General features: G+C 38.6%; 1 protein-coding gene across 1 annotated transcript; it reads left to right on the forward strand.

The window, feature by feature from the left end:
- Nucleotides 1–23,456: 23,456 nt before the first annotated feature.
- Nucleotides 23,457–24,708, forward strand: LOC127127602 (thaumatin-like protein). The gene is made up of 2 exons (XM_051056852.1): nt 23,457–23,624; nt 23,757–24,708. Exons 1-2 carry the CDS (start codon nt 23,564–23,566, stop codon nt 24,431–24,433), a joined length of 738 nt encoding a protein of 245 aa, XP_050912809.1. The 5' UTR covers nt 23,457–23,563; the 3' UTR covers nt 24,434–24,708.
- Nucleotides 24,709–72,089: the final 47,381 nt, after the last annotated feature.

The raw sequence follows: 72,089 nt of genomic DNA on the forward strand, positions 1-72,089 counted from the left end.
CTAGCATCGGTGTATCCAATTACAGCCAGCTCTTCCTGACCTCCACATATCAAGAATGAGTCCTTAGTCCTTCTCAAATACTTAAGGATATTCTTGACAGCTACCCAATGAGCATCACCAGGATCAGATTGGTACCTACTCGTTGCACTTAAAGCATACAAGACATCTGGTCGAGTACATAACATGGCATACATGATAGATCCTATTGCAGATGCATATGGAATCTTATTCATGCGATCCCTTTCTTCCTTAGTTGAAGGGGATTGTGTTTTTGATAGACACAGGCCATGTTGCATAGGTATGAATCCTTTCTTGAAATCATGCATATTAAAGCGTCTTAACACTTTGTCTATGTATGTACTCTGACTTAGGCCAAGCAGTTTTTGTGATCTATCTCTATAGATTCTGATTCCTAATATATAGGATGCTTTACCTAGGTCCTTCATAGAAAAGCATTTCCCAAACCAAGACTTTACTTGTTGTAGGGTAGGGACATCGTTTCCAATGAGTAATATGTCATCTACATATAATACCAGGAAAATGATCATGCTCCCACTAACCTTCTTGTAGACACAAGGCTCATCTTCGTTCTTGATGAATCCATATTGTTTTACTGTTTCATCAAAACGAAGATTCCAGCTTCTGGAAGCTTGCTTCAATCCATAGATTGATCTTTGTAACTTACATATATTTTGGGCTTCTTCTGGTATGTCAAATCCTTCAGGTTGTGTCATGTACACATCCTCAAGAAGATTCCCATTAAGGAAAGCAGTTTTGACATCCATCTGCCATATTTCATAATCATGATATGCAACGATAGCAAGTAAAATCCGAACAGATTTAAGCATTGCAACTAGTGAAAAGATTTCATCATAGTCAACCCCATGAATTTGTTTATATCCTTTTGCAACCAGTCTTTCCTTATAGGTATGTACCTTACCATCCATGTCAGTCTTCTTTTTGAAGACCCACTTGCATCCTATATGGTTAACTCCTATAGGAGACTCTACCAAGGAACAAACTTGGTTTGTCTGCATGGAATCCATTTTAGATTTCATGGCTTTTAGCCACTTCTTAGACTCGGGACCAGTTATGGCCTCTTGGTAGGTCACAGGCTCATCTTGATCCATGAGTAATACATCACCTTGATCAGTTATGAGATATCCATATCTCTCAGGTAGGTGACGTATCCTGCTTGACCTACGATGGTCTTGTTCTACTTGAGCAGGTTGCTCTTCCACAACTACTTGTGTTTCCTGCTCTAATTCCTCCATAGGTGTATCAATGCTTTGTGATTCTTGAATTTCCTCAAGCTCTACTTTCCTCCCACTGATTCCTTTGAAAATAAAATCCTTTTCTAGGAAAACTCCAGTTCGAGCGACAAACACTTTGGCCTCAGAAGGATTGTAGAAGTAATACCCTCTTGTTTCTTTAGGATACCCCACAAATAAGCATTTGTCAGATTTGGGCTCAAGCTTAGTTGAAATTTGTCGTTTCACATAAACTTCGCAACCCCAAATCTTCATGTAAGACATATGTGGTTTCTTACCACTCCATATCTCATATGGTGTCTTCTCAACCTTTTTGGATGGAACACGGTTAAGTGTGTAAGCTGCTGTCAATAGTGCATGTCCCCAAAAGGAGTTTGGAAGATCGGTGTGACTCATCATGGATCGGACCATGTCTAACAGGGTTCGATTTCTTCTCTCAGATACACCATTTCATTGGGGTGTTCCAGGAGGAGTAAGTTGGGATAGGATCCCACACTCTTTCAGATGGTCATCAAACTCTAGGCTTAAATACTCATCACCTCAATCTGATCGAAGAGTTTTAATATTCTTACCTAGTTGGTTTTGTACTTCATTCTTGAATTCCTTGAACTTTTCAAAGGACTCTGATTTGTGTTTCATTAAATACACATAACCATATCTACTAAAATCATCAGTAAATATGATGAAGTACTGAAAACCTCCTCTGGCCGGTATGTTCAGTGGTCCACATACATCAGTATGTATGAGGGTCAAAAGATCATTAGCTCTTTCACCTTTTCCTGTGAATGGAGACTTTGTCATCTTTCCAATTAAACAAGATATGCATGTCTCATATGATTTATAATCAAAAGAGTCCAAGAGTCCATCTTTATGGAGTTTGGAAATGCGTTTCTCATTTATGTGGCCTAATCGACAATGCCAAAGGTAAGTTGGATTTAACTCATTAGGTTTCATCCTTTTAGTATTAATGTTATAAATAGGCATTTCAAGATCAAGGACATATAGTCCATTGTTCATTTGTGCAGTAGCATAGAATATATCATTCAAATAAATTGAGCAACAATTGTTCTTTATTATAAATAAAAAACCAAACTTGTCCAAACAAGAAATGGAAATAATATTCCTGCTAATTGCAGGTACATATTAACAGTTCTCTAACTGAATTATTAAACCACTAGGTAAAGTCAATACATAAGTTCCTACGGCTAAAGTAGAAACCTTTGCTCCATTGCCAACTCGTAGATCAACTTCACCTTTTGCCAAATCTCTACTCCTTTTTAGCCCCTGCACATTGGTACAAATGTGAGAACCGCATCAAGTATCTAATACCCATGATGCAGAAGTAGATAAATTAATTTCAATAACAAAAATACCTGAAGTTGAAGTCTCTACTCCATTCTTCTTATCTTCCAGGTACTTTTGGCAGTTTCTCTTCCAGTGTCCGGTCTTACTGCAATGGAAGCAGGTGCCTTCCTTTACTATGCCTCCACTAGGCTTCAAAGCAGCAACAGTGGGTTTGTGTTTGGCAACTTCCTTGCCTTTCCCTTTATCACCCTGCTTGGTGGGTCTTTTGTTCTATCTCCTTTCCCTTTCTCACATTGGTACAAATGTGAGAACCGCATCAAGTATCTAATACCCATGATGCAGAAGTAGATAAATTAATTTCAATAACAAAAATACCTGAAGTTGAAGTCTCTACTCCATTCTTCTTATCTTCCAGGTACTTTGGGCAGTTTCTCTTCCAGTGTCCGGTCTTACTGCAATGGAAGCAGGTGCCTTCCTTTACTATGCCTCCACTAGGCTTCAAAGCAGCAACAGTGGGTTTGTGTTTGGCAACTTCCTTGCCTTTCCCTTTATCACCCTGCTTGGTGGGTCTTTTGTTCTATCTCTTTCCATTTCCGATCATCAGAATGGACTTCCCTTTTGACTTCAAATTCTGCTCAGCAGTTCTTAACATGGCTAGCAGTTCAGGAAGAGATTTGTCCATCTCATTCATATTGAAATTTAGGACAAATTGATTGAATCTATCTGGCAACGATTGCAAGATCAAATCAGTCGCAAGTTCCTTTCCGAGGGGAAAACCCAACCTCTCAAGGTTTTCCACACACCCAATCATCTTAAGCACATGGGGACCTACAGGGGCTCCCTCAGCTAACTTGACTTGAAAAAGGGCTTTTGAAACTTCAAACCTTTCATGTCTTTCTTGCTCTTGATAAAGCATCTTCAGGTGTTCGATCATATCGAACGCTGCCATGTTCTCATGTTGCTTTTGCAACTCTGAGTTCATGGTAGCTAGCATGAGACAAGCAGTTTCATTGGCATCATCGACATGCTTCTTATAAGCATCTCTTTCTGCCTTAGGTGCATAACTAGGAGGTTCCTCTTCGGGAACATGTTTCTCCAAGACATACAACTTTCTATCATGTTTGAGAACAATCCTCAGATTTTGGTGCCAATCCAGAAAATTTGTCCCAGACAATTTTTCCTTGTCAAGGATTGATCGCAAAATGTTGTTAGAGGTGTTTGTTGTCATGGTAATCTATATAAAAATAATGAAAATATAAGTACCAATGACATATTTAATTAGGCCTTTAATTAAATATGCTCCCACTATTTTACTCAAAACAAATGACCCTCATCATTTGATTCGAAAAATTCCGTTGGAAGATTTTCTAGTGGGTCGAGATCCACATTTCACTTTGTTTTAAGTCCGCATAGGCGGATTACACAAAACTAGGTTATTTAGGTAGGAACTCTTTCCAATTGTATCTAATACAACTCTCGAATATTTTAGTTGGGTGAATAACTCCTTATTCCAATCCATCACATTGATCATTTCCAACTCTTGCTTCTAAACATATATAATCTTATTATAATTTGTTTAGTTAAGTTTGACCCATTGTTTAACAATTGGATATTACAATTATCCCATCGCACCTTACTAATATAGAACATGCACCTCGCGTAAGCGAAACCTACATTATCTGATACTAGTCTTGATGAGTGCTAAAACTTGGAAAGCATAAACTTAATATTTAATTTGAGGGAATTTGCAATTATTCTGATCTCACCGGCTTATTTATCATATAAATCGTCTCTCACATGCATCAACATACATAATGAAACAGTTATGGCCCCTAGCGCAATTGTTCTCCCAAGCCAATGAGAGAACCTAAGCTAACCTAATAACAATCTAAGTTTCTCCAAGCAAGATCTTCAAGGTTGTCCTCCTTTGATATTGAATTCTTCTTTTTTTTCATAACATTACATTACATAAAATAAACTCGTTTTACATACGAGGGAGTGAGATGAGAAAAGAAGTTACATTAAGAGATTAAAAGAGAGGCACGACACGCAGGTCGTATTTTAAAATCCCAAAACAAAATAAAGGAAAACTAAGGCCATAACCGATCACCACAAGACAATAATAATAAACACATTATTATTATTAATTTTAATTCTTTTAATTAATTAAAACCAAATTAAATTTCGGCGACCGATCACACTACGCAGAGTTAGCCGGGGGTCCGCTGCCCGGTCACAAAACAGAAAAACAGAGAACTCAAACTTTGTGAATGTGACGACCGTCACAAAGCATGTCACGATCGTCACGTCCAGCCTGTCACGACCGTCACAGGGCCGTCACGAACGTCATGCGACCAAAATCAGCGCTTTGAAACTGACAACAGAAGTGATCCAACAGACCCTCATCACATGACTTTTTGACAGCACAACCCTTGTGCCGTCATTAACTCTAATGCACCAATTTCAGACCGTCAAACATACCTCGATTGTTGATTCATTATGATTGATCAATAGGTCATTTCTTCACCATACTAATGTCGGATCAAGAAGCAAACGAACATTGATTGCTCAAAGGAAAACAACCATTAAGTGTTTGAATGAACGAAACAGAAACAGTATATCATACATACCGTATTTTGCATCAGGATTACTTATATCATATATATATAACTTGATCGATCTCAATTGCATAACCTATGGACGATCAATGTATCACTGCTTCACCATACTAATGTCGGATTCCGAAGCATAGTCAACATCAATCATCCAAATCGTACACACATGATGCTAAATTTAATTACTCGTTTATTCTTTGATTTATTCTGTCTTTTAATCATATTAATACAGAAAATAAACAGCTATCAGATGCATGGTTTCGTAAGTGGCTCTGATACCACTGAAGGAGAATAGCGATCCAAAACGCAACGGAATTTAAAATTTTCTCCTTTAGTGATCCTTACGAATGGGCATGATCAGTGATAGAATTGTTACCTCTTGTGACGATTGAAACCTTTGATGCAGATCTACGGAGCGACCATGAACGTTGAACGATGACAACGCCTCTACTCAGTCCACACGAACGGATTCCTTCAATCTCAGTGTTAGCTACTACGAATGAAGGCTTTGAGTGAGAGAGAGAGAGAAACGAAATTGCAACTTTTTTAATGCTTCTGCACAAGGGTTCTATTTATAGAACCACTTGTATGGGCTATAAGCTAAAAAACCCACTTAAGTGTATGTGGCCCATTTCTTATAATATGCCAAAATCACTTAAGCGCGTGGTGTAACACCCCGATAAAATAAGATAATTATTTAAATTGAGTTAATAATATATTTATTAATTTAATTAAATAATTGGAATTATTATTATTATTGGAATATTATTGGGATTATTATTATTGGATTATTTCTATTGTTATTATTGGAATAAAAGTAGAAATCAGTAAAAAGGTTCCATTTGGTAAAAAGAGTTATTTTTCACGTGAAAAGGGAAAAGAGACAGAAAAGTGAAAAAGGGCAAAGAAAGCCAGAGAACAAGGGTTGAAGGAAGGAAAAACTTGAAGCTCAGAGATTTTCCGGATTAACTCAGGTAAGGGGGGTCTATCGTCGATTAATGGGTATTATGGGATAATATGTCATGGGTAGTGATAAACCATTGATTTACCTCTGATTGGAATAATTATGCTGAAAATTGTGAACTTTTGGGATGAACGAATCTGAATTAAAATTGAAGGAAATTCGTAGGAATTAGATGCAATAGTGTTAGAAATTGTGAGATCGAATAGGTTATGATTCGTGTTAGATAATATGAACGATTTTTATGAAAAATTGGACTGTGGAAGGTTGAATTGGATAGATCTCGTAGCAGAGAAAGCCATAGCAGATCTGGAAGTCTGGTTTCTGGTCATACGCGTATGGCACTAGGCAATACGCGTATGAGATGGTCTGGTACGCGTATGGCACTAGGCAATACGCGTATGGATGAGGAAGATGATGTTTTGAACGTGTTTTGGTCTCTGTTGGTACGCGTATGGGGATGTGGTACGCGTAGCATACGCGTATGGGATGGTGTTACGCGTATGGGTTTTGGCTGAGAAATGGGCCATACGCGTATGGGACTAGGCAATACGCGTATGGGCAGACTTGTGATTTTCCTGAGCTGTTGTTGTGCAGTTTTTAGCTGTTCAGCTGAGTAATGTGATTTAGCTGATGTATGATATATTAGGGAACATTCCCCGTTGTTTTGAGTAGTACAGGTATTAGTAGAGTGTGCTAATACTGTGGTTGTTATTTGGCATGATATGATATGCTTATGTGATAAAATACTGATGATGTGTGATGGTATGCATGATGCTGTGAATGTATCAGTTATGTGTGCATTTGTGAATAGACTGTTTTATGGCTTAGAGTGTGAGCATATGTCTATTCTTGAATTGTTGTTGATGATGTAGCATTGCTAGGTGATTAGCGTGCATAATGTGGCCTTTATGGTGGTAGCTAATTCCCATGGTGAGGAATTAGTGATGTTAGTCATTTGGACTGTTTTGATGTTGCATGCTAGGTGAATTAGCGTGCATAGTATGGCCCTTGGGGTGGTAGCTAATTCCCATGGTGAGGAATTAGTGATGTGAGTCACTAGGTCTCAAATGAGTGGGACTAGTGAGCTTGGTAGCCGTACCTGAATTTGGTCGGTGAAGTTGAACTATATGTTCACGAATAGTCGGTACCGCATGCATGGAGTCTCATTGCATTTGTATTGTATGGCGTATAATATGAATGGATGTATTCCAATATTATACATGTGTTTTGTGGTTGAGTTGAGTATGATTTTAGTTGATATTGCCGCTGCTGAATGTATGATCTGATTAGGGTGATGAATGTGTGAAATTACTTGGCATTACATGTTAATTTATAATGCTTATTATATCGTTTGAGAAACTCACCCTTACAACTATTTTTCAGGTAACGAGCAGTGATTGAGTAGAAGCTAGTGCTTGGAGTCTAGTGTAGTCTCCTTAGTGGGTCGTGCTCTGATAGATGTAACATCGGGACGGGATGTTTTACCTTATTGAATAATTTTACATGCAACATGTTACATGTTTTACATGATTGATGAGATTTCTATCCGCTGCGTTTTATGCAAAAAAAAAATGCTTATGTTTTGAATTAATAAAAGAGCATGACAGTTATATTGTTGAATGGTGTGAAATATTGTGTGACACCCTTAATTGCATATTTACTCTGATTGAGATATTGTTATTTTAATTAAATATTGTTGGGGGTATTTTAGAAGGGTGTTACATTAGTGGTATCAGAGCATAGTCGGTCGAGTCGAGTCGTAATTATTCAGTTTCCCTGTACGTGATAGGTGTTGTGTAACCCTATCAGTACTTATTGTTTTAGCTTGTTGGGTTTTCAGAATAGAGATGGCTGGAAGAGGTAGAGATGATGCTGCGATTGCTGAGGCTCTGGGTATGCTAGCTGGAGTACTTGGAGGAAATCCGAATGTTGTGGGAATGAGAGCTGCTCGTCAACTGAGTGAGTTCCAGAAGAACAATCCTCCAATGTTCAAGGGAGCATACGATCCAGATGGCGCTCAGAAGCGGTTGAAGGAGATCGAGAGGATCTTCCGAGTGACTGAGTGTGCCGATAACCAGAAGGTCAGGTTCGGTACGCATATGCTGTCAGAAGAAGCAGATGATTGGTGGGTTGCTACCCGCACTGAGTTGGAATCTGCTGGGAATGCTGAGATCACTTGGGCTGTGTTCAGAGAGAGATTCCTGAGGAAGTATTTTCCAGAGGATGTCAGAGGAAAGAAAGAGATAGAGTTCTTGGAATTGAAGCAGGGTAACAGGTCTGTTACTGAGTATGCTGCTAAGTTCACAGAGCTGTCAAAGTATTACACTCCCTATAACGAGGCTACTGGGGAATTTTCAAAGTGTGTGAAGTTTGAGAACGGGTTGCGTCCCGAGATCAAGCAGGCTATTGGGTATCAGCGGATTAGAGTGTTTTCCGATTTGGTTGACTGTTGCAGGATTTTTGAACAGGATACCAAGGCCAGAGCGGAGAGCTATCAGCAGAGGGCTGATAGGAAAGGCAAGAATCAGAATGATCGTGGGAAACCGTATGCAGCTGGCAAAGGTTTCCAGAGACAGAGTGGGATGAAGAGGCCTAGTGGGGGAGACTCCAGTGCCCCTGCTAAGTGTTACAGATGTGGTCAGGCTGGACATCGTTTCCATGAGTGTACCAGTGCTGAGAAGAAGTGTTTCAAGTGTGGCAAAGGTGGTCACTTGGCTGCAGAGTGTCGGTTGAAGACTATGACTTGTTTCAACTGTGGAGAGGTGGGTCATATTAGCCCACAGTGTCCTAAGCCGAAGAAAGAGAATCAGTCGGGAGGCAAGGTCTTTGCTTTATCGGGTTCTGAGACTGCTGCAGATGATCGTTTGATCCGAGGTACGTGTTATATTAATGGCTTTCCTCTTGTAGCTATTATTGACACAGGTGCGACTCATTCCTTTATATCTTTGGATTGTGCTGTGAAACTTAAATTAGAGATATCTGAGATGCATGGAAGTATGGTGATTGATACTCCTGCGAAGGGTTCAGTGACTACTACTTCAGTTTGTTTGAATTGTCCTTTGAGTATTTTTGGTAGAGACTTTGGAATAGACCTAGTGTGTCTTCCACTAGTGCAGATTGATGTTATTCTGGGTATGAACTGGTTGGTGTCTAACCGAGTTTATATCAACTGTTTTGATAAGACTGTGATCTTTCCTAAGATTGAGGAAGGAAAGGATTTGTTTCTATCAGCGAGGCAGGTGGATGAGGCAGTAGCAGATAGGGCAGAGTTGTTTATGCTGTTATCGACTTTGGAGGCTAAAGATAAACTGGTGATTTGCGATCTAGCTGTGGTGTGTGATTTTCCTGATGTGTTTCCTGAAGAAGTGAATGAATTACCGCCAGAGCGTAAGGTTGAGTTCTCGATTGATTTGGTACCTGGTACTAGGCCGATATCGATGGCTCCGTACCGTATGTCTGCTGTTGAGTTAACTGAATTGAAGAGTCAGTTGGAAGATCTGTTGGATAAGAAATTTATTCGTCCGAGTGTGTCACCGTGGGGTGCACCAGTGTTATTGGTTAAGAACAAAGAAGGTACTATGAGGTTGTGTGTGGACTACAGGCAACTGAATAAAGTAACGATCAAGAATCGGTATCCTTTGCCGAGGATTGATGATTTGATGGATCAGTTGGTTGGTGCGAGTGTGTTCAGCAAGATAGATTTGAGGTCGGGATATCATCAGATACGTGTGAAAACTGAGGATATTCAGAAGACTGCTTTCAGAACAAGGTATGGACATTATGAGTATTCTGTAATGCCTTTTGGTGTGACTAATGCGCCTGGAGTATTTATGGAGTATATGAATAGGATTTTCCATCCGTACCTAGATCAGTTTGTTGTGGTGTTTATTGATGATATTTTGGTGTATTCGAAATCTGAAGAAGAGCATACTGAACATTTGAGAGTGGTTTTAGGAGTTCTACGAGAAAAAAAGTTATTTGCTAAACTATCCAAGTGTGAATTTTGGTTAGAGGAGGTTAGTTTTCTTGGTCATGTAATTTCAAGAGGTGGTGTTGCTGTTGATCCTTCTAAGATAGAAGCGGTGTCTAAGTGGGAAGCTCCGAAGTCTGTTGCTGAGATTCGAAGTTTCCTTGGATTGGCTGGTTATTATAGGAAGTTCATTGAGGGATTTTCTAAGTTGGCGTTACCGTTGACGATGTTGACCAGAAAGGGGCAAGCGTTTGTTTGGGACTCAAAATGTGAAGAAGGTTTCCAAGAGTTAAAGAGAAGGTTAACTACTGCTCCTATTATGATATTACCGAGTCCGTCGGAACCATTTGAGGTTTACTGTGATGCTTCATTGTTGGGTTTGGGTGGTGTGTTGATGCAGAATAAGCAGGTTATAGCTTATGCTTCGAGACAGCTGAGGGTTCATGAGAGGAACTATCCGACACACGATTTAGAGTTGGCAGCTGTGGTATTTGTTCTGAAGTTATGGAGGCATTACTTGTACGGGTCAAGATTTGAGGTTTTCAGTGACCATAAGAGTTTAAAGTATTTGTTTGATCAGAAAGAGCTGAATATGAGACAGAGGAGATGGTTAGAATTTCTGAAGGATTATGACTTTGGTTTGAATTACCATCCGGGTAAAGCAAACGTAGTGGCTGATGCATTGAGTCGGAAATCATTGCATATGTCTATGTTAATGATTAAGGAATTGGATTTAATTGAGCAGTTTAGAGACTTGAGTTTGGTGTGTGAGAGTACTCACAATAGTGTTAAATTGGGAATGTTGAGGTTAACGAGTGGTATTCTGGATGAGATTAGAGAGGGTCAGAAATCCGATGTGCTTTTGGTTGATAAGTTGACTCTAGTGAATCAAGGTCAAGGTGGTGAATTCAGAGTTGATGAGAATGGCGTTTTGAAATTTGGTAATCGGGTGTGTATTCCGGATGTTACCGAACTTAAGAAGAGTATTCTTGAGGAAGGACATCGTAGTGGCTTGAGTATTCATCCTGGAGCTACGAAGATGTATCATGATTTGAAAAAGTTATTTTGGTGGCCGGGAATGAAAAGAGAAATTGCAAGTTTTGTTTATTCTTGTTTGACTTGTCAGAAGTCAAAGATTGAGCATCAGAAGCCGTCTGGGCTAATGCAACCGTTGGCTATTCCAGAGTGGAAGTGGGATAGTATCAGTATGGATTTTGTTTCTGGTTTACCGAGAACGATTAAGAATTTTGAAGCTATTTGGGTGATTGTTGACAGATTGACAAAATCGGCTCATTTCATTCCGATCAGAATGGATTATCGGTTAGAGAGATTAGCCGAGTTGTATATTGAGAAGATTGTAAGTTTGCATGGTATTCCGTCGAGTATTGTTTCGGACAGAGATCCTAGATTTACATCGAAGTTCTGGGAAGGTTTGCAGAGGGCTTTGGGAACCAAGTTGAGATTGAGTTCTGCATATCATCCGCAGATTGATGGTCAGACTGAGAGGACGATTCAGTCACTGGAGGATCTTTTGAGGGCTTGTGTTTTGGAAAAGGGAGGTGCTTGGGATTGTTATTTACCTTTGATTGAGTTTACCTACAACAATAGTTTTCATTCGAGCATTGGTATGGCACCGTTTGAAGCTTTGTATGGTAGGAGATGTCGGACACCTTTATGTTGGTATGAGTCCGGTGAGAGTGCTGTGATTGGACCGGAGATTGTTCAACAGACTACGGAAAAGATTAAGATGATTCAGGAGAAGATGAGGATTGCTCAGAGTCGTCAGAAGAGTTATCACGACAAGAGGAGAAAGTCACTTGAGTTTCAAGAGGGAGATCATGTGTTTCTTCGTGTTACTCCGATAACTGGGGTTGGTCGAGCTTTGAAGTCGAAGAAGTTGACACCTCGATTTATTGGTCCTTATCAGATTTTGGAGAGGATAGGGGAAGTAGCCTATCGTATCGCTTTACCGCCGTCGCTTGCGAATTTGCATGAGGTTTTTCATGTGTCTCAGTTGAGGAGGTACATTCATGATCCGTCGCATGTGGTCCAAGTAGATGATGTCCAGGTGAGAGATAACCTGACTGTTGAAACATCACCTATGAGGATTGAGGATCGAGAGTTGAAGCAGTTGCGGGGTAAAGAGATTGCTTTGGTGAAGGTAGCTTGGGGAGGACCAGCAGGTGGCAATGTGACTTGGGAACTTGAGAGTCAGATGAAAGAGTCCTATCCAGAGTTATTCGCTTGAGGTATGTTTTCGAGGACGAAAACTCTTTTAGTGGGGGAGAGTTGTAACACCCCGATAAAATAAGATAATTATTTAAATTGAGTTAATAATATATTTATTAATTTAATTAAATAATTGGAATTATTATTATTATTGGAATATTATTGGGATTATTATTATTGGATTATTTCTATTGTTATTATTGGAATAAAAGTAGAAATCAGTAAAAAGGTTCCATTTGGTAAAAAGAGTTATTTTTCACGTGAAAAGGGAAAAGAGACAGAAAAGTGAAAAAGGGCAAAGAAAGCCAGAGAACAAGGGTTGAAGGAAGGAAAAGCTTGAAGCTCAGAGATTTGCCGGATTAACTCATGTAAGGGGGGTCTATCGTCGATTAATGGGTATTATGGGATAATATGTCATGGGTAGTGATAAACCATTGATTTACCTCTGATTGGAATAATTATGCTGAAAATTGTGAACTTTTGGGATGAACGAATCTGGATTAAAATTGAAGGAAATTCGTAGGAATTAGATGCAATAGTGTTAGAAATTGTGAGATCGAATAGGTTATGATTCGTGTTAGATAATATGAACGATTTTTGTGAAAAATTGGACTGTGGAAGGTTGAATTGGATAGATCTCGTAGCAGAGAAAGCCATAGCAGATCTGGAAGTCTGGTTTCTGGTCATACGCGTATGGCACTAGGCAATACGCGTATGAGATGGTCTGGTACGCGTATGGCACTAGGCAATACGCGTATGGATGAGGAAGATGATGTTTTGAACGTGTTTTGGTCTCTGTTGGTACGCGTATGGGGATGTGGTACGCGTAGCATACGCGTATGGGATGGTGTTACGCTGGGTTTTGGCTGAGAAATGGGCCATACGCGTATGGGACTAGGCAATACGCGTATGGGCAGACTTGTGATTTTTCTGAGCTGTTGTTGTGCAGTTTTTAGCTGTTCAGCTGAGTAATGTGATTTAGCTGATGTATGATATATTAGGGAACATTCCCCGTTGTTTTGAGTAGTACAGGTATTAGTAGAGTGTGCTAATACTGTGGTTGTTATTTGGCATGATATGATATGCTTATGTGATAAAATATTGATGATGTGTGATGGTATGCATGATGCTGTGAATGTATCAGTTATGTGTGCATTTGTGAATAGACTGTTTTATGGCTTAGAGTGTGAGCATATGTCTATTCTTGAATTGTTGTTGATGATGTAGCATTGCTAGGTGATTAGCGTGCATAATGTGGCCTTTATGGTGGTAGCTAATTTCCATGGTGAGGAATTAGTGATGTTAGTCATTTGGACTGTTTTGATGTTGCATGCTAGGTGAATTAGCGTGCATAGCATGGCCCTTGGGGTGGTAGCTAATTCCCATGGTGAGGAATTAGTGATGTGAGTCACTAGGTCTCAAATGAGTGGGACTAGTGAGCTTGGTAGCCGTACCTGGATTTGGTCGGTGAAGTTGAACTATATGTTCACGAATAGTCGGTACCGCATGCATGGAGTCTCATTGCATTTGTATTGTATGGCGTATAATATGAATGGATGTATTCCAATATTATACATGTGTTTTGTGGTTGAGTTGAGTATGATTTTAGTTGATATTGCCGCTGCTGAATGTATGATCTGATTAGGGTGATGAATGTGTGAAATTACTTGGCATTACATGTTAATTTATAATGCTTATTATATCGTTTGAGAAACTCACCCTTACAACTATTTTTCAGGTAACGAGCAGTGATTGAGTAGAAGCTAGTGCTTGGAGTCTAGTGTAGTCTCCTTAGTGGGTCGTGCTCTGATAGATGTAACATCGGGACAGGATGTTTTACCTTATTGAATAATTTTACATGCAACATGTTACATGTTTTACATGATTGATGAGATTTCTATCCGCTGCGTTTTATGCAAAAAAAAAATGCTTATGTTTTGAATTAATAAAAGAGCATGACAGTTATATTGTTGAATGGTGTGAAATATTGTGTGACACCCTTAATTGCATATTTACTCTGATTGAGATATTGTTATTTTAATTAAATATTGTTGGGGGTATTTTAGAAGGGTGTTACACGTGGTACCTTACCATATTTCGTATTCTACTTAAGTACATCGTACCTTACGATGTTCTACAATTCACTTAAGTGCACCGTACCTTACGGTGTTCCTTAGTTACTCTATCTCTCATCAATCCGTCCTTTTGTGTGTGACCCTGTAGGTTTTCATGGCATTGGCAATTATATTAAATCACGTATTTAACATAATAAACAATGAGCGGTATCTAGCAACACATCACTACTACCCAAGACACGAAAATGTCATGTGATCTGATAAATCCTTTTGTGATAATACTTATGTGTACAATTACCCTTTTGCCCTTATGTCTATATTGAACACAAGGCATATATCGTGTCATCCTTGTCTAGTTCAATATTGGGCCCATAGACATTTATCCTGTTACGCAGGATGGGAAAATTCCATCTAGGTCACTCATGTCCCTTAGCATGCTTCGTGGAGTATCCATCAACTGTCTTTATGGTCATCCAGTTACGGACAATGTTCGATCAGCAATAAGGCACTCGACTCTACATCTAGGGTCCATAGTGGTTTCAGGTCGAAGGGTGGTATACACCATTATCACCATGAGAATAACTTATGACACTTTGCATAACATTCTATATAGTATTCTCATAGCGGGTCAATCCAGTATAAATATTACTCTTAATATTCATACCTATGTTTAAGACTTGATAACTCCTTATCCATGATCCATGAGATGTGATCATCAGTCTATACACATAATAGTCTTAATGCTTTAATGTTATCCCACTTCACAATAAAGCTCGACTACGGATACTTTAAGAATAGTGTCCTTATGTTTAATGTGGTCTCATGATTAAGTCACACTTGATACATTAAACGGACTAGCTATTCTATGGACTTTATTAAACAAACATAATAAAGAAAAAGCCTTTGATTATTAATAAATAATTCGATACAAGTACCAAAAGTATTGGCCTCTAGGGCTTACACCAACATAATTACCCTTTTGTCGGCCTCATGTCTATATTGAATATAAGGCATATATTGTGTCACCCTTGTCCAGATCAGGAATATTTTCTTAAAAATATATCTTGTTATGTAGGATGGACAGGTTTCATCTAGGTTACTCATGCCCTTCGACATGATTTGTGTAGTACCCATCAATTGTTTTTATGGTCATCCTATTACAGACAATGTTTGAACTATAATAAATTACTCAACTCCACATATAGGTTCATAGTTGTTTCAAGTCAAATGATGGTATACACCACTATTACCGTGACAATAACTTAACGTGTTCCCACTTTTTGATAATGTTAGAGGGTGAGAAGTATTCTCTCAGGTCGAGTATCTTCTTTATTTGTCATGGGGAGCTAAAACTCAAATTTTTTTCTTCTTCTTCTCTAACCATCCTGTTAGGGAGAGATGATTTGTCATCTTCAAAAAAGGGGGAGAATATGGTTCTATATTTAAATAGGTTTTAGTGATTGACTCAACAAGATTAAATATTATGAACATCGTCATAGAATGGACCTAAATCAAAAATTATGCCATGAAATTTCTGATGATTGACTCAATAAGATAAAATACCATGAACGTCATTAAAAGAATGAACCTGAATCTTGAAGCACGCATTGGATCTGAAGCTTAAATTATTTTATGATGTTAGGATCATAGTAGTCCATTCCGGATAGGGCGTAGAGTGGACAATCCTAAAAATGGGATAGCGTAATAACCTTTTTTAAATTAAAAAATGGTCAAATTTACATGAATAATATTATAAGCGTAAACATATATTTATCGCAAAACTAAATAAATAACTCAATCCATACAACAATCATACATCAAAACACAAACCTTAGTAATAAATAAAAAACACTCAAACCCACAAGCCTTAATCAAAATACAACCTCATGTCAGTATTATAAATAAAAGAGGGATATTAAATCTTAGTCACTATTATAAGCAAAACTCAATAACTTTTAAACTAATTAATACTTATATTACTAATGCACTTTTAATTTAACTCAAAAACGTTTAATGTTGATAGTTGATTCGTCAAATATAACTAAGAAATTATAATAAATTTTTACTTTGATTGGATATGAAATCAACAAAATTAATTACACTGAATGAACTTTCTTAATCAATATAAATTTAATTATTTTCGCTTATAATTATGATCGAAGCAATTACTTAACCAACCTTAAAAAGTCTTCAACAAAACCTTTATATGAGAAAAAAAGTTATAAATGATACTATGAAACCAAAAGCAAAATAAAAAAATGAATAAAATTAACAAATAATTAGAGACAAGAAAGAATGAATAAGAAGAATGAAAGATATGAAGAAAAAAAAGACACAGGGGAAAGAAAGAAGAAAAAGAAATTAAGAAATAAATAAATAAGAGAGAATAAAACATAGGGAAAAAGAATTGTGTTTAAAAAGAAAGATAATAAAAGAATTGTGTTAAGAAAAAGAATTGTGTTAAAAAAATGGAGATTAGAATATTTCTTACTTTTCAATCACAAGCATACTTTTCTCATCATTGTCATTCCATTGTGCTTACGATTTAGGTACAGCAACACCATCTGCATTGATCATGGTGATTTCAAATGGACCGTCTTGAATGGCTTTCCATACTTTCCTATCAATAGAGTTGATATGAGTATGCATATAATCCTTCCAATAATCATAGTTTTCACCATTAAAAATGGGAGCTTTATTGTATGCCTCTTTAAGTTGGAAAGTCATAATCTAATGAGCGAATTTGAAGTACAAGATAAATCGGTGCCCATGATGCCACTTGTTAGAAGAGGGCAACTGATCTAGAGGGGAGAATAGATCCTCAATTAAAAATTCAATTTTAAAAATATTTTCTATGGTTATACGAGAGCGATTTTGGATCGAAAAATTCGTCTATCCGAACTCGTTATCGAAAGGATATGATATGTGTCTAAACTGTAATGTGAAAAATATAATACAATGGCAAGACTAGAAATAGAATCAATATAACTTTCTCAAACATGTTTGAACTATATAACACTTTGTTAAGCTATTTCCAAAGAAACAAGTTGACAAAATTGACTTGACCAATTTGTCAAACACTTGGTGTTCAATAATCACCAAGGTGAATTTCTCTATGTGTTGATAATGGTGGAATTCAATTGCAATTATTAGATTGAAATTCTCTTCACAAAACAGTTTAAAAAACACTTAGAAACTATCTGCAATTAACTATATATATATATATATATATATATATATATATATATATATATATATATATATATATATAATATATATATATATATATATATTATATAATATATATATATATATATATATTATATATATAATATATATATATATATATAGAGAGAGAGAGAGAGAGAGAGAGAGAGAGAGAGAGAGAGAGAGAGAGAGAGAGAGAGAGAGAGAGAGAGAGAGAGGAGAGAGAGAGAGAGAGAGAGAGAGAGAGAGAGAGAGAGAGAGAGAGAGAGAGAGAGAGAGAGAGAGAGAGAGAGAGAGAGAGAGAGAGAGAGAGAGAGAGAGAGAGAGAGAGAGAGAGAGAGAGAGAGAGAGAGAGAGAGAGAGAGAGACGATTTGTTTAGGCAGTTCCCCAATCGACCTCGCTATGGGTATGTCTGCCTCCATATCCAAATAAGAATTGAGATAATTTCTATAACCTTTTGCGAATGTTATACAAGAGAAGAAATAGTAATGCAAACCCTCAAACTCAAATTTTTGATGTTGATCATATCTTCTTCTCTCCCCTTGATCTTAAGCAAGATCAAGTGACCCAAGAACTTTGAATGATCCTCTAGTTACTGCTACTCCCTTGATAGAAACTATCGTTCTTCAAGGCTTTCACTCGGCTGAATCCAATCGCAAGCTTCTTGTAAAAAAACCAAATATATCTTGATCTTGGAGGGAAAACCCCAATTGGTTTTATCAAAGAAACCCCAAAAAAATTTCAACCCAAATTAAATTTACAAATCCTAACTTAGAAGTAAACACTCTCAATCTAGATCAGTTAACAAGAATTATTATGTGTAAATGTTGAATGAATGTTATGAAGAAGAATGAAGATTAAGAGCAATTTTGTATCTTTCAGGTTTTAATATTTTGAAATAAGATCCATGAATATATTTGTATGTGTGTGTGAAAGTGGTAATGTAACAGAAAATTCGTGCAAGAATAACAAACATTTTCAGCAAAAATGATCTATGAGTCGAGTGATAGACTTCTATGTGTTGATGTAGGAAGGACAACGAGCAACTGAATTGTGAAGCAATGACCTATGCGTCGACTTGCAGGGTTATGCTTTGACTCATAGAAGAAAAATTTCTTCTATGCATCGACCTGCAACATCTATGAGTCGATGCATACTATCCAGTGAGCTTTCTTTTAGAATTATGTTTTTATGCACCGACCCATGCATCGACCTGTAGCCCTATGAGTCGACGCATACTGGATGAATCAATTTTATGCACCTACATGTTGCATCTATGAGTTGATACATGTTGATTGAGAAATTATATGCACCTACCTTCTGTATTTATGAGTTAATGCATGTTGAATGAAAAATTTATGCATCAACCTGTAGCTACTTATGAGTTGATGCATAAAACTCATTTTGACCCAAAACCTTGTTTTTTACTTTGTAAATGATTCTACAAGTATAAGGATGATTATGCACACATAGTATGAAAATGCACGCCTAGATTAAGAGGATATCGTCCAAGGTACACAAATATTAAGTAATTTGGTTTTAACATTAATTAAAACATACTACTAGAAGGAAAATGCACTCACATACTCCCCCTTTTTTATGATGGAAAAACTTAATGAAGTATATGATTTGATGGCTTGAAACCTCCACCTGAATATGTGCACCACAACTAGATGACTTTGTCTTTTGTTTACTTCTCCCCCTTGACAATATCAAAAAGAGAAAAATCACTCAAATGTGAGAAGCATCAAATAATCTTTCAACCACACATAAAGCACTCAGAGGCGTTTGCGAAAGAAAGAGAACATCAACACACATTCATATATAACGACATTAATGATGAAAATGCCAAAACATAAATAAACAGAATAACTTAACTAACAATTATAGCAAAATCAGAAGATTCATACAATAGTTATAGGAGAGTTAAAGAAAAAAATACATAAAATAAAAGCATAAAGAAATAAGAAATGCATGCTAAAATGAGTTTGTCCACAACATAATGTTCACTCTAACATCCTCTTCCTCTATGATGAGGTCCCCTTCCCCTGAGCCAAGCTTAACTACCATGTCCATGGTGAGCATTAAGAAACTCAAACATCTCTCTGTGGAGTTGCATATAGTGACCATGATTTTCAGTTTCATGATGAAACATTGTATTAATACTGGTAGATGTAGATCCAGGATTGAATGCCATGTCTTCCCTGATTTGATTGAACTTGTGGTGGCATATGAAGCAAAATTATCAAAGGCGGTGTCTTGAGCAGTCCAATAAGATTGAACTAATTTGAAGCGCTCCTCTTATGCAGCCGCAAAGTCATGATGTCGCCGTGTATCTCCTTATAGCCCTCTTGTTGTTGAATGCGCATATTTTTCATCTTGGGGATGATGGTGGATTGATCACCATTTGATCCATCTCCGGAACAAGAACATCAGATGTACCGTGCTCAGACCAAGCATTTTGTTGCCACTAACCCCAACCATGTTCATTTGTATGTTAACATGAAGGAGGACCTTGCAACCAAGCCTCATCATCTTTGTGATTTGCATCAGGCATTTCATTATCAACTGGATGAGTATTTTCTTCCTCCAGTCGTTCCTCATTTTCCAAAGCAAATTCAGTCGAATCATCATAGTTGTAGATGATTTTTCCTGTACCCTTCATCCTATAATAGTACACCTTATTTTCTTTGTCTAAAAAATAGCCCATAAAAGCCACTGTTGTTTTTTTAAACTCTTGAGATGGACCCGGAGAAATGAAGTATAGAGTTGGCACATCGATTCCAAAATAATCCAAGATACTTTGAATAATTGAGCCATAGCACAAAGATGATCCTTTACCACAATCCTTAATAGTAAACATCCTAGAGACAAAATAATTAGGCCAATTATTTCTTATCTTCCTTTTAAGAACATAAAGTAGAAGTACCTCATTATGATCAATCCTAGAATGTCCTCCTTTCTTTGGACACAAAATATGAGAGACAGTCCAATTTAAGATACGAGAATCTCTTTTCCAGAATCCAGTAGTCACAGTTTCAAGATTTTCATAAGGCCGTTGGGCCTTGAGAATGGAATTTAGATGAGTTTTCCAATCATACAGAATAGGGTGATCTTGATTAGTTACACATGGATCATTATTTTGCAAAGAAATGCCAAACAGAGTCTCCCAAACTTCCCTAGTGACATGATAAGCTTTGTCACCCATATAGAACCTAAATGTTTCACCATCCCTTGTGTCCAAGCCAGGATAGAATACATGCACTAAGTCCTCATTGTAATTTTGGCGTATGACAATAGGCAATCATAAATTTATCCTGGTGAACAGTCACTCGTAAAATGGAACTGAACAACCGTCAAAAGGGTTGCAAATCCTTTTTTCAGAGTCCACGAGAAGGACTGACCAATTAGAAGGGAAGTCAACCACGATATTGGCCGCATCTACGAACACCTAAGTACTTATGACAAAACGATCCTTAATATTTCTGCAACCACCCATATTATATATGCTTGCATAAGCCAGCTCCATCAACGCAACCTTTTTTAAGGATAATTCATCAAACTTAAAATGCACAAAAGATTTAAGCTAGTAAACTCCGTCCGATCAGCTTTTGCACTCTAGATTGTCCTTGATGTCGGCATTGCTGGTGTCTCGGTTGTAGGTTTTTCGATAAGCTTGAATAAAATCTCTAGCACACTCCTTTCTCATGCTAGCAACCTGCATTTTCGTAGTTTGCAAAGCATGAGAAGTTAAAGTTCATGCGACCTGAGAAGAATGAGGCATGAAGACATCCACATGATCACCATCAACGTCATCGTCAAAGAAGAGAGCTTCGAAGGAAGGATCCCTAGAGGAAGCTTTATCATCCTGAGAGGGCGCAAAAAGTATTTTTAAATCAGAATCAGCAGTTGTAGATATGACCTCAGGACCCATGCGATCATAAACAAAGGGATAAGGGTTTGAACCAAAAGAAACTACAGTTCTCACTACGGGAGAGACATCGCTCTCAAAATCACTAGCCAGGCTAATATGACTACCACTCATATTGACTAATTGACTGAGATAAAGGAAATGTTGGAGATATTAAAAGATGAAGGTAAATAGGATACTTGGTAAAGCAGAAGATGGCAAAGAAGCAAAATGTAATGGGAAAAAATAGAAGCTTTAAGTAGGGAGTTACAACTACTCTTGAGAAGGAAGAGGTTAATATATACACTCACAAATAGAAACTGACTTTCAAGGATGCGCAAAGGCAAGCAACATACTGGATCAACGGAGCGAGAAGTTACAAAATCTACGGTCGAATTCCTTCTTGAAAAGTAAGAAAACTCAAGTGCACTATAAGCAAATTCAAGTGCACTCGAGTGCACTATAAGTAGCGTCATGACATAACTAGTCACTTCAAGCCACACATTATAAGGAAGAGCAGTGAAACGTTTCAATGATGGGAAAGCATTTAATGCATCTATTTCCCACTACTTTTCAACTAATCCAATGTGTTTCCACTCTCGATCCAACTCAAATGACATCCTCAAAGACCGACCACGACTGCTAAGACTTCCCCTGTTAATAACTATTCAGTAAGTCTTGGGGCAACTGTTATAGGCCGGTGAAAGGCTAAAAAAAGCTCAGGCCTAATCCACTCCAAATGATCCAACATATAAAAGCTTTCATACCAGATACTCAAGATACACTATTCTGATATCTATTTTGACTTTTCATTTGGAATTATAACCTAACTTAGGCGTTGGAATGCTAATCTTGTAGGTTCATTCCGCACCACGAATCGGAGATCAACACCACAAATCAAGATTCATCCCGTCAATATTCATTTAATTTGGGTTTCATAACATAAAAAAATACCTTATAAAATATAGATAAACTAAAATTACAAAATAAAAATAAGATGATAAAAATAGCAGATTGATTGTTAATAATATGAGATCAAAAGTGCAATTACTTCTTTTTATATTTTCTATAAAATTAGCTGCACTTGAAGTAATCTTATTCAAAACTTGTTAGAAACTAAATATAGCTATCTCTCTTAGTCTTCATTTGAATCTTGATTCACTATTTATAAAAGTATATAGCGTTTTCTGCTAGACTGTATCATGTTGTTCTATTGTTCACGCTTCTAATCAAGCTTTATCAGTCACTTTATGCAACTCAATTTGTTTAAAATTATAATTATACTCATAAGTGTCATTAAGAATACAAGAAAATCTTAATCTACAAGACTTAAAAAAGTAGAGGGCATAATATCTTGTAACGTGTACTATGTGTCTTTCCATTTTAAGACAGAAACAGATATTGCTGATTTTATAAAACAACATTGCCTTATCCAAATAAAGTTCATACTTCATATAACATGGTACATATTTTTATTTTTATTGCTTTATTTATTTGTATATTCAGAAGAATCGATAATAACTACTAAAAACTCACGCACAGAAACATATAATTCAAGATTCGAACTCTGGTGTTGGTATTCATCATAACAATATCGGATTTTTTTGCTGGTTGAACCGAGACGAACAGACTTTACTGCTTTATTTATCTTATTGGAAAAGATGCTGCAAGTTGCCTATAGCTAGTAACTAGAAACCTCAACATCCCTAAAAATAATCCAAAATATTTAAGTAACATTATTTTAATAAAAACAGTTACTTGAAAAAGAAATCTCCAACAAGAAGCAATGCATATATGCTCCTATGTTATCATGAAAGAGAAAGATGAAAGTAAGCACAGAAAATAATAAAGTAAAAAGCTTAGTGATAGTCACAGTGAGATGTTACAAAACCATATTGTTCTTTTAGTATTCATATAAAAAAGTTAGCACTTGTGCATACTCTAACTTAGTCACTATATAATAGGTAGCATCACATCTTGTTCTTTTAGTATTCATATTGAAAATTAAGGTGAGACATGTCAAGAACTTCCACTCTTCTCTACTGCATAATCTCCTTTTGCTCCATCATACTCATAGGTAACACATTTTCTTCATCTTCTCATTGATTATTTTTCTATTTATAACAATCTGATAACATGCTCAGACCATATATTGTCTGACGGAGGATTCTTAACATCTTTCGAAACATTTATGTATTATTTGTTGCAGATGGAGCCCAACTGATTCTAGTGAACAATTGCGGAGAAAGTGTATGGCCAGGAATACTAGGAGGATCAGGGCAACAAACACCAAAAGATGGTGGATTTCATCTAGGAAGCGGCGACGAAGTAGTATTAGATGTACAAGAAAAATGGTCAGGAAGAATATGGGGAAGACAAGGCTGCAACTTCGACAACGATGGAAACGGCCACTGTCTAACAGGCGATTGCTTCGGTAAACTACAATGCAAAGGCTTAGGAGGAATTCCACCAGCAACCGTAGTTGAAATGACATTAGGATCATCATCTTCACCATTACATTTCTACGATGTGAGTTTAGTCGACGGTTTCAATTTACCTGTTTCAATGAAACCTATTGGAGGTGGAATCGGTTGCGGTATAGCTTCATGTGAAGTTGATTTGAATGTTTGTTGTCCATCAGCACTTGAAGTGAAGAGAAATGGGAAAGTAGTTGGTTGTAAAAGTGCTTGTTTGGCTATGCAATCTGCTAAGTATTGTTGCACAGGAAGTTATTCTGATCCTAAGACTTGTAAACCTACACTTTTTGCTAATCTCTTTAAGGCTATTTGTCCTAAGGCTTATAGTTATGCTTATGATGATACTAGTAGTCTTAATAGATGCAGGGCTCCAAGGTATGTTATCACATTCTGTCCTCCGCCGCAGTAACCGATTCGACGAAGAGAAGTTGAAGATGCTGTCATAGAATTGCAGGGAATATGTTTTCATTTTTTAGTGAAGGACTAAAATGTTGTAGTTTTAATTTGCATAGTTATGTTTTTAAGTCTTTTTTTTCTTTCTGGTTTTCTTTAATAGTTACTGTTCTCGATCATGATAGTGTCACAGGGTTGGAAATGTTGAAATTGTGTGTAAGCAATTTTGCAAGCAAACAATTATGTACAATAACTTTCACAAAATAGAAATTAGCAAAGAATCTATGAACATCTACTATGAAAATTACATGTATGACATCAATTGCTTAGAGTTTGCTAATGCGGTTTGTTTAAGAAAGTGTCATAAAATATATGAGCAAATCAATCTATAGTAAGCTAAAAAGATAGGTTGCTGATGAAATCCGTCATTAGCTTCACAGTATACCGTAGGTTGGAATTAAAATAAATTCAAGATGCAGAATTTCATCAAATTTATGGAGAACTCCAAACCAATCTTGATGAACAAGAATCAATCTTTCTGATTGATTATTCCTCTTGTTCTTCACTCTTCACTCGAGTGAATCAACCAATCTTAGTTGTAAAACGATTATACTGCACGATGATTATTGAAGAAAAAATGAATTTGAAAAAGAAAAGAAATTAGGGTTTCAACGAGAGAAGGAAGAAGAAGAAAAATTATGCAGAGAAACTTCTCTGCTTTCAAACTGAAATTTTATTCAACTTTTCTATGCAACTGCATTACGAACAATGATAGGGTACCTCTCTATTTATAGGTTGAGATTGCTTGCACGCCAAGCAATCTCCAACTAACCTAACTAACTTAGTTAAAACAAACAAATAAAGCGAAGTCAAAATCCTGTCGAGCTAGATTTATTTTCGACTTTTCGACACTAACAAGTATTTCGACAACTTCTTGCTTCCTTCGAGCGACATGCTTTGGCATTATGAATTATATTGTCAACACACCACCTAATTAATTGTGTCTAAGCTATCTATATTCATCATAGATCTTAATTTCTTGAACACTTCGAACACACTTCTTTCGTCATGATGTCTGTAATCTGATTCTCAGTTTTGTAGTGTTCCAAGTTCAGGTTCTCATTTGGTACTTTATCTCGAAGATAATGGAACCTCATTTTGATGTATTTGCTTCTTCCATGTGCTATTGGATTCTTCTCCAGATTGATAGCAGACATGTTGGTGATCTTCATGGTAATGGCTCCATGATCTACTATGAGGTAAGGAATTCTTAAAGTTGTAAGGTTAGAAAATTCTCTAATGTGATGCAAGGAAGTTCTAAAGTTGTAAGGTTAGAAATTCTCTAGGGTGAGGTAAGGAGGTCCCTATAGTTGTAAGGGAAAGAAGTCCCTGCAGTTGTAGGGAAAGGAAATTATCAAGTGTGAGGCAAGGAAGTCCTTATAATTGTAAGGAAAAGAAGTCTGTACAGTTGTAAGGCAACGAAGTCCTCTAGTGTGAGGCAAGAAAGTCCATATAGTTGTAAGGAAAAGAAGTCCTTATAACTGTAAGGCAAAGAAATCCTCTAGTGTGAGGCAAGGAGGTCCTAAAGTTGTAAGGTAAGGAAAATATCTAGTGTGAGACAAGGAATTCCCTATATTTGTAAAAAAAAGAAGTCACTGCATTTGTAAGGCAAGGAAATTGTTTAGTGTGAGGCAAGGAAGTACCTATAGTTGTAAGGAAAATAAGTCCCTACACTTGTAAGACAAGGAAATCCTGTAGTGTGAGGCAAATAAGTCCTACAATTGTAAGGTAAGAAAATCCTTTAGTGTGAGGCAAGGAAATCCCTACAGCTGTAAGAAAAATAAGTTCTTAAGTTGTAAGGCAAATAAGTCCTCTGGTGCGAGGCAAAAAAATCCCTACAATTGTAAGACAGATAAGTCATCTAGTGTGAGAAAAAAAAATCTACGACTGAATTCTCTTAATGGTTATTTTTAACCAAATTTGATCATAGTGAAAATCTCTCAAGTATGAGAGGGTTGGATTAACTTCTAACTAATGAAATGAACCAATATAAACTCAATGTGTGAGTTTATTTCCTATTCTCTTTACTTTTCGCTATAATATTCTTTGTGCTTAAAGAATACCGTATTGAATTTTTTAAAACCAACACAATTTAATCTCATTTTCTTATGTTTTTTCATATTCAAATATGTAATACAATACAATAATTTAACATATATAAAATAATCAATAAAAATAAACAAAGTAAAACACATGAAAAAATATTTTTTTTTTAAAAACGATCTTAGGAAAGCAGAAATAACTAACAACAAAAATAAAGACGTGAAAGAAAATAAATTAAAGTATCAAAGTATATGCGACAACAACAAATTTATTACAACAAAACAAAACAAAAAGCTCCATGAAAAAAAAAAAAACTAATAATTGAACAAAAGAATAAAAAATATTTTTTAATATATAATTTATATTTTAACATCTCTCATTTCCTTTAACTCTCATAACTTATTATATCAAAATTTAATTGATCGTTGATCGAATTTGATATATTTTGATCATGACTCCAAGAGTTTCAGAACCATTGTTGACCTAGACCCCTTTCAGCCTCATCATGTCTTCATTCCACCCTCTTAACCTCTTTTCAGAAGCTGGGAATCTCCCTCCTACTATCATATCCTAAATTTTACCCTGAGTTTTTTTCACCAACATCAACATAGCTTGTTCACTTTCATTTGATCATGCATTATTTCAGTCAGGAGTTCTGGCAATTTATTTGGTCTTGATGATATTCATTCAGTCATCTGATGATTAAGAAGTCAAAAGGTTTGTCTTCTCAATCTCAATGCATCGTCTATTTCATTGCATCATGTTTCAGAGGTCCATAGGTGATAGTCAAGAGTATTATTGTCATCCGAATCTTTGTAGGATTTTGATTGTGACCGAAAATTAGAAGCAAAAAGTCCAACAATTGATTACTTTGCATCTGATTATCTATTCACAACTTCTAGATTATAAAATCAATGCACTCACAAGACATATGCATCATCTACCCATCACAACATGCATTTCGTTCCGCATAATGCTTTAAATGTGAAACAGAATAAATTTTCGAATTTACAGACAAACCGATTGAATCAATTTTCAAATATACGTAGAATCAGTGGATTTTTTTTAAATCGAGCTTGCAGACGTCGATTTTATTAATCTACGGTTCGCGTGGTTTAACCTGGCGTGCTCGATTTATTTTTCTGACTACATTTTCGATCCCATTTTGATCAACCTAAGGCTGTTTAATCAGTCATTTTTTATTTCAAAATTTGATCAAAACCTGCCTGTTTTCTGAAAGTTTATTTCGCGCTTATCATTTTGGTGGATTCAGTTTATTTTTTCGGGCACTTTTGCATCTGAGTTTTATTCATTTTTTATCCACGTATTTTTGTTTTTTAGTCAAAATAATTGATTAAATTAATCAGAATTAACTGTGTTTTTAGTTTGATTTAATGTTATGTTATTTGATTTTATCTTAATTAGTATTTTTATTTGTTTTAACACTTGAATTTGAATTTAACAAATATCATTTTCTCTCCCCCCCTCCCTCACATTATTTTTTTCTGCAATTAGTAACTCCCTCCAACCACGGAGAAAATGCCACGCTTCACCCTTCATGATCTCTCAAAATTCATAAGTTGACAAATGAAAGCAATCCACACACTGACCATCCAGCTGACATTAATTTCATTTTCTTTTCACAAAAATATCATAAAAGAAAAAGACACCCTGACACATAGCAAAGAAAGAGGATATCCACCAGATACTCTCTCACGTTTCATTTAAAGGAGACAAGCCTCTCACAAAAGAAAAGTTGAAAAACTCCATTGATTCTCCAAAATCACAAAAACACCAACAAAACCATTATCTTTTACTTCTTGAAGCTAGCTTCTCCATTCATGCTCACACCTCTAATTTCAAATTTCTCAACATGTGGACCCTCCATGATAACTGCAAGGATTTCATTGCTCATTGTTGGTCAACCTCGATAGTTGGATGTCCAATATATATCCTTACCAAAACGTGGCAATTGCTCAAGAACAATTTGAAATCCTGGAACAGGGACATCTTTGGTAACAATCATGTTATGGTCAAGAACTCTTCTGATAATCTAGACAAGATCAATGATCAGATTTTTCTTGATGGCAACAACCCTCTTCTTAGAGCTCAAGAGCAGTTAACTCAGTTGGACCTTGAGAAAGCCTTAGACAATGAAGAAAGGTTTTGGTTAGATAAATCTAAAGTCAAGTGGAAACTTGAGGGTGATATAAACACATTATTCTTCCATGGAATGGCAAGAATTAAAAACTCCAAAAACATTATTTATGTCCTCAAAGATGGAGATAGACTCATTCATGATCCTGGAGACCTTGCAAGGCATGTTATTGCTTATTTCACTGACCTTTTCTGTTTTGCAGGTTCTCCTCAAGACTTGGAGATAGTGAATGATGTCATTCCTCAATAATTGGATTTTGTCGCATCTCGAAAAATATGATTCCTCGCGATGGTCGCGGAAAATATTTATGTTCGAACAGAGTCGCCACCGAACTTTATTTATCCCAAAGAAGGAATAGGAAAATATCGATAAAACCTTTAGGAAATGGAATAATGGTCGTCGCAACCATATTCGGGTTCGGGAGTTGATTACGCAAGGGGAAGGTATTAGCACCCCTCACGTCCGTTGTACTCAACGGGAACCTTTTAGTTCTAATTTGTGTTTCGAGTGTTAATTCATGTTTGTTTGTTATCTCTGGGTTATAAAATATTAAAATAGAAATGGATGAGAACCTCAGAAAGGGAAAGGGGAGGTTTTTTTATTAGTGTGCTCGCGAAGATACAACAATCTCCTGCCTACGTATCCTTATGGTATAATAAGGAAGTCAGAGCATTCATAGTTCGGGGACTATGATTTATTGGTGTCTTTTATCGAACAACTGTTTAGATCGCATCCTAAAGGCTAAATGATGGCTTGTCTACTCTCGGCGGAGGCTTAAGCGCTAGTTTGTTATGCACATTAGAAAGGATTAAGTGGTGCCCTTCCTGAAAATAGTTTTGGTCACACGGGGGTGACAAGTTGGATTAATATGTTTGACGTTTTGTTTGATTGGTTTTGATCGCACGGGGGCGAGAAAGATATATATTTGATGTGTTGAGACATTTTGTTGGATGACGATTACTCGAATATTCGAGTAAGACAACTCGTATCCTAATAGTCGAGGAGAGGAATAAAAGACTCTAGACTACTTTCTTTTTCATCCTTAATTATAGAAAGGATTTGATAGTAATTAAGGTGTTTTGAATGGATGACGAATACTCGGATAATCGAGTAAGACAACTCGTATCCCAATAATCGGGAAAGGGAATAGAAGACTCTAGACCGTTTTCTGTTTCATCTGAGTATTTGTGAAAATAAGTTTGCGTATGGTTGACGTATTTTAGGATGAACGACAAGTACTTGAATGACTGAGTAAAACAACTCGCATCCAACCATTTGAGAAGAGGAGTTGAAAGCTCAAAACCATCTCCTTTTTCGTATAATTTATTAAGAAAATGATTTGATTAAGTTGTATGTTTGCGGAAAAATGCCAATTGTTTGACTAACCGAGTAAGAGAACTCGTATTCAAACAATTGAGGAGAGGAGTTGAAAACTCAAAGTCAACTCCCTTTTCATTTAGCTTAAAATAAAAATAATTTGATTTAATCGGGGTTTGGAAGTTTGTAGAGGAATGACAATTATTTGACTAACCAAGTAAGAGAACTTGTATTCAAATAATCGAGGAGAGAAGTTGAAAACTCAAAGTCATCTCCTTTTTCATTTCTTATTATAAAAGGATTTGATTTGTTTGTGCTTAATGACGATTTTCTGACTAACCGAGTAAAAGAATTTGTATTCAAATAATCGAGGAGAGGAGTTGAAAACTCAAAACCATCCCCCTTTTCATTTCCAAATGAAATGGTATTTGATTGTGATTGGGTATTTTAATTGAGTTTGAATAAAAATGCTCGATATTAGATCGAGGTTTGAATTGATGTTTGTGAATAAATTATATTTTATTAAGTGAATCAATCATCTAATCGATTATTTAATAACCGAATAGGTCTCATTGTACGAAAGCCCAAGAGTAAGCTATGTGAGGTTGATGGCGATGCTTTAAAAGCGATGACTTACAAAGGTGTTTGAAAATGGGCTTGACTTGGAATCAAGAACTGTGTGATTTTTAGTGGTTTAAAGTGGTTTTGAAATTGGTTTGGATTGATGATGAAATTGAATTGGTATTGGTTTAGAAATGATTATGACATAAGTCGATTAACTTTTTATTTAACAAAATCAATTGATTAAAATTTAATTAAACCAATTAATATAATAAAAATTAATTATCAAAATTATTTGATTAAATCAAATATTCAAGATAATTGAATTTAATCATAAAAATTAACTAATTTAAACAAACTTTAATTAATTAATTAATCTGATTAAAACTAAGTCGACTTTAAAAATAATTGAAGCAAATTAATATACAATGTGCTCAAACGGGTTTATACACAACGACAATGGAATCAAAATGCCGTATGTAATGGACTGAAACATGGCGAAATTGTCTTAATATATCAAATGAAATCTTGTCGGCATAACATCATGTAATTGTTGCATCCGTGGATTAGAACTTTGGTTAACGGTGTGATTAAGTTAAAAAGCAACAATTCATCATTATTTATAAGGTTTACAATATGTTACTATAATCGACACCGCGACGTAGTCGGATCGACATCTATAGACACCACAATATTCAACAAATAATTAACATTATAATTACAGTTTTTTTTAACAAAAACAATTAATAATATAATTACAATTTTAACAATTTAATTTAATGATGGTATATAAAATAACAAAGTTGAATTTTCAACAAATCAATACCTGCTCAAATGAACAGATGTACAACCTATGAATAAAAAACATAGAATAGAAAGCTACACCATTCCTTCATTTTATTTCCGAAATGGTAGAAATGAAAAAATAAGAACCAAGCCAAATTTATCAAATCCAACATCTTTTTTCTATCAGCACAAACAATATAAATGCAGTGAATAAAACCATGATCCAAAACAACAATTAGCAATTCATCTTCACAGCTAAATTCCAAAATCGTAAGCAATCAAGATTCACACAACACAATCGAGATAATGAAATGCATAACACATCAAGCATCATATTAGTTTCAAACAATATGAAATGATAAAAAAAATATTGTGACAAAATTGCAAAACAACCACACACTCAGAATATAATTATAATCAAAATTGTTACCCAATGTAGCTGTAGATAGTACCAAATTCGTGGCGATGTGTGGTGGTACGATCTACGGTGAATCGCGGAAGGAGGGAGCTCATTGACGCGACGGTTTCACGGTGGTTCGACGGAGAAAAGTCGGTAGTTATGGCGGTGGGGATTGTCGCTGGAAAGGTGAGGAATCTTCTAGAAGCTTCGGTAGTCTTTCTGCGAACATGCGTATCTTAGCTCCAAGTTCACCAAATTACAACCCACTGAACTCCATGTTCCGGCGCGGAACCTTTCGTGTCAAACATGTCGCGTGGTGCGGTACACTCGAATCCTTCTTCATCGTCGTAGTTGTATCGTGGAGCGGTTGCGGATCCGAATGGACGGTTGTGATGGAATCAGAGGCGAGTGGGGTCTCCGGCGGAGGTTTTCACGGCGGAGGTGGTTAAGGGAAGAAGAAAGGGTGCGGTCGGAGGTTGTGAGCGGTTCATGGCTGAGGTTGTTGGTTCATGGCCGAAAGTGGTTGTTCGGTGTGTTGGTGAGCAACGAAGGGTGAAGGGTTTTCCGGCAGCGGCTGACCGGTGAAGACGGAGGAAGATGAAGAAGTGGAGGCGCGGTTTGAAGGAGTGGTGGTGTAACGTCTTAGAAGAAGAGGAAAAGAGTTTCCTTTTAATTTTATTTTTTGAGAGAGAGAGAGGTTCTGTGTGAGAGAAAAAATGGGTCTTGAGGAAGAAGAGGAACGACCCACCTCTTTTTCTTTTATTATTTTCTCTTTTTCGTCCCCCTGAAGCCAGTGAGAGATGAGAGACTTTATTACTTTTTCTTTTCTTTTTTTAATATTATTTTTTTGTTACCGTTGGAAGAAGAGAGAGAGAGGTATTATTGAGGAGTGATAGCATGTCAGCCGCTCAATAACTATTATTTTTTATTTATTAATTACTTACTATTAAATCCTAAATTTTGATTGGATAAACTAGGATAAGTGTGGATTGCTTAACATGGACCATTGATTAATTCGAATTGATGGTCTGGATCGAATCAAAGAAACACACCAAGAAGCACACACTATTTAAATAAATTAAAATGCCTATAATGTTGTTTTTAGATGACTTAATCAATTTTAATCAATTGAATCAAATAAAATTCATAACTTTTAAAATAATCATGATAAAATTAAAATGATAACATGGGAAATTCTAAAAATTGAATGAGACTCTTCATATTGATGAAGCAGCAATCTCAAACAGCAAAATGAGATTCTCTGTATCAAATCGAAGCAGCATCTTATATGATAGAATTAAGATATTCCGAACAAGGGAATGATACCTTAATTGAATCTAAGACTCTTCAAGGATACTATAGCAGTATCTCTAAAAAAAATTGGAATGAGACTCTTCGTATTGATGAAGCAGCATCTCAAACAGCAACAATGAGATTCTCTGTATCGAATTGAAGCAGCATCTTATATGATAGAATTAAGATGTTCCTAGCCAGGAAATGATACCTTAATTGAATATAAGACTCTCCAAGGATACTTAGAGCAGTATCTTGAAAACAAATGAGATTCTTCAAATGAATGAAGCAGTATCTCAAACAGACAAATGAGATTCTTCGGATAAATGAAGTAGTATCTCAAACAAATAAATGAGATTCTTCAGATAAATGAAGCAGTATCTCAAATAGATAAATGAGATTCTTCAGATAAATGAAGCAGTATCTCAAACAGATAAATGAGGTTCTTTAGATAAATGAAGCAGTATCTCAACTGTTCGTCTGTTGGGGGAATATTTTAGAAATGACTCCTTTTGGAGGAGATTTACTAGCCAAGCTTTGCAGGGGGAAAGCTCGTAAGAGACATTTTAGGGTAACCTCTGCTTGGGGAGCAACGGTAGCAAAGACGTTGGGGGGAATATCATTATTAATCATAAAGTTGAAAAAATAGCTTACTGGAAAACGATTCTATGAGCACATGCAGGGTAATAACTTTATAGAATTTAGATGGAGAGTGTATGGGGTACATATGAATGAACCTAGATCTTGATATTTGTTATGTTTGATTTTTGCATGATGTTCCATTTTGGGTGGAAATACTATGCATGCTAGAATGCATGAAATGTATGCAGTATGCAATTGCTGGGGGTATTTGGCTGTGCATGTAGGAATACGAATGATTTTTATTTTGTTGAAATTCCCATTTTGTGGGAGTTCTATGCATGGGGATACTGATGATCGATATGACCGTGTTTGATGAAATTTTGGCAAGAAAATTATGCATGAAATGATACATATGATGCATGTGGGAATGCAAATGGGTAGTTGGATATTTTTTCTAGGATTTTGAGATTATTAAGGAATATCATCATCAAAGGGTTGATGTAAGGTAGTGAAGGTCGACATCAAAGGGTTGATGGACAGATAAACGTCATCGTCAAAGGGTTGACGGAAAAGATTGCCATCATTAGAGGGCTGATGGAAAAGAAATTGTCATTGTCAAAGGGTTGACGGAAAGAAACTTCACTATGGAGTGGTGTAATACCCCAAAATTTACCCTTCATTTTTCTTGGAAGCATGGGATTGTGTCTTACATTTCATTAGCATCATACTAGGTCATACTCATTGCATACTGCATTAGTGACTTGGGAAATCAGGGTTTGATTGATCACTCCTTGACAGAAGGAGCCCACACAAATCAAGGTTGAGAATTGGACTTTATTTTCCAAGCATACAAGTCTCAAGGGTCTTAAGGAGGTCCAGTTATCTTATGGTGGTCTACAGTTTATCAGTGGAAGATTCAGAGCTCTCAGAGTGTGCATCTGCACTTAATCAGAAATCAGGATTTCATGGCTATCTGCAACAGGCAAGGTTTGGTTGGAAGTGAAAGAGCTTATCCATGTCATGATTGGAGAGGCATCTTGGTCCAGGAAGACTTACATTTATCTCAGAAAGATCCATTGGCAATCAGTGCAATCAGTTCTTGATTATTTTTGCCCTAAACTAGGGTTTGGTATAAAATCGGTTTATTTCTGATTCCTTAGGTGAAACTCTTTTCCATGGCCCTCCATATGTCCACAAGGGTCTACATACAAAAAATCAGCTCTTTATTTGAGCCAGAGGTGCTTCAATTGATCAATGAAATCGAGAATCAGACAGTTTGGGAAAAGTCAACTGTGGGGCCAGAAAAGTCAACTCCTGACATTTTGAAAGTGGAATCTCAAAATTCATGCCTAAGGGAGCCTACATGTGAAATTTGATTAAGGTTGGATCATGGATTCATCATTTAATCAGGAGTTGGAAAAGTTACTAAATTTGGAAATAGTTGACTTTCCATTTAAGGCAAGTTTTCATGGTTGTTACACCCACTTTAAGCCCATCTTCCATCAAGATGAAAGCTCCATTTGAAACTTTCTCCAACAATAAAGTTGTTCCTCTTGTTCCAAGCTTTCTATAGATATAAAGTTTGTTTCATTTGGATTAAAATTGAGAAAGTTATGCTTGGTCAAAGTGAGGCATTATTTTAGGACACTTGGAAAATTTTCTAAGTCCAAAATCTCCAAGATTTGTCAAGACTTATGGGCCAGTTTTCTTGCACTTCAAGGAATCTTTTGAAAATACTTTATTCATGACAATTGTACCTTACCATGTCCTCTTTCACACCTTTTTGTAATCATCCCATTTGGATCATTGGTTTGAGAGATGCACTCATCTAAAGTTGGCATCATGAACTGAATTTTTAGGCAGCATTTAGGCCAAACTTGTAACACCCTTCTAAAATACCCCAACTATTTAATTAAGATAGCAATATATCAATCAGAGTAATTATGCAATTAAGGGTGTCACACAATCACTTCACACCATTTTCCATAATATTTAGTCATGCTCATTATTTAACTCAAAACATAAAGTATTGCACAATACGCAGCGGATAGAGATCAAATCGATCATTCAAAACATGTAACACATTCCATGTAAAATTATTCAACAAGGTAAAACATCCCGTCCCGATGTTACATCTATCAGAGCATGACCCACTAAGGAACTACACTAGACTCCAAGCACTAGCTTCTACTCAATCACTGCTCGTTACCTGAAAAATAGTTGTAAGGGTGAGTTCCTCAATCGATATAATAAGCATTATAAAATATCATGTAATGCTAAGTAATTAACACATTAATTACCCTAATCATATCACACATTCGGTAACGGCACATCAACTCAAACATCATAATCATGCTCAACATAACATCAAAACACACGTATAATATTGGAACACATCCATTCATATTATACACAATACATACATTATGCAATGAGACTCCATGCATGCGGTACTGACTATTCGTGAACATATAGTTCAACCTCACCGACCAAATCCAGGTACGGCTACCAAGCCCACTAGTCCCACTCATTTGAGACCTAGTGACTCACTCACTAATTCCTCACCATGGGAATTAGCTACCACCCCAAGGGCTATGCTATGCACGCTAATCACCCAGCATGCAAACATCAACAACAATCCATAATGATTAACTCACTAATTCCTCACCATGGGAATTAGCTACCACCATAAGGCCACAATATGCATGCTAATTCACCTAGCATACAACCATCAACAACAATCCACAATGGACATATGCTCACACTCTAAGCCATAAAACAGTCCATTCACAAATACATACATAATATATACATTCACAACATATGCATATTTTCACACACCATCGGCATATTTATCACATACTCATATCATGTCATGCCAATTAATTCAATCACAGTATTAGCACACTCTACTAATACCTATACTGCTCAAAACAACGGGAAATGATCCCTACTATATCATACACCGATATAGGCCAACCATCAAACATGTACACAACATTTTGAATATTAATTTTCCCACTTTTCAACAGTGTTAACCGGTTAACGCCCTGGGTTAACCGGTTAACGCAGACCAAACACGCTTCCTGGCAAAACTTAACAGTGTTAACCGGTTAACGCCCTGGGTTAACCGGTTAACGCAAGCAAAACAGCAATTTTCCACAATTCATAACAGTGTTAACCGGTTAACACCCTGGGTTAACCGGTTAACGCAAGACAGAAAGCTGTTCCTGCGCTAACACGAAGCAGAATGCAGAATTCTCCGCCTTTTCCGCCGTTGGAGGACTTCCGGACCTCCGATTCCGATTCCGTAAAAAGCTATACGTTCGGAAAATCACTACCCATCCAATTACAGATTCAATTACGGCTTTAACATAGTTTATTCATCACAATTTTTCAGCATCCAACATCCCAATTAGGGTCAATTCAACTGTTTATCACTACCCATTACATGTTAACCCATAATACCCATTAAACGACGATAAACCCCCCTTACCTGAGTTAATCCGGCAATCCTTTAGCTTCAAGCTTTTCTCTTCTCCAACCTTCGTTCTCTAGCTCTTCCTCTTTGCCCTTTTTCCTCCTTTCAGCCGCTTCTCTGTTTTTCACGTAAAAACCTTCTTTACCAAATGAGACTCTTTTTCTTTATTCCCAACTTATATATATTTTCCAATAATTATTATTCCAATAATAATAATAATAATATTCCAAAAATTCCAATTATTTAATTAAATTAATAAATATAATATTAACTTAAATTAAATAATTATCTTATTTTTTATCGGGGTGTTACAACTCTCCCCCACTAAAAGAGTTTTCGTCCTCGAAAACATACCTCAAGCGAATAACTCCGGATAAGACTCCTTCATCTGACTCTCAAGTTCCCAAGTCACATTGCCACCTGCTGGTCCTCCCCAAGCTATCTTTACCAAGGCAATCTCTTTACCCCGCAACTGCTTCAACTCTCGATCCTCGATCCTCATAGGTGATGTTTCAACAGTCAGGTTATCTCTCACCTGTACATCATCCACTTGGACCACATGCGACGGATCAGGAATGTACCTCCTCAACTGAGACACATGGAAAACCTCATGCAAATTCGCAAGTGACGGCGGTAAAGCTATACGATAGGCTACCTCTCCTATCCTCTCCAAAATCTGATAAGGACCAATAAATCGAGGTGTCAATTTCTTCGACTTCAAAGCTCGACCAACCCCAGTTATCAGAGTGACACGAAGAAACACATGATCTCCCTCTTGAAACTCAAGTGCCTTCCTTCTCTTGTCGTGATAACTCTTCTGACGACTCTGAGCAATTCTCATCTTCTCCTGAATCATCTTAATCTTTTCCGTAGTTTGTTGAACAATCTCCGGTCCAACCACAACACTCTCACCGGACTCATACCAACATAAAGGTGTCCGACATCTCCTACCATACAAAGCTTCAAACGGTGCCATACCAATGCTCGAATGAAAACTATTGTTGTAGGTAAACTCAATTAAAGGTAAATAACAATCCCAAGCACCTCCCTATTCCAAAACACAAGCCCTCAAAAGGTCTTCCAATGACTGAATCGTCCTCTCAGTCTGACCATCAGTCTGCGGATGATATGCAGAACTCAATCTCAGCTTAGTTCCCAAAGCCTTCTGCAAACCTTCCCAAAACTTCGATGTAAATCTAGGATCTCTGTCCGAAACAATACTCGACGGAATGCCATGCAAGCTTACAATTTTCTCAATATACAGCTCAGCCAATCTCTCTAACGGATAATCCATTCTGATCGGAATGAAATGAGCCGATTTCGTCAATCTATCAACAATCACCCAAATGGCTTCAAAATTCTTAATTGTCCTCGGTAAACCCGAAACAAAATCCATACTGATACTATCCCACTTCCACTCTGGAATAGCCAACGGTTGCATTAGCCCAGACGGCTTCTGATGCTCAATCTTTGACTTCTGACAAGTCAAACAAGAATAAACAAAACTCGCGATTTCTCTTTTCATTCCCGGCCACCAAAATAACTTTTTCAAATCATGATACATCTTCGTAGCCCCAGGATGAATACTCAGGCCACTACGATGTCCTTCCTCAAGAATACTCTTCTTAAGCTTGGTAACATCCGGAATACACACCCGATTACCAAATTTCAAAACACCATTCTCATCAACTCTGAATTCACCACCTTGACCTTGATTCACTAGAGTCAACTTATCAACCAAAAGCACATCGGATTTCTGACCCTCTCTGATCTCATCCAGAATACCACTCGTTAACTTCAACATTCCCAATTTAACACTATTGTGAGTACTCTCACACACCAAACTCAAGTCTCTAAACTGTTCAATTAAATCCAATTCCTTAACCATTAACATAGACATATGCAATGATTTCCGACTCAATGCATCAGCCACTACGTTTGCTTTACCCGGATGGTAATTCAAACCAAAGTCATAATCCTTCAGAAACTCTAACCATCTCCTCTGTCTCATATTCAGCTCTTTCTGATCAAACAAATACTTTAAACTTTTATGGTCACTGAAAACCTCAAATCTTGACCCGTACAAGTAATGCCTCCATAACTTCATAACAAATACCACAGCTGCCAACTCTAAATCGTGTGTCGGATAGTTCCTCTCATGAACCCTCAGTTGTCTCGAAGCATAAGCTATAACCTGCTTATTCTGCATCAAAACACCACCCAAACCCAACAATGAAGCATCACAGTAAACCTCAAATGGTTCCGATGGACTCGGTAATATCAGAATAGGAGCAGTAGTCAACCTTCTCTTTAACTCTTGGAAACCTTCTTCACATTTTGAGTCCCAAACAAACGCTTGCCCCTTTCTAGTCAACATCGTCAACGGTAACGCCAACTTAGAAAATCCCTCGATGAACTTCCTATAATAACCAGCCAAACCAAGAAAACTCCTTATCTCCGAAACTGACTTCGGAACTTCCCACTTAGATACCGCTTCTATCTTAGAAGGGTCAACAGCAACACCATCTCTTGAAATCACATGACCAAGAAAACTAACCTCTTCTAACCAAAATTCACATTTTGACAGCTTAGCAAATAACTTCTTTTCTCGTAGAACTCCTAAAACCACTCTCAAATGCTCAGCATGCTCTTCTTCAGATTTCGAATACACCAAAATATCGTCAATAAACACCACAACAAACTGATCTAGGTACGGATGGAAAATCCTATTCATATACTCCATAAACACTCCAGGCGCATTAGTCACACCAAAAGGCATTACAGAATACTCATAATGTCCATACCTCGTTCTGAAAGCAGTCTTCTGAATATCCTCAGTTTTCACATGTATCTGATGATATCCCGACCTCAAATCTATTTTGCTGAACACACTCGCACCAACTAACTGATCCATCAAATCATCAATCCTCGGCAAAGGATACCGATTCTTGATCGTCACTTTATTCATTTGCCTGTAGTCCACACACAACCTCATAGTACCTTCTTTCTTCTTAACCAATAACACTGGTGCACCCCACGGTGACACACTCGGACGAATAAATTTCTTATCCAACAGATCTTCCAACTGACTCTTCAATTCAGTTAACTCAACAGCAGACATACGGTACGGAGCCATCGACATCGGCCTAGTACCAGGTACCAAATCAATCGAGAACTCAACTTCACGCTCTGGCGGTAATTCATTCACTTCTTCAGGAAACACATCAGGAAAATCACACACCACAGCTAGATCGCGAATCACAAGTTTATCCTTAGCCTCCAAAGTCGCTAACAGCATAAACAACTCTGCCCCATCTGCTGCCGCCTCATTCACCTGCCTTGCTGATAGAAACAAACTCTTTCCTTCCTCAATCTCAGGAAAGATCACAGTCTTATCAAAACAATTGATATAGACTCGGTTAAACACCAACCAGTTCATACCCAGAATAACGTCAATCTGCAGTAGTGGAAGACACACTAGGTCCATCCCAAAGTCTCTACCAAAAATACTCAAAGGACAATTTAAACAAACTGAAGTAGTAGTCATTGAACCCTTCGCAGGAGTATCAATCACCATACTTCCATGCATCTCAGATATCTCTAACTTAAGTTTCACAGCACAATCCAAAGATATAAAGGAATGAGTCGCACCAGTGTCAATAATAGCTACAAGAGGAAAGCCATTAATATAACACGTACCTCGGATCAAACGATCATCTGCAAAAGTCTCAGAACCCGATAAAGCGAAGACCTTGCCTCCCGACTGGTTCTCTCTCTTCGGCTTAGGACACTGTGGGCTAATATGACCCACCTCTCCACAGTTGAAACAAGTCATAGTCTTCAACCGGCACTCTGCAGCCAAGTGACCACCTTTGCCACACTTGAAACACTTCTTCTCAGCACTGGTACACTCATGGAAACGATGTCCAGCCTGACCACATCTGTAACACTTAGCAGGGGCACTGGAGTCTCCCCCACTAGGTCTCCTCATCCCATTCTGTCTCTGGAAACCTTTGCCAACTGCATACGGCTTCCCACGATCATTCTGATTCTTGCCTTTCCTATCAACCCTCTGCTGATAGCTCTCCGCTCTGGCTTTGGTATCCTGTTCAAAAATTCTGCAACAGTCAACCAAATCAGAAAACACTCTAATCCGCTGATACCCAATAGCCTGCTTAATCTCGGGACGTAACCCGTTCTCAAACTTCACACATTTTGAGAATTCCCCAGTAGCCTCATCATAGGGAGTGTAATACTTCGACAGCTATGTGAACTTAGCAGCATACTCAGTAACAGACCGATTGCCCTGCTTCAATTCTAAGAACTCTATCTCTTTCTTTCCTCTAACATCCTCTGGAAAATACTTCCTCAGGAATCTCTCTCTGAACACAGCCCAAGTGATCTCAGCATTCCCAGCAGATTCCAACTCAGTGCGGGTAGCAACCCACCAATCATCTGCTTCTTCTGACAGCATATGCGTACTGAACCTGACCTTCTGGTTATCGGCACACTCAGTCACTCGGAAGATTCTCTCGATCTCCTTCAACCACTTCTGAGCACCATCTGGATCGTATGCTCCCTTGAACATTGGAGGATTGTTCTTCTGGAACTCACTCAGTTGACGAGCAGCTCCCATTCCCACAACATTCGGATTCCCTCCAAGTACTCCAGCTAGCATACCCAGAGCCTCAGCAATCGCAGCATCATCTCTACCTCTTCCAGCCATCTCTATTCTGAAAACCAAACAAGCTAAACAATAAGTACTGATAGGGTTATACAACACCCATCCCGTACAGGGGAAACAGAATAATTACGACTCGACTCGACCGACTATGCTCTGATACCACTAATGTAACACCCTTCTAAAATACCCCAACTATTTAATTAAGATAGCAATATATCAATCAGAGTAATTATGCAATTAAGGGTGTCACACAATCACTTCACACCATTTTCCATAATATTTAGTCATGCTCATTATTTAACTCAAAACATAAAGTATTGCACAATACGCAGCGGATAGAGATCAAATCGATCATTCAAAACATGTAACACATTCCATGTAAAATTATTCAACAAGGTAAAACATCCCGTCCCGATGTTACATCTATCAGAGCATGACCCACTAAGGAACTACACTAGACTCCAAGCACTAGCTTCTACTCAATCACTGCTCGTTACCTGAAAAATAGTTGTAAGGGTGAGTTCCTCAATCGATATAATAAGCATTATAAAATATCATGTAATGCTAAGTAATTAACACATTAATTACCCTAATCATATCACACATTCGGTAACGGCACATCAACTCAAACATCATAATCATGCTCAACATAACATCAAAACACACGTATAATATTGGAACACATCCATTCATATTATACACAATACATACATTATGCAATGAGACTCCATGCATGCGGTACCGACTATTCGTGAACATATAGTTCAACCTCACCGACCAAATCCAGGTACGGCTACCAAGCCCACTAGTCCCACTCATTTGAGACCTAGTGACTCACTCACTAATTCCTCACCATGGGAATTAGCTACCACCCCAAGGGCTATGCTATGCACGCTAATCACCCAGCATGCAAACATCAACAACAATCCATAATGATTAACTCACTAATTCCTCACCATGGGAATTAGCTACCACCATAAGGCCACAATATGCATGCTAATTCACCTAGCATACAACCATCAACAACAATCCACAATGGACATATGTTCACACTCTAAGCCATAAAACAGTCCATTCACAAATACATACATAATATATACATTCACAATATTATGCATATTTTCACACACCATCGGCATATTTATCACATACTCATATCATGTCATGCCAATTAATTCAATCACAGTATTAGCACACTCTACTAATACCTATACTGCTCAAAACAACGGGAAATGATCCCTACTATATCATACACCGATATAGGCCAACCATCAAACATGTACACAACATTTTGAATATTAATTTTCCCACTTTTCAACAGTGTTAACCGGTTAACGCCCTGGGTTAACCGGTTAACGCAGACCAAACACGCTTCCTGGCAAAACTTAACAGTGTTAACCGGTTAACGCCCTGGGTTAACCGGTTAACGCAAGCAAAACAGCAATTTTCCACAGTTCATAACAGTGTTAACCGGTTAACACCCTGGGTTAACCGGTTAACGCAAGACAGAAAGCTGTTCCTGCGCTAACACGAAGCAGAATGCAGAATTCTCCGCCTTTTCCGCCGTTGGAGGACTTCCGGACCTCCGATTCCGATTCCGTAAAAAGCTATACGTTCGGAAAATCACTACCCATCCAATTACAGATTCAATTACGGCTTTAACATAGTTTATTCATCACAATTTTTCAGCATCCAACATCCCAATTAGGGTCAATTCAACGGTTTATCACTATCCATTACATGTTAACCCATAATACCCATTAAACGACGATAAACCCCCCTTACCTGAGTTAATCCGGCAATCCTTTAGCTTCAAGCTTTTCTCTTCTCCAACCTTCGTTCTCTAACTCTTCCTCTTTGCCCTTTTTCCTCCTTTCAGCCGCTTCTCTGTTTTTCACGTAAAAACCTTCTTTACCAAATGAGACTCTTTTTCTTTATTCCCAACTTATATATATTTTCCAATAATTATTATTCCAATAATAATAATAATAATAATATTCCAAAAATTCCAATTATTTAATTAAATTAATAAATATAATATTAACTTAAATTAAATAATTATCTTATTTTTTATCGGGGTGTTACAAAACTGGCCCAACCATTTTGCAGATGATGAGACACGATTTCATGGCCATTTTTCACCTCTTTCCACTAACCATTTCAACTTGTGTTCAACATGAAAGATGTTAAGCTCCATGCCCTCTTCCTACTGTTTGCATTGCCTTGCCATTTGGTCATGTATACATCAAGATACAAGGTCTTAAAGTCACCCTGTTGGATTGTTTTCTTGCCAGACCAAGACAACCAATAAAGCTGCAAAATCGACCAACCCTCTTCTTTACCTCATTTGGCCATTTGCTTTTGTTTCACTCACTTAAGTTTTGCCACAATTAGAGTTTCCTTTCACACCTCACTTTTTGCACTTTTTGCTCATGAATCCAAACAAACATTGCAAGCCCATTAAACATTTCAAACCCTACATATATAAACACAAGAAACCCTAATCTGAAGGTGGTGGCTACTATTTTTGACCTAAGCAAGACAAGGCAAGTGGACAAGGTTGCTTTCCTTCCATTTCCATTTCACAAGTTTCTCAAGCACAAGCATCAAAACAACATCTTATTCTCCTTCCATCTTCAAGGGGCAGTGGACCTTGCATCCACTAGGTAAACATTTTATCACTCTCTTTCATGCTCATGCTATGCTTGCTCATCATATTTTCCATGTTCATTCCATGTTTGTTCACCATGCTTATCATGTTACCATGCCATGCCATGCTTACTTTATGATGTTTAACAATATACCATGCTTGTTTACGAAGCCCTCACCATGAGGCATTGTCTTTAAGTTTGAGTTTATGTTGTTAAATTTTTGTTGTATCCGAGTTCATGAGGCCCCCTTGTTGTTCACTTTTCTCTATGCTAAGGCCATTATTTTTAATGAAACAAGACACCATTGTGTTCTACTCATTTTGCACTTGAACTTTGCTTTTTATATCATCCCATTTGGTGAACCATAGCATGAGATATTTTGGTTGGAAGATTGGGCAAATATTCTGTGTTTTCGCGTGTGCATTGCATGCATGGAGTTAGGGAAAATCTTCCATGAAGGAGACGACGCGTGTCGTCTTCGTAACCGCCAGATCACGCGCGCCTATTTTGACCTCGTCCGTCCAGCTTCATTTTGTCCTATAGCGACTAAAACAACACTTGACCGATCGATATAGTTTACATGGATTATTTTAAATGAATATTTTATTTATGTGTCACATGCTGATTATTCGTGTGGACTGGGCTTTCCAGCGCATGCTTCCAACACCCCCCACATTCAAGGCCCCTGTTATTTCACTTCATTTTCATTTCCATTTTTTAATTCACTTTTATTTTTCTGTTTTGTTTTATAACTAATAAAAATATTTTATTTATTCGTAAAAATACCAAAAAATATTTTTTTACTTTCCTTTATGTTTTATTTAATTTTATTAAATTTTTATTTTCATATTTATTTAATGTTAATATTTTATTTCAATTATTTATTCCAAATGGTTCATTTTGACACACTTGTTTTTATTAATTTTATTTTGATAGCTTAAATTTATTTTTAACTTCTGATTTTTGGGATGAGGGGGTTGACCAATGTCTCATGGTCAACCTGACATTTTATTGGAATTTTATTTCCCTTTTTAAATTTATTTTGGATTTATTTTTGACCTAGTTTGCTTGGTTGACTTTTCATTTGACTTCTGTTTTATTTCAATTAATTTATACACTAATTCATATTATTTTTAAAATATTTTTGGGGGATGATGATGTCCTGACCCCACCTAACTTAGTTTAATTTTTTATAATTTTCTTGATTAATTTACTATTTATTTGATAATTTTCAAGTTGACTTGACTTTACAGTTGACTTTTCTATGATTGATGTTTGACTTAGGGATTGCTTAAGGAAATTGAAGAGATCTTTTGATCCTCCCTTGTTCATCTCATATGCCATGTATTAGAGGCCTTTCACATTGATTTTATTTGATCTTTGCATCATTTCCCGATTAAATTATTCAGTGATCCTTTGTGTGCATAGTTTCATCTGTTTGATTCATCTGATATTTTTTATACATGTTTCTTTCATCCATGCTTCTATTGTTTGATTGCTTAACATGTCTATACCTCTCATGCATTGTTTAATGTTTCATTATTTCATTCTTTGATTATTTGATTTGATCATATACTTGATTACTTATCTGACTTGATTGTTAACTGTGGCCTACTTGTATGTTGTATGAGGCACATATTATTATTGTTTGATTGCCATGAACAATCCCCATTCATAACAAATGTACCCCTCTCCCATAAAGTGTATAATGTTTATTCTTTCATTCTTTATTCATCTGTTAATACAAGAATTAAAATGAACATTCGATAACCATTTCAAAACAAGATCAAAAGCTCGACCCAACGTCGAGTAATCATTTTCAAAACTTAACAGAACCAACACGTATTCATCCACCCTTTTGTAAGTCGATTGCTTCATGCATCGCCATTTCTCTTGTAAGTCGATTGCTTCATGCATCGACATCTACCACCTGTAATTCGATTGCTTCGTGCATCGCCATCTACCCTTTACCCCACTCCCTTTTTTTGCTTCATCTGTCGATTCTTGTTCCGTTTAGGTAGCACCCATTAGGTAGAACCCTTTGTATGATAACATAGGTAGAATTCCCTTATTCTTTTGTATGATAACATAGGTAGAATTCCCTCATTCTTTTGTATGATAACATAGGTAGAATTCCCTTATTCTTTGCATGCTAACGTTAGGTAGATGTTTCCCATTTGTAAATCCTAATACTTAGGTCCACATTGCATGACAACTCTAGGGCAGAGCTTCCCCATTTTTAGACCTTCAGTGCGTCTCCGATCTTGTGGCATGTCAGTCCGTTCTATTGCAAAGAGGTAACTGCCTAAGACTCGATTCAGCGAGCTGCGACACCTACTGTTAGGACGTGAACACATTGCCCACTCTCCTTTGACACAACTGGTGTCTTCCTTTGTAAGTCCATGTTCAGATGACAATCCCTATGTAGCCGAACTACGACAATTCTGATTCTCATGTTCAGATGAGATACGTAGGCACAAGATGCGATGTGTTGCTGAGTTCAGTTTTTGACTAATAACTAACAACTAATCCTTGTTTGCTTTCGCCCTCGTTGCGATTCTTTTCTCTCGCCCTCGTTGTGATTGAGACATTCCTTTTCTCTTGCCCTAGTTGCAATCGAGACCCTTGTTCCCGTAGTTTAACTGAACTACGTTTTGCTCTGATTCTCATTCCAGATGAGATACGTAGGCATAAGACGTGATGTCTTAGCGAGCACACTTCTCTTTAACCCATAGGTAGCCGAGCTACGAAGACTCTGATTCTCATATTCAGATGAGATACGTATGCAGTGGATGAGACATCCGTGCGAGTCATTTTCTTTTGACCCCTTTCTTTTAGTAAATAGTACATTAGATAAACACACACCCTTTAGACAAGAACAACAAGAGTGGATCCCCTAGAGTACTACGGTTGCGTAGGGGTGCTAATACCTTCCCTTCGCATAATCGACTCCCGAACCCAAGATTTGGTTGTGAGACCTTGTCTTTTCCTTTCCTTTCTCCAGGTTTTCTTCGAGCGCTTCCTTTCCCTCCTTTGGGATAAATAACGCACGGTGGCGACTCTTCTGTCATTTCTTTTTCGCCAGTTGTTTTTTCGCATTCTATTTTTTTAGGTTGCGACAAGTGGCATCACCAAAGGGTTGGCGGAAAAGACTATCAATCATCAGAGGGCTGATGGAAAAGTGACTATCATCGTCAAAGGGCTGACGGAAAGGTAATTGTCATCGTCAAAGGGTTGACGAAATATAATTGAATATGTAGGGTCATCGTCAAAGGGTTGACAGAAAGGTAGTGAATGTCGACATCAAAGGGTTGATGGACAAGTAAATGTCATCGTCAAAGGGTTGACGGAAAATATTATCATCATCAGAGGGTTGATGGAAAAGGTAAAGAAAAACAGCACCAAAGGGTTGGTGAAAAGGGAATATGTAATATCATCGTCAAAGGATTGACGAAATATAATTGTCGTCATCAGAGGACTGATGGAAAAGAGTTTGTCATCGTCAAATGGTTGACGGAAAGAAAAAGTCAGGTTATATCCTCATCAAGGGGTTGATGGAAATGACTTATTATGTTATGTATGCATATGATGCATGTCAATGGAAATTTCTCGTTTTTGTGAGGGAGCTTTTTGATATGCAACTTCCTTATTTGGCAGGAAAGTTATGCGTTTTCATTGTATGTAGTACTCGTGGTAATGCAAGATGAATATTGGTTGTTTTTGGAATGACCTCCCTTTTTGAAGGTGAGACTTTCTGGGTACCAATGTTGATTGGATTTGAGTTTATGAAGATGCCAGCAAAGTGGGCTTTTTTTATTTTTGGTAGTTGCCAATATGGATTGGGCTTTGGTTTTGGAGAAAGGTTTTGACTTCCCGACACTCGATCTTTGGATGATGTGATGGTTGAAGGATAAATATGGATGCTCTTGGTTCCCCAAGTTTGATCCCTTGCTGATAGACTGCATGTTTATTCTTGAGAGAACCTCGACTTCTTTGCTTGATATGCCTTGATAGACTGCAAATGATTTAATGAGCGTAGCGACGTAATCAATGTATGATGATTGTGCTCTTGCTCTTCCTTGAAGCTCTTTGCAACTTATCTGCCCCAGTCTGTATGGTATTTGAAGGGATTATCCTTTGAAAAGAAACCTAGAGAATGAATATACCAAGGCTTGAACCAATTTTGCCCCAGTGTATGAATCTTTCTGTAGTTTTCCCCTGACTGGGATTTTGAAAGGCTTGCCCCAAACGGACTAAATATTTTGAAATTATTTGCCTCCTTGATCCACTGGTGCTTGGGGATTTTTGACTGACCAATTCATAATCATTGGATACCATGCTCTTAATCCATAGGGTTAGGAAGTAGTCTTGATTTGGGTCAGCATCGACGAATGATCAAGTTCTTCTGATTATTCCTTCGAAGCTCCTTGATGTCAAGTACTTACTTGCAGTTAAAATTGTTTATTCAATCAATGGTAATTTTAATATGATATTCATGCAGATTTGAAAAATCATTTATTTAGGTGATGTGATAGTGTGTGACGAATGAACCATTAGTTCAAACGCATTGCTGATTTAGCTAGTGTGTGAAAGATATAGTGAGAATATGATGCCAATACAGACGATTAGCAAATATTTAGGAGTCAGTTTACACAACCTTATTGTAGTATGCTTTCAGAATAAACCCTGCCTCAGTTAGGTCTTTTAAGGGTTGTAACGTGGCTTGCTTCATGGTTATCGAAACAAAGGATATGAGGCTCAAAATTATTTTTGTACCCACCCGTTCTTCACGATGATCTCCAATCCTACGCTCAGGTAATTCAACATACACATTCGTCTTTTTGAAAGGTGTAAGGATTAAGATGGTGATTCAAGGTCTCTTGAAATGGCAGCCACCTTATTTCATTTTGTAGATGTCTGTGACCCTTTGATTTTGGTATGGTGGTCACTAAATCTTGTTTTTCTTTTGTTGAGGGTTTTCATTGCCTCTTTTGATTTTGTTTTGATCCCCAACTTTTGCTTGGACCACTTTTTGAAGCTTTTAGTCCACCGGGATTACCCTAATTTTTGCCTAAGTCACCTTTGGGGTTAGCAGGCTCTTTCTTTGATTTTTTTTGGAAAATTATGACTGCCAAGTCATTGGTCATTGAAGAACAACCGACATTACTTTAGGATTTTTCAAGGTTCCTTCTACACTTCAGGATGTGTGCGAAGAATGGCATGTGGTTGATCCTCATACAGGATGTTTCATCTTGTAATTTGAATGCAGAGTCAGATTAACTGAATACTACCCTTTCCCAGGTTAAGTGTAAGGGTTTTATAGATCCGAAAGAAACTCCTACTTCTAGGCTCGAAGTGGTTGACTAGAGATTAACTCTTTATCTCTCCAGTGTTTGGGGATTTGAAATAATGCATGTACATCATCAGTAGGATTTTATCTGAAAGCATACAGTCAACAATTATGGGTATTTCCTTTTCGTCATCCTCCCTTCAATCTTTGCTAAAAACAATTTGATAAGTGAATGGGAGTAATATTTTTTATATCAATGGAAAAAGATGTGTGAATACGAAAGGATTCGTTCAAAACCTGCATAATCGTTTCATTAATATTGCCATTAAAGGAAACCAACAATACTTGAAAGCAGATAAGTACTTAACATGCAAAGAAAAATACAAATGAAAATGCTAAAATAGTCAAATGATTTCCAGTGTAGAGGAAGCTTTCTCGTGTTTGGTTCACTGCTGGGCTATCCTTCTTCATAGTGGTGGTAGTTCTGCTCGTCGAGACTAGTATGACAATCATCTTCAGACCTATTCTCAGAAATCTCTTCCACAGTTTAGACTGATGGACCCGCATAGCTAGGCGAAGGAGTATTATTAATTTTCAAGCTTCGAGGCGCAAAGGAGAACATTTTGGAATCAAGCAGGGTTTGTACCTTACTCTTGAATACTTTGCAGTCTTCAATTGAATGCCCTTGTGCCCCAGCATGGAAGTCATATCTAGTATTGGTGTCAAAGCCTGGTGGATATGAAGGACTTACTGGTTTTAGCTCCTTTGGCACTATCAGTCCTCTCTCAATTAAATACGGAAGTACTTGACTGTATGGCATTGGAAGCGGATCAATGTGTTTGTCTGGCTTTCTTGGCCTTGGTTGAGCATGTTGACGCTGTCGATGTGGAAAATCCTGTCGTTTGTATGGCTGTTGAGGTGGAATCTGTCGTTGATACTGAAGAGATCCTTGATTTATAGGATACTGACCATGAGAAGAGAATGGTCTCTAATATGGAGCTTGTGGGATTTCCCAGACTGTATTAACTTCATCCTCTTCTTCCTTTTGGGAACTTGCAACAAATTCACTCTCAGTGCTCTGGCTATGCAAGGCGCATTGGATTCTTCCACTTTAAAGGCCATGCTCGATGCGTTCTCCAATTGACACCAAGTGAGCGAAGTCTGTTGCTGCAATGCTAATCATCCTTTCGAATTAAGGACTTCGCAAGGTATCCCTGAATAATTCCATTACTTCTTTGTCTAAGAGTGGTGGTTCAACGTGAGCCGCTAACTCTCTCCATCTTTGGGCATACCCTCTGAAGGATTCGATGTTCTCTTTAGATAAGGCCCTCAGCTGCATGCGATTGGGAGCCATGTCCAAATTATATTTGTATTGCTTCAAGAAGGCGTTAGCTAGGTCCATCCATGATTGAATACGACTCCTTTCTAACTTCATGTACCAACTCAATATTCCCCAGTCAAACTATCCTGAAAACAGTGAATCATTAGCTTATCATCATGGGCATGAAAGGTCATTTTTCGGCAAAACATCACCAAATGGTGCTTTGGACAGCTATCCCCTTTGTACTTCTCAAATTCTGGTACTTTGAATTTGGGGGGTATAACCAAGCCAGGTACCAAACACATGTCTAAAGCATTTAGTTCAAGAATATCTTGTCCTTCTATGGCCTTGAGTCTTTTCTCTAGCACGCAACATCTTTTAGCAATCTCATCATCTTGTGGTTATTCAGCATTAACCACTAGGCTTGTTCCATGGGAATCTGGCACGGAGAATGCAAAACTGTGATACTCAACAGCATCATGACGTGAGGAATCTTGAACAACATGACGTTCTTGTACAATAGAGTTATCAACTGGGGTTTGCACAAGCTGAGGTTGGGTAGGACCATTTACTGGAGCTGGAATAACATTCTCTACGACTGCAGTCTGCTGAATGTTGTCCTCCCTCTTTTCTAAAGCTATCATAGCCTCTACAAGTTGGTATATCTGGTTTTTTATCGAGTCAACATCTCCTCTTAATGCAATGTGACTTTGCTTCAATGGATCCATGGTCTTCCAATAGCTAACTCAAGTCCAATACGAGTGTTGGGAAATCAACTGCAGGTTATGGATGAAGGATGGATGAGTTTTTTTGTATATATTTTGTGTGGAAAATGATATGCAATGCATGATGAATGCAAATGTAGTGATGTGTATGGGTGTAGTGACATGTTCAGGATCACAGGTTCAAAGTGTTTTCAGATAGATCAGAATATTGGGTAAATGACAGGTATCTCTGATTAATGGAACCCCGTGGATTGGCTCTACAGTTGGTAGGTTCCCAGAGTCATGGATATTTCTTGAGGACGTCACTTCCGTGACGAAGACTCGTCGGATAATAATATCCTTAAGAAGATCTCGTCTAGGTGAGGTCTTCGTATTATCCCAACAAGGAAGGCTCCATGGGGATTCTATTACACAACTCTCGAGTCCAGGGTTCTAACAAGGTTCTCAGAGTCATAGATTGAGGTTGGAAATATTACTGTAAGATAGTAATACGTCCAAGGGATCTCATCTGATTGGGGCTTTCGTATTAACCCAACAAGTCTGAAACTTCGTAGGTTAATACTACATAACCGCCGTATATAGTGGGTTAAAAGGTCCCTAGAGTCGTTGATCCAACTTGAGAATACTATCGTCATGACGAAAACTTGTTGGGCAATAATATCTCAACAGAATCTCTTCTAGGTTGGGTCTTCGTATCTTCCTAACAAGGAAGACTCCTTGTAGGTGTCCACTACGCAACCACCAACTTAATCTTATGGTTTTTCTCAGACTCGGGTGGAGAGCCTATCTCACAAAGCACCATTAACAGAGAGAACCCTAATAATACATAGCCAATAAAACACCAAACAATAATTATGACAGAATAATAATAACAGAATAAAAATAACAAACAAACAAACAAGATTAACACACACAATACAGAAACTGAATTAAATTAGGCTTCACTCTCTTTTTCTTGGAGCTAGTCCCCAGCAGAGTCGCCATCTGTCGCATCTCGAAAAATACGATTCCTCGCGATGGTCGCGGAAAATATTTATGTTCGAACAGAGTTGCCACCGAACTTTATTTATCCCAATGAAGGGATAGGAAAATATCGATAAAACCTTTAGGAAATGGAATAATGGTCGTCGCAACCATATTCGGGTTCGGGAGTTGATTACGCAAGGGGAAGGTATTAGCACCCCTCACGTCCGTTGTACTCAACGGGAATCTTTTAGTTCTAATTTGTGTTTCGAGTGTTAATTCATGTTTGTTTGTTATCTTTGGGTTATAAAATATTGAAAATAGAAATGGATGAGAACCTCAGAAAGGGAAAGGGGAGGTTTTTTTTATTAGTGTGCTCGCGAAGATACAACAATCTCCTGCCTACGTATCCTTATGGTATAATAATGAAGTCAGAGCATTCGTAGTTCGGGGACTACGATTTGTTGGTGTCTTTTATCGAACAACTGTTTAGATCGCATCCTAAAGGCTAAACGATGGCTTGTCTACTCTCGGCGGAGGCTTAAGCGCTAGTTTGTTATGCACATTAGAAAGGATTAAGTGGTGTCCTTCCTGAAAATAGTTTTGGTCACAAGGGGGTGACAAGTTGGATTAATATGTTTGACGTTTTGTTTGATTGGTTTTGATCGCACGGGGGCGAGAAAGATATATATTTGATGTGTTGAGACATTTTGTTGGATGACGATTACTCGAATATTCGAGTAAGACAACTCGTATCCTAATAGTCGAGGAGAGGAATAGAAGACTCTAGACTACTTTCTTTTTCATCCTTAATTATAGAAAGGATTTGATAGTAATTAAGGTGTTTTTAATGGATGACGAATACTTGGATAATCGAGTAAGACAACTTGTATCCCAATAATCGGGAAAGGGAATAGAAGACTCTAGACCGTTTTCTATTTCATCTGAGTATTTGTGAAAATAAGTTTGCGTATGGTTGACGTATTTTAGGATGAACGACAAGTACTTGAATGACTGAGTAAAACAACTCGCATCCAACCATTTGAGAAGAGAAGTTGAAAGCTCAAAACCATCTCCTTTTTCGTATAATTTGTTAAGAAAATGATTTGATTAAGTTGTATGTTTGCGGAAAAATGCCAATTGTTTGACTAACCGAGTAAGAGAACTCGTATTCAAACAATTGAGGAGAGGAGTTGAAAACTCAAAGTCAACTCCCTTTTCATTTAGCTTAAAATAAAAATAATTTGATTTAATCGGGGTTTGGAAGTTTGTAGAGGAATGACAATTATTTGACTAACCAAGTAAGAGAACTTGTATTCAAATAGTCGAGGAGAGAAGTTGAAAACTCAAAGTCATCTCCTTTTTCATTTCTTATTATAAAAGGATTTGATTTGTTTGTGCTTAATGACGATTTTCCGACTAACCGAGTAAAAGAATTTGTATTCAAATAATCGAGGAGAGGAGTTGAAAACTCAAAACCATCCCCCTTTTCATTTCCAAATGAAATGGTATTTGATTGTGATTGGGTATTTTAATTGAGTTTGAATAAAAATGCTCGATATTAGATTGAGGTTTGAATTGATGTTTGTGAATAAATTGTATTTTATTAAGTGAATCAATCATCTAATTGATTATTTAATAACCGAATAGGTCTCATTGTAAGAAAGCTCAAGAGTAAGCTATGTGAGGTTGATGGTGATGCTTTAAATGCGATCGACTTACAAAGGTGTTTGAAAATGGGCTTGACTTGGAATCAAGAACTGTGTGATTTTTAGTGGTTTAAAGTGGTTTTGAAATTGGTTTGGATTGATGATGAAATTGAATTGGTATTGGTTTAGAAATGATTATGACATAAGTCGATTAATTTTTTATTTAACAAAATCAATTGATTAAAATTTAATTAAACCAATTAATATAATAAAAATTAATTATCAAAATTATTTGATTAAATCAAATGATCAAGATAATTGAATTTAATCATAAAAATTAACTAATTTAAACAAACTTTAATTAATTAATTAATTAATCGGATTAAAACTAAGTCGACTTTAAAAATAATTGAAGCAAATTAATATACAATGTGCTCAAACGGATTTATACACAACGACAATGAAATCAAAATGTCGTATGTAATGGACTGAAACATGGCGAAATTGTATTAATATATCAAATAAAATCTTGTCGGCATAACATCGTGTAATTGTTGCATCCGTGGATTAGAACTTTGGTTAACGGTGTGATTAAGTTAAAAAGCAACAATTCATCATTATTTATAAGGTTTACAATATGTTACTATAATCGACACCGCGACGTAGTCAGACCGACATCTATAGACACCACAATATTCAACAAATAATTAACATTATAATTACAGTTTTTTTTAACAAAAACAATTAATAATATAATTACAATTTTAACAATTTAATTTAATGATGGTATATAAAATAACAAAGTTGAATTTTCAACAAATCAATACTGCTCAAATGAACAGATGTACAACCTATGAATAAAAAACATAGAATAGAAAGCTACACCATTCCTTCATTTTATTTCCGAAATGGCAGAAATGAAAAAATAAGAACCAAGCCAAATTTATCAAATCCAACATCTTCTTTTTTCTATCAGCACAAACAATATAAATGCAGTGAATAAAACCATGGTCCAAAACAACAATTAGCAATTCATCTTCACAGCTAAATTCCAAAATCGTAAGCAATCAAGATTCACACTACACAATCGAGATAATGAAATGCATAACACATCAAGCATCATATTAGTTTCAAACAATATGAAATGATAAAAAAATATTGTGACAAAATTGCAAAACAACCACACACTCAAAATATAATTATAATCAAAATTGTTACCCAATGTAGCTGCAGATAGTACCAAATTCGTGGCGATGTGTGGTGGTGCGATCTACGGTGAATCGCGGAACGAGGGAGCTCGTTGACGCGAGCTACGAAGACTCCGATTCTCATATTCATATGAGATACGTATGCAGTGGATGCGACATCCATGCGAGTCATTTTCTTTTGACCCCTTTCTTTTAGTAAATAGTACATTAGATAAACACACACCCTTTAGACAAGAACAACAAGAGTGGATCCCGTAGAGTACTACGGATGCGTAGGGGTGCTAATACCTTCCCTTTGCATAATCGACTCCCGAACCCAAGATTTGGTTGCGAGACCTTGTCTTTTCCTTTCCTTTCTCCAAGTTTTCTTCGAGCGTTTCCTTTCCCTCCTTTGGGATAAATAACGCACAGTGACGACTCTTCTGTCATTTCTTTTTCGCCGGTTGTTTTTTCGCATTCTATTTTTTTAGGTTGCGACAGCTGGCGACTCTGCTGGGGATCGAACCCAGAATCTCTGGTTTCCCTAAGCGAGTCCCTCCTAGCTTTTGTAGGTTTCTTGTTTGTTGGGTGTTTATTCTTTTGTACAGTTATTTATTTACCTCCTTTACCTTATTGCACTCATGTACATATGTTTGTTGTATTTGTGGGTTCTGTGGTTTGGTTGTTTGTTGGGGTGGGATGTTTTATGAGAGATAAGCCCACTACCCAGGCTTGAGCGTACACACAGGTTTTAGAATGGATAGTCGTGAGGCTTGCGTGGCATGTTGCTACGTTAAGTCGTTCATGAGACCCACATCCAGACGAGGTTTCTTTTGGATATATTATGTCCTATGGGTGTTCCATAACGACAGATATTCCTCTAGAAATCGTCGACTCTGGTGACCATTTCCCGAGGACTCAGTCAAGGCCTCTCCTCCGAGACGCGTTTATGTTAGCTCTGGTGGGCGCATTCTCACTACTCAATCCGAGGACCCCGAGGCTGGGAACTTGCTTTAGGATGTCCTGTTGAGGGGAGTCAGTGGAGGTCTTTTGTCTCGTAATAATGTCAAACCTTCAGTGGTAAACGTATTATTCGACTGAAGGGCTAAAGCTGACAAACTTTTGTTCTTAGAACCTACCAGTGAGGGGTGGGCTAAACTCAGAAAACCTTAACCTTCAACCAACCCGGTTTTCTGGAGCAGAACTTTGGTCTCGTATTATATTCCTCAGTGGGTTTCTCTTCAGACAGTGCGACCCGACAGTTGTTCAAGCAGATACAGCAGTCCTGATTTCCATGTCACTGCATTGCATCACATCATTTTGCATTCATATCATTTAACACATGTTTATCCATTTCTAGGGGTTCATATCTTCTCCTTGATTCTGGTCGGGGTTCCCTGTTTTTTCTAAGATGGACATTGGCAGAAAGAGACATGTCGCCTACAAGTTTCCTGTGGTTTGTTTAGATCCCATTCAGCAGCTGATGAAGTTAATGGATCATGATTCTCTAGAAAGATTCCGGAAGGATTACGGGCTGATCTTAAGTTTCGTCACGGTTCTCTCTAAAGATCAACACGATGCTCTCTTTACACTGCTGCAGTTCTATAACCCTCCATTGAGATGTTTCACATTCCTGGATTATATTTTGGTCCCCACTTTGGAGGAGGTTTCCAGTTTTCTCAGAGTTCCTATCGAGCCGCAATTGCTATTCTACAGTTCTGAGTTTCTGCCCGATCTCAGCATGGTTGCTTCAGCCACATATTTGGAGAAGTCAGTCTTGAAGGCTAATATGTGTCAGAAGGGAGGAGTCAGTGGTTTTCATTTGAGTTTCTTAGTGGGAGAAGCCAAGAAGAAGCTTGAAGATGGTGATCAGAGAGGTTTCAATATTGTGTTGGCTCTTTGCGTATACGGGATTGTCCTGTTCCCTAATGTTGCAAAATTTGTGGACGTAGACGCAATACGCCTCTTCGTGTTGGGAAACCCAGTGCCGACCTTACTAGGAGATTTATTTTATTCAGTGCATCACAGGAACGAGAATAGAAAAGGAGGATCGGTGAATTGTTGTGCACCCTTGTTTTATAAGTGGTTCAGTTCTCATCTACCCAAGTCAGGAGCATTCATTGATCTCAAGGACTCGTTGAGTTGGTCGAAGAGACTGATAGGGATAAGAGCTAAAGATATTTCTTGGTGGTCAGACCAGAATTTGCTTCGGGCGGATATTGTTCACAGTTGTGGGAACTTCCCGAATGTACCGTTGGTAGGAAGAAGAGGAGGAATAAACTATAATCCTTCTCTAGCGGTCAGCCAGTTTGGATATGCTTTAAGAACTCCGCCTTTGGAAAACGATGTGGAAGAATCTCTATTTTTCCATTCTTCATCTGATTTGATTGTATCCTATAAGGCGGCTGAGGCCTGGCTCAAAGTGATCAAGAGAGGAAGGATTGCGCTTGGAAAGGGGGATTGCAGGATTTACCCTCAGTATGAAGATTGGCTTCAGGGAAGAGTCGAAGAGTTTGGTCTGCCGTTTCCTATTGAAAAACCTTTGTATCCACCGACTCCTGAGCAGTCAACAATGGTGAGCTGAGAGGAGTATGACAAATTGAAGAATGCCATGAAGGAACTTCAAGCGGGAAACTCGGAGTTGGGTGTGAAGTTACAAGAATTTATGCGTCTATACCATGAGGTGGAATATCAGAAGGGGGAAGCAGTCAGATTGCAAGAGGAAGCAGAGAAGAAATTGGCTGTGGAGGTGAACTTCTTCAGGAAGACTGACAAAGCCTTGGAGTCATCCAGTTCTGAGTTGAGGCGAGTCAAGCAGCAGTTAACGGATGCTCATGGTAAATTAGCTGGGTGGCAAGAGCAATGGGATGCGTTTTCAGCTTCTAGGAAGGCGAAAGAGGAGGAGATGATGGCTCAATTGACTGGTCAGGTGGAGAAATTGAAGACTTTGCTGAAAGAGAAGGACAATGAGCTTCTGTGCGCCTGTTCAACCAATGGTTATATCACAGATCAACTCGACAAGGCTCAAGAGAAGATTGAAGAACTCAAGGTACTGGCAGGTTTGAAGAAATCCAGACTTGAAGAGGTATTCGGAGAAGATGATGGGAATTACTACATAGAGCACATCAATAAACTGGATGGGATTATTCGCAAGAGGAATTTGCTTATTCGGCGTTTGACAGAATCTCCAGATCATCCCGACACGATGGCACTGCTGGCTGAAGTGAGGAGCAACCCTTATGGGTTGTATACAAGAGGTTGATTCCTGATGTTTGTTCCTCTTTTTTACTTGTTGAGTTGCTTTATTGCTTTGTAGTGATGATCCACAGGCTTGTTGTGGAAATCCTCCCTTGATGTACTGTTGGCTAAGGCCCTTCTCCCTGAACTCGTTTATATGATGGTTTTCTCTCTATTGCATCTTGATCTCAGAAGCTTATCCACGACTCGATCTTCTTGCACTATTTACCTGATGTGAGATTGGAATCAATGGGGTAGAATACCCTTTGGAATTGATAAACATGTCATTGCATTTACATATTCATTTGCATGTCTTGCATAACAGGTACCACCACAGTGGTTCTCATGTTGTTTGGTGTTCCACTAGCAGGATAGCTGATTCAGGCATTCATCGGTACGGTACCCGCAGGAATCAGCAGAGAGCAATGGAAGGCCTACAAGCAGAGCTCGTCGAGATGAGAATTCGCATGAACCAATTCATGGATGTGGTCTAGGGGGTGGCTCAAGGACAACAAGAGCTCAGACAGATGATGCAGAGGAATTCCACCACTACTCAACCAGAGACGGTAACTGATCCTCCAATTGGAGAAGTTAATGGATCCAGCGGACCAGGGCCTATCCCGATCCCACGTGTTAACCCTGATCAACAACCCATTCATGATGATCAGGAGGATCAGTTCACCTTGATGCAGGAGGACCTTGGCATGGGCCATGGCATGGACCCCATGTTCAGGAGATTGGAGGAGAGGCTGAAGGCTGTGGAAGGGCAGAATACTCTAGGGGTAGATGTTGCTGACTTGGGGCTGGTCCCAAGTGTGAGAGTGCCACCAAAATTCAAAGTCCCAATCTTTGACAAATACAATGGCAACTCTTGCCCAAAGACTCATGTGCAAGCCTACTTCCGCAAGATGGTTGCATACTCCGATGATGAAAAGCTGCTCATGTATTTCTTCCAGGACAGCCTAGCTGGGGCATCCCTGGAATGGTATATGAGACTGGACAGAGCCCACATCCGCTGCTGGAGGGACTTGGTTGAGGCCTTCGTGAAGCGGTATCAATACAACGCAGACATGGCGCCTGACAGAACTCAACTCCAGAATCTGTCTCTCAAAAGCAATGAATGCTTCAGAGAATATGCTCAGCGCTGGAGAGAGACAGCTTCCCGTGTTCATCCTCCGATGTTGGAGAAAGAGATGGCCAACATGTTCATGAACACTCTGCCCGGGTCTTACTTGGAGCGCCTGGTGGGTTGCAACGCCTCCAACTTTGCTGACGTAGTCTCTACCGGTGAGAGGGTGGAGAATTACTTAAAGACGTGCAAGATCCAGAATGGAGTTGGATCATCATCAGGGGTGAATAAGTCGTTCATACAGGGACAGAAGCGGAGAGAGGGGGAGGCAAATTCTTTGTCTTCATATCAGAGCAGGGGTATCAGAAGGAATAATTTTCAGAACTACCATCAACAACCGTATGTTACGGCTGTGACTATTCCGGCTGCAGCACCAATACAACAACAACAACCACAACGTCCACCAACTCAGTACCAACAACAGCAACAAGGCAACAGACCCGCCTACCAACAGAGGCAAAAGGCGATAGACAGGCGTTTCGACACTCTTCCAATGTTGTATGTTCAGTTGCTTCCTAGCCTTTAACAACTACAACTTGTGCAGTTACACACTCTGGCTCCTCCTGTTGGCAGGCTTCCAGTGGGATATGACGCCAACGCTAGGTGTAACTTCCACTCTGGGGCACCTGGCCACAATATTGAGAACTGCAAAGCTTTTAAGCATGTAGTTCATGACCTCATAGACTCAAAGGCCATCAACTTTGCACCGACTCCTAATGTCGTCAACAATCCCATGCCGCAGAATGGTGGTGCAAATGTTAATATGGTGGAAGGAGAAGCCAAGTCCATCAAGGATGTGTTGAAACTGAAGACTCCGCTGTTGGAGATTAAAGACTACTTGCTGAAGGCCGATGTTTCCCCCGGTTGTGGGAATGGTTGTTTGGGCTGTGCTACACAGAGCAAAGGTTGTTTGAAGCTGCAGCAGGGTATCCAAGCCTTGCTTGACAATGGTATCCTCCAGGCTGAAGACCTATCTGCCCAAGAATCTGTTGAAGGGGTTGATGAAGAGGTGTTTGAAGATGCTGCTGATGAATTCACTGATGTTGTTCCTGCTGATTCTGTAATTCATAATGATGTATTTATTTTTTCCAATGTTGTTGCTGATATCCCAAACAATGTGTTTAATTCTGATGTATCTGTTGAACTCGATTCCGATGTTTCAGATGTTTGCTTTTCAATGAATGAGATTTCTGAGTATGACCGTGATGTTGCTACTATCACAATTTTCTATCCAACTGCTCAGATCAGTGTGCCAGAAGCGCAACCAGTGCCACCAGTGTGACCATCCACTATGACCATCACGACCTCTGGTCCTTTACCTTTCACCAGCGAAAGGGCCATTCCATGGCATTATGGGGGGAGTGTATACACGCATGATCATGGAGTGGAGCAGCCACTGAAAACAGAAGAGGTGCAGAATCAGAAACTTGAATCTGAAGTGGAAATAAAAGATCCCGCAGTGGACAATGTTGGTGGAATCGGGCGATTCACCAGGAGTGGTAGACTGTTCTCACCACCGGTTACCCAAACTGATAATGCTGACACCGCGGCCAAAGCCAAGGGCAAACAAGCTGTGAATGAGGGTACCTCTGCACCCCAGGCTGGCTCAGAGCCTACTTTCACGAAGGATGTAGACGAGCTCCTGAGAATCATAAAGAAAAGCGACTACAAGGTAGTTGGTCAGTTGATTCATATGTCGTCCAAGATATCTATTCTCTCACTCCTGTTGTGTTCGGAGGCACACAGGGAGGCACTTCTGAAGGTTCTTAATGCTGCTTATGTGCCTCAAGAGATCTCAGTGAACCAACTGGAATGGATCGTTGCAAATGTTCATGCAAGCAACGGGTTGGGTTTTACTGATTCTGACTTAACACCAGCTGTATGCAATCATAATAAGGATTTTCACATCTCGATGGAATGCAGAGACACTGTGTTATCACATGTTCTGGTGGATACAGGCTCCTCTCTCAATGTGCTACCCAAGAGAGCCCTGTCAAGGTTAGAAGTAGAAGGTTTGGTCTTGAAGCCTTCTGATCTTATTGTGAGAGCCTTCGATGGTTCTAAGAGGTCGGTGTTCGGGGAGGTAGAATTGCCAATTCAGATTGGATCACAAACCTTCAACACCGTCTTCTATGTGATGGATATCAGTCCCTCGTACAGCTGCTTGCTGGGTCGTCCTTGGATCCACAATGTTGGGGAAGTCTCCTCAACTCTGCATCAGAAGATCAAATTCCCAACCAATGGAAGAATTATCACCGTCTGTGGTGAGGAGGACATTCTGGTCAGTAGCCTGTCTACATTCAAGTATGTAAAGGTAGAAGGTGAAATTCATGAGACCCTATGTCAAGCCTTTGAGGCAGTTCAGATCAAGGACGCAGCTCCGGTGGAAGAGGTTAAAGCAGGTGCATCTATCTCATCATTCAAGCAGGCACAAGCCTTGGTAGATTCAGGTGTTGCTCCCGGTTGGGGACGTCTATTGGAGTTACCGATGAAGGAAGACAAGTTCGGGATTGGGTATCAGCCAACTCTGACTTCTACAACTTCAGCGCCTCAGACTCGTCAGGGGCCGATTACTTTCTCCAGTGCTGGCATCATTCAGTATGGCCAGATCTCTGCAATCAACGAAGAAGATGAGGATAGTGATTGCGACATTGACAACTGGGTGCGTCCGAAGATCCCGGGTGAAGTTATCGACAATTGGTCTTCTGAGGAGATTATCCAAGTCACTCTTCTTGAAGAGTAATTTTTCTTGTTTGTTCATGCATATCCAAGTCTTACGTTCCGCCCAGGGCGTAATGACTTATTGTAGGGCTCATCTATGTGGATACCTACATTTTTTTATCATAAATAAAGGACGTCTTTTTGCATTCAAAAATTTTGTTCATTGTCTTTCTATTTTTGCAGTTTTAAAAAAAATCAAAAAAATAAATACATTTTGGCAATGTTTTGTTTAGTTTTCACTTTTTTCACACTCATAAGCACATACCATCACTCATGAAGATGCACGTCACCGGATCCTATTGATAACGGTTCTGCTATGGCTCGCTTCGACTTTGAAAATCCAATCTTTCAAGCTGAAGAAGAGGGTCATGAAGACTGTGAACTCCCTGAAGAGCTTGCCAGGTTGTTAAAACAGGAGGAAAGGGTCATTCAGCCGCATCAAGAGTTTGTTGAAGTGATTAATCTCGGTACCGAGGACGCCAAGAGAGAAATCAAGATAGGGGATGCTTTGGAAGATGATGTGAAGAAGGGGATGATTGAATTGCTGCAAGAGTATGTTGACATCTTCGCCTGGTCTTATCAGGACATGCCAGGGCTTGACACAGACATTGTGGTACATCGTTTACCTCTCAAAGAGGGTTGTCCTCCGGTCAAGCAGAAGCTCAGACGAACAAGACTAGAGATGGTTAAGATAAAAGAAGAGGTGCAGAAACAGTTGGATGCAGGATTTCTAACAGTTACCAATTATCCGCCATGGGTTGCAAATATCGTTCCAGTACCTAAGAAGGATGGAAAGGTACGGATGTGTGTTGACTACCGGGATCTGAACAGAGCTAGTCCCAAAGACGATTTCCCATTACCTCACATCGACGTTTTGGTGGATAACACAGCTCAGTTCTCGGTATTCTCCTTCATGGATGGCTTTTCTGGCTATAATCAAATCAAGATGGCACCAGAAGACATGGAGAAGACAACTTTCATAACCCCATGAGGTACCTTCTGCTACAAGGTGATGCCGTTTGGTTTGAAAAATGTTGGGGCAACATATCAACGAGCTATGGTGACTCTTTTCCATGATATGATTCATCATGAAATTGAGGTTTATGTTGATGATATGATTGCCAAATCTCAGACAGAAGAAGAGCATTTGGTGAATCTGCAGAAACTATTTGAGTGTTTAAGGAAATTCAAGCTGAGGCTTAACCCAAACAAGTGTACTTTCGGGGTGAGATCTGGAAAACTGTTGGGTTTTATTGTCAGTGGAAAAGGGATTGAGGTGGATCCTGACAAAGTAAAAGCAATACAGGAAATTCCTGAGCCAAGAATAGAAAAGCAAGTCCGTGGTTTCTTAGGAAGGTTGAACTACATTGCAAGGTTCATCTCTCACCTAACAGCCACGTGTGAGCCAATTTTCAAATTGCTAAGAAAAGATCAGGCTATCAGGTGGAATGATGATTGTCAAAGGGATTTCAAGAAGATAAAGGAGTATTTGCAGAATCCTCCCATTCTCATGCCTCCAGTCCCAGGGAGACCGCTGATTATATACTTGACAATACTTGATAATTCTATGGCTTGTGTTCTCGGTAAACACGATGAGACAGGTAGGAAAGAGCATGCCATCTACTACCTGAGTAAAAAATTCACAGATTGCGAGTCGAGATACTCAATGCTTGAAAAGACATGTTGTGCACTTGCATGGGCTGCTAAGCGATTGAGGCAATACATGCTGACTCACACAACCTTATTGATCTCCAAGATGGATCCAGTCAAATACATATTTGAGAAGCCAACTCTCACCGGAAGGGTTGCTCGTTGGCAAATGGTACTGACAGAGTACGACATCCAGTATACATCCCAAAAAGCCATCAAAGGGAGTATTCTGTCAGACTATCTTGCTCAGCAGTCGATTGATGATTATGAGCCGATGAAGTTTGATTTTCCGGACGAAGACATCATGTTCCTTAAGATGAAAGAATGTGAAGAGCCAGTTGTTGAGGAGGGACCTGATCCAGATGAAAATTGGACTTTAATGTTTGATGGGGCCGTCAATGCCAAAGGAAGTGGAATTGGTGTTGTCATTACTACTCCGAAAGGTGCCCACATGCCTTTCACCGCTCGTCTGACTTTCAAGTGCACTAATAATGAAGCTGAATATGAGGCCTGTATCTTGGGTATTGAGCAAGCCATTGATTTGAGAATCAAGACTCTGGACATCTTCGGAGATTCAGCTCTAGTGATCAATCAAGTGAATGGTGATTGGAATACTCTCCAGCGTAATCTGGTCCCCTACAAAGATTACACGAGAAGACCGTTGACTTTCTTCACAACAGTAAAGCTGTATCATATACCTCGTGACGAAAACCAGATGGCAGATGCTCTTGCTACTCTATCCTCCATGATCAAGGTGATTCGGTGTAACCATGCTCCCATGATCGATGTTATGCGCCTTGATAGGGCCGCGTATGTGTTTGCTGCTGAACTGGTAGTTGATGACAAGCCCTGGTATCACGACATCAAGTGCTTTCTGAAGAGTCAAGAGTACCTTGCAGGGGCATCCAACAATGACCGAAAGACTTTGAGAAGATTGGCAGGCAGTTTCTTCTTGAACAAAGATGATGTGCTGTATAAAAGGAACTTCGATATGGTTTTGCTCAGATGCGTGGATAGACACGAAGTGGACATGTTAATGCAGGAAGTTCATGAAGGCTCCTTCGATACTCATGCCGGCAGCCATGCAATGGCTAAGAAATTGTTGAGAGCGGGTTATTACTGGATGACCATGGAATCTGTCTGGTTCAAATATGCTCGGAAGTGACATAAATGCCAGATTTATGCTGATAAGGTGCATGTGACGCCAAATCCTCTGAATGTGATGTCTTCACCATGGCCGTTTGCTATGTGGGGCATTGATATGATTGGAAAGATTGAGCTGACTGCTTCCAATGGGCATCGCTTCATCCTTGTTACCATCGACTATTTCACCAAGTGGGTCGAAGCCGCGTCATTTGCGAAGGTCACCAGACATGTGGTTGCCCGTTTCATTAAGAAAGAAATCATTTGTCGTTACGGGATTCCCGAAAGAATCATTATTGATAATGGTTCTAACCTCAATAACAAAATGATGAAGGAGTTGTGCAAGAACTTCAACATTCAACATCACAATTCTTCCCCTTATCGTCCTAAGATGAATGGTGCTGTTGAGGCAGCGAACAAGAACGTAAAGAAGATTGTGCAGAAGATGGTCGTTACGTACAGATATTGGCATGAGATGCTACCCTTCGCCTTGCATGGGTACCGTACTTCAGTACGTACGTCGACCGGGGCAACCCCTTACTCCCTTGTGTATGGTATGGAGGCAGTCCTACCTATTGAAGTGGAGATTCCTTCTCTAAGAGTCTTGATGGATGTCAAGTTAGATGAAGCTGAATGGATTCGAACAAGGTTCAACGAGTTAAGTCTTATCGAAGAGAAGCGAATGGCAGCCATTTGTCATGGGCAGTTATATCAGAGTCGGATGAAGAGAGCCTTTGATCAGAAAGTGCGTCCTCGATGCTTCCAAGTCGGAGATTTAGTGTTGAAAAGGATCCTTCCTCCTCAGATAGATCACAGGGGCAAGTGGACTCCTAACTATGAGGGACCATATATTGTCACCAAGATTTTTGATGGTGGGGCTTTAATGCTCGCAACTATGGATGGTGAAGACTTCACTTCCCCTGTGAACTCAGACGCAGTTAAAAAATACTTCGCGTAAAATAGACCCGCTGGACGATAAAAAGAATAGTTCAGGCAAACAAATGGGCATCCCGACGAACCAAGAAAATGAAAAAGGTTCGGGCAAAAGTTAGGGATTTAAAAAATGAAAAGATTGTACACTCGGTAAGTTGAAAACCTAAAAAGGCAACTTAGGCAAAAATGGGTATCCCGGTGGATTGAAAACCCGGAAGGGCGATCCAGGAAAAAGTTAGGGATTAAGCGAATGACTGCGTTCTGAGTAGTTCTGAATCTCATCTCGTGTCAATAACTGGAAACTTTCGAAGAATAGGAAACAGTCCAATCAACTTTTTTCAGAAAGCTGATCATTTGGAGGATCTTGAAGACGAGCGAGTCATAGCAGAATTGGAACCCGATAGAAATCCATTTCACATTGCCATTAGATTAATTGCTGTTTTTTTTGTGCGATTACCTCTTTCCAAGGATTGCTTCCTGATGTAAATGCCTATTCAGAGGCCATTCAATCAATGAAATCATGTTATTCAGTATATCTCTGTGTTCATTTTCATTTTACTGTTTTATTTTCAAAAATGACGTCCGAATTTTTGATAAACATTGCATCATGAAACATAAGAGCTTTACAGGTACATGCTTGATAAACATTTAAAATTGCTGTAAATTTTAAGTACTTCGGATCGTCTATTCAGAGCAGGTACACTCGGGGCATTCCCTTAAGGTTCCCAGCAGACGATCGCAAATGTTTTGCTTCAACAATTGGTATCTGATCCCTGCAGGCTGGTCCAAGCATTGGATTCTTCAATCCCCAACAGGTTCTCACTACTGTACTTTCCCAAGCATGTGCTTCGGACTATGCACTCCCCAGTAGAGTTGACAGTACCAGACTGTATATCCCCAGGGGAGTTGACAGTGCCAGACTGTATCTTCCCAGTAGAAGCGGCCTCAGAGTTCGATGCCCGATCGATGATCTCGACGCCAGATCCACGGTCTCTTTCCTTGAAGCAGAATCTCGGTACCATATCAGTGTTTGCTTCCCCTGCTGAGTCATCTCTCTCGTAGATTTTGGTTTCCAGAACCACTGTCGCTTCCCTCAGCAGCACGCTTTCAGTGCCATTCTCTCCCCAGTCAGAGTCTCAGTTTTTTGTTATTGCCAGAACACCGCATGGTCGGTCATCTCCCCACATAGTTCATTGTGTTGTGTATCTCCAACAACATTGCCTGGGTCAAGAAGATTGTGATCATTTCCCCGACAGGATTCCTTGCCTCGGCTTGGCATTCTCCCCAACATTTCACATCCCTGAATGTAGAATCATATTGCATTGCATCCCCTCAAATCACGTAGCATTTCCATTTTCATGGAGCATTACACCATTGAAAAATTCAAACATACGCATGTGAAGCATAAAACATTCTCGGTATCCCAAGTGATAAACCAGAAGCTTATTTCCAATACTCAGACTGAAGGTTGTTCATGACTTATTATCCCCAACATAGGTCATTGGCCCACGTGCCGCCTCAATTATCATTTTCCCTATTTCTGCCGATGCTGACAGGCATGAAAGTTTCCGGTATTCAGACCGAAGTGGCATTCAGGCCAATTTTTCGGTATTCAGACCGAAGTGGAATTCAGGCCAATTTTCCGATGTTCAGATCGAAGAAGTTTCCGACGTTCAGGTCGATGCAACTTGTGGCATTCAGGCCAGTTTCCGGTATTCAGACCGAAGTGGCATTCAGGCCAATTTTCCGATGTTCAGATCGAAGAAGTTTCCGACATTCAGGTCGATGCAACTTGTGGCATTCAGGCCAGTTTTCGGTATTCAGACCGAAGTGGCATTCAGGCCCATTTTCCGATGTTCAGATCGAAGAAGTTTCCGACGTTCAGGTCGATGCAACTTGTGGCATTCAGGCCAGTTTCCGGTATTCAGACCGAAGTGGCATTCATGCCAATTTTCCGATGTTCAGATCGAAGAAGTTTCCGACATTCAGGTCAATGCAACTTGTGGCATTCAGGCCAGTTTCCGGTATTCAGACCGAAGTGGCATTCAGGCCAATTTTCCGATGTTCAGATCGAAGAAGTTTCCGACGTTCAGGTCGATGCAACTTATGGCATTCAGGCCAAGTCTCCGGTATTCAGACCGAAGTGGCATTCATGCCAGTTTTCCGATGTTCAGATCGAAGAAGTTTCCGACGTTCAGGTCGATGCAACTTGTGGCATTCAGGCCAGTTTTCTGGTATCCAGACCGAAGTGGCATTCAGGCCAATTTTCCGGTGTTAGAACCGATTGTTGATAATCTTGTATCTTTCGATGCTCAGATCGAAGTCATTTCCAGTATTCAGACCGATGAGCGGCATTCAGGCCATGGGTTATTTCTCTGTGACCATTTATTTTGGTATTCAGACTATCATTCTTTTTCGGTGTTCAGACCGATTCTCACCGTACCAGACGGATTCTTGTTCAAGACTACCTCTTTTCCGATTCTGATAGGCATTGTTACTTCATTTCACTTCAGTGTAAATTTTCAGGTTTTTATTGTATTCAATCCCTTGATACCTCGAAAGTACGAAAGCCGTTGCTATCTTCCTTTCGGGTCTCCAGTTGATTGAATAGGGGCAGCTGTAATACCCCAAAATTTACCCTTCATTTTTCTTGGAAGCATGGGACTGTGTCTTACATTTCATTAGCATCATACTAGGTCATACTCATTGCATATTGCACTAGTGACTTGGGAAATCAGGGTTTGATTGATCACTCCTTGACAGAAGGAGCCCACACAAAGCAAGGTTGAGAATTGGACTTCATTTTCCAAGCATACAAGTCTCAAGGGTCTCAAGGAGGTCCAGGTATCTTATGGTGGTCTACAGTTCATCAGTGGAAGATTCAGAGCTCTTAGAGTGTGCATTTGCACTTAATCAAAAATCAGGGTTTCATGGCTATCTGCAACAGGCAAGTTTTGGTTGGAAGTGAAGGAGCTTATCCATGTCATGATTGGATAGGCATCTTGGTCCAGGAAGACTCACATTTATCTCATAAAGATCCATTGGCAATCAGTGCAATCAGTTCTTGATTATTTTTGCCCTAAACTAGGGTTTGGTATAAAATTGGTTTATTTCTGATTCCTTGGGTGAAACTCTTTTCCATGGCCCTCCATATGTCCACAAGGGTCTACATACAAAAAATCAACTCTTTATTTGAGCCAGAGGTGCTTCAATTGATCAATGGAATCGAGAATCAGACAGTTTGGGAAAAGTCAACTGTGGGGTCAGAAAAGTCAACTCCTGACATTTTGAAAGTGGAATCTCAAAATTCATGCCTAAGGGAGCCTACATGTGAAATTTGATCAAGGTTGGATCATGGATTCATCATTTAATCATGAGTTGGAAAAGTTACTAAATTTGGAAATAGTTGACTTTCCATTTAAGGCAAGTTTTCATGGTTGTTGCACCCACTTTAAGCCCATTTTCCATCACGATGCAAGATCCATTTGAAAATTTCTCCAACATGAAAGTTGTTCCTCTTGTTCCAAGCTTTCTATAGATATAAAGTTTGTTTCATTTGGATTAAAATTGAGAAAGTCATGCTTGGTCAAAGTGAGGCATTATTTTAGGACACTTGGAAAATATTCTAAGTCCAAAATCTCCAAGATTTGTCAAAACTTATGGGCCAGTTTTCTTGCACTTCAAGGCATCTTTTGAAAATACTTTCTTCATGACAATTGTACCTTGCCATGTCCTCTTTCACACCTTTTTGGAATCATCCCATTTGGATCATTGGTTTGAGAGATGCACTCATCTAAAGTTGGCATCATGAACTGAATATTTAGGCAGCATTTAGGCCAAACTGGCCCAGCCATTTTGCAGATGATGAGACACGATTTCATGGCCATTTTTCACCTCTTTCCACTCACCATTTCAACTTGTGTTCAACATGAAAGATGTTAAGCTCCATGCCCTCTGTAAGACCCCAATTTTGACCCTAAGATCCCTCATGACATCATAACATTGCATTTGCATTGCCTCAAGGATCTTTAGCATCTTGGTTCCCTTTGCCTTTGGGTGGGACTCTTTGTGATTGGTTTGAGATCACCAAGCATGCTTGAATTATACATAATTGTTTCTCTTACTTTTGTTTACTAACAAAAAGCACAAAAATGTGTCACTAACATCTTTTGTTTGAAGCTTGAGTATCATCCAAGACACTTTGTGGGTTCTATTTAGATGATCAGTCAACACAAGGGAATGGCTTGAGATACTTCCAACAGGTTCAAATGGGGTCTATTCGTCAGTCAAAACGTTAATCTTGAAAGAGCAAAAGTTTGTTCATGAGTTGTCATGCTCGCTAGGCGAGCAGAATGGGTCGCCTAGCGAGTCCCAAGAAAAGCCACCAGAATCACCTACACTCAGAGGAATTTCTTGAACTGTCATCCTCGCTAGGCGAAGCCCACGTGTTTAAAAAAAAAGAACGAAAAACGAAAAAATAAATAAATAAGTAAATAAATAAAATATAACAGAAATTTTTTGGACTTGGGCCTCTCTCATTTGAGCCCACAGGTCCACAAAAATCAGGTTATAAATTCAGAGTTTCAGTGAAACAAAAGGAATTATATTCCTATTACCCTGGCAGGGAAAAAGATAGTGAGAGAAGAGCTAACAGAGTTCAGAGCAACCTCCAGAGACTGAAGGGAACTCATCGGCAAAGAACCAATTCCCTCTCATATAAACCCTAAGAGTGCTTTGCAAACCCAACCGTGCCATTCAATTTCATCGGTCTCTCCAATCAGGTTTGCCCTTATTCCCATTACTTTATGCTTTTAATTTGAATGCTCTGAATGTATAAGGTATTATGGGTGAATTTGATACCCTTTTGATGCATGTGTTTGACAAGAGGTTTAGGCCTCCTACCCTTGGTTGCTTTTTGTGAGCTTTTTGTGAATTTTAATGGCATGATTCATGTGGTTACATTTTGATTTGGGGGCAACTCTTGATTACCCTATCTTGTTTCTCTAACCTGTTTGTTGAGTTTTGTTTTGTGAGGGCTCATATGACTCTTGCAGAGATGGCTTGCCTGGTGTTCCACTTTATTTGTGGGATACCACCTGGAGGTTTATTCCGATTACCTGTACTGACTCACTTTCTTTGATGGTGCTAGCTTGAGAGATCTCTGGGTTTCTTATCTCTTTAATTGTTGTTACTTTGGATCTTTATCCGTACGGTAGATCTCTCGATCCCTTTACTTTTCCCGCATGTTACCGATTTCTTAGGTTTCGTATAGCCTCTCGTGGCATGTCATTTAAGGTAGCGCGGTTCCTTCATCTAGGACTTCCTTTTTGCATGAGCATCCCTAAACACCCCAAACTCATTGATTTTTCTTCTCCTAAGAACACTTTTACTCCTTCTACTACAGGCGAGTAAGTCTCCAAAGGTCGAGCATCCGGTAGATTGCGTAGTAACGTCGTTCAACCCTTACCCCGTAGTTGGTCGAACTACGTTTTGCTCTGATTTTCATCCCAGATGAGATACGTAGGCATAAGACGCGATGTCTTAGCGAGCACACTCCTTTTTAACCCATAGGTAGCCGAGCTACGAAGACTCTGATTCTCAGATTCAGATGAGATACGTATGCAGTGGATGCGACGTCCGTGCGAGTCATTTTATTTTGACCCTTCTTTTAGTAAGTAGTACATTAGATAAACATACACGCTTTTCTC

This window comes from Lathyrus oleraceus, chromosome 3 (genome assembly GCF_024323335.1).
Source record: "Lathyrus oleraceus cultivar Zhongwan6 chromosome 3, CAAS_Psat_ZW6_1.0, whole genome shotgun sequence".
NCBI lineage: Eukaryota > Viridiplantae > Streptophyta > Magnoliopsida > Fabales > Fabaceae > Lathyrus > Lathyrus oleraceus.

Bases quoted from the DNA above. Each gene is read 5' to 3' on its own strand.
- LOC127127602 (XM_051056852.1), top strand. From the start codon at position 23,564: ATGTCAAGAACTTCCACTCTTCTCTACTGCATAATCTCCTTTTGCTCC. The intron at 23,625-23,756 runs GTAACACATTTT...TATTTGTTGCAG, and splicing joins TTGCTCCATCATACTCATAG to ATGGAGCCCAACTGATTCTA.